The sequence below is a fragment of the Lynx canadensis genome, chromosome B2 (assembly GCF_007474595.2).
Source record: "Lynx canadensis isolate LIC74 chromosome B2, mLynCan4.pri.v2, whole genome shotgun sequence".
Taxonomy (NCBI): domain Eukaryota; kingdom Metazoa; phylum Chordata; class Mammalia; order Carnivora; family Felidae; genus Lynx; species Lynx canadensis.
The window spans coordinates 1,642,557-1,712,094 of record NC_044307.1 but is presented as its reverse complement, the minus strand read 5'-3'; the positions used below and the strand labels follow the sequence as shown (position 1 = coordinate 1,712,094).

The 69,538-nt window shown below is 48.6% G+C and overlaps 4 protein-coding genes, 1 long non-coding RNA gene and 5 other non-coding genes across 14 annotated transcripts in view; 1 reads left to right on the top strand and 9 right to left on the bottom strand.

Moving 5' to 3' along the window:
* The window catches only part of ZSCAN23 (zinc finger and SCAN domain containing 23), a 12,609-nt gene extending 1,461 nt beyond the window's left edge, over positions 1-11,148 (bottom strand). The window contains exons 1-4 of one of the 5 annotated variants that reach the window (XM_032593090.1): positions 11,014-11,148; positions 4,818-5,301; positions 4,196-4,346; positions 3,241-3,866 (exon numbers count right to left, since the gene is read on the bottom strand). In XM_032593090.1, the coding sequence (XP_032448981.1) occupies positions 3,241-3,866; positions 4,196-4,346; positions 4,818-5,225 (1,185 nt within the window). In that variant the 5' untranslated portion in view covers positions 5,226-5,301; positions 11,014-11,148. Of the gene's footprint in view, positions 1-578; positions 3,867-4,195; positions 4,347-4,817; positions 5,302-10,796; positions 10,949-10,987 lie in introns of those variants that run through there. The other 4 variants (XM_030316904.2, XM_030316902.1, XM_030316900.1 and 1 more) reach the window with 4 other exon arrangements.
* A 3,799-nt stretch (positions 11,149-14,947) lies between these two features.
* LOC116738089 (zinc finger and SCAN domain-containing protein 12-like) lies at positions 14,948-18,221 on the bottom strand. Its single transcript, XM_032593295.1, is given in 5 exon segments — positions 14,948-16,106; positions 16,372-16,457; positions 16,460-16,707; positions 17,490-17,566; positions 18,204-18,221. Coding segments are annotated over 5 exon segments (510 nt in total). The 3' UTR covers positions 14,948-16,025.
* A 2,770-nt stretch (positions 18,222-20,991) lies between these two features.
* Positions 20,992-21,936, bottom strand: LOC115514701 (olfactory receptor 2B11-like). The gene has a single exon (XM_030316842.1). The coding sequence runs from the start codon at positions 21,934-21,936 to the stop codon at positions 20,992-20,994; it is 945 nt and encodes a 314-aa protein (XP_030172702.1).
* Positions 21,937-29,080: 7,144 nt separating this feature from the next.
* TRNAT-UGU lies at positions 29,081-29,154 on the bottom strand. The gene has a single exon. It is a non-coding gene; the product is annotated as a tRNA-Thr (tRNA).
* A 2,229-nt stretch (positions 29,155-31,383) lies between these two features.
* Positions 31,384-31,456, bottom strand: TRNAM-CAU. The gene has a single exon. It is a non-coding gene; the product is annotated as a tRNA-Met (tRNA).
* Positions 31,457-33,630: 2,174 nt separating this feature from the next.
* TRNAL-AAG lies at positions 33,631-33,712 on the bottom strand. Its single transcript has one exon. It is a non-coding gene; the product is annotated as a tRNA-Leu (tRNA).
* A 974-nt stretch (positions 33,713-34,686) lies between these two features.
* TRNAM-CAU lies at positions 34,687-34,759 on the top strand. The gene has a single exon. It is a non-coding gene; the product is annotated as a tRNA-Met (tRNA).
* A 3,298-nt stretch (positions 34,760-38,057) lies between these two features.
* TRNAT-CGU lies at positions 38,058-38,131 on the bottom strand. The gene has a single exon. It is a non-coding gene; the product is annotated as a tRNA-Thr (tRNA).
* Positions 38,132-47,973: 9,842 nt separating this feature from the next.
* GPX6 (glutathione peroxidase 6) lies at positions 47,974-59,498 on the bottom strand. Its single transcript, XM_030316964.1, has 5 exons — positions 59,408-59,498; positions 55,819-55,972; positions 50,682-50,799; positions 50,091-50,190; positions 47,974-48,907 (listed from the first exon to the last, which is right to left on the bottom strand). The coding sequence occupies exons 1-5, from the start codon at positions 59,492-59,494 to the stop codon at positions 48,701-48,703; spliced, it is 666 nt and encodes a 221-aa protein (XP_030172824.1). The 5' UTR covers positions 59,495-59,498; the 3' UTR covers positions 47,974-48,700.
* An 8,151-nt stretch (positions 59,499-67,649) lies between these two features.
* Positions 67,650-68,327, bottom strand: LOC115514847. Its single transcript, XR_003969108.1, has 2 exons — positions 68,085-68,327; positions 67,650-67,836 (listed from the first exon to the last, which is right to left on the bottom strand). It is a non-coding gene; the product is annotated as an uncharacterized LOC115514847 (long non-coding RNA).
* Positions 68,328-69,538: the final 1,211 nt, after the last annotated feature.

Below are 69,538 nucleotides of genomic sequence, written 5' to 3'. Positions count from 1 at the left end.
CAGTCATTTCTTGACATACAGTGTTCACTGTCCTAACAATGCTCAGAGGGGTGCTGTACTATCCCTCAAGAACCAGTAAGGCTTTTTTATATTTTTAGTAATCTCTACACCCAACGTGGGGCTCAAAATCATGACCCTGTGATCAAGAGTCACACACTCTTCTGAGTGAGACAGCCAGGCATCCCTCGAACCAATAAGTCTTTTTAATTGGATTTGAATCAGTACTTCTTACACCTTGCTCAGCCATAAAACTGACTAGTCTTTCAGACTGGGGCTTTTCAAAGGCATAAGGAGAGATGGTTACTGGTTTACAGAGCAGCTGAAAGGAGATCAATGCCAGAGACTCGATGGGTTGAGTGAAAAGAGCCAGGGTAGAAAAAGAAAAGAGAAGTGAGGGTAATTCAGAAATGTAAAGGGAGACAACACCTAAGAGCACCCTGCCAGGAAGGCTGGAGTAATCATAGGAAAGGCCAGGGCCTACATGCCCCTGTCTAGCGGTTAAGTCAACTAATGACAAATGTGCATCCCAGATAAAAGAATTAGAAGAATAATCCGTATCAGAAAACAAGGCAAGTTAATTTGGTGAACTGTCAGTAGTTTTAATCATGTTAACCATCACTGCACTCGAGTGGTATATGCCCCTACAGCACAGATAACATCTTTTCTTTCTTGGCATTTTATCAGTTATTGAGAAAATTTAGAATTTTTGAAAAGCTGTGAAAACAAAACAAGCACAAAACAAACCAAACATTCAATCTTCAATTGCAGCTGTAAAAACAATCCATTAGAACTATATCCTTTAAAATCCTGATCTGTTCATATTTTAAATCTTTTAAGAGCTGATATAATGGAATTATCCAAACATGCTGTTTTGGCATATGCAGAGGTACCTGTGATGCTTACAAACTCAGATTATTAGAGTGTATGTCTCATATTACTGAATGGAATAGGTGTTACTTGAGAAGTTGATTTATTTCAAACTTAAGTCTACTATATCTTCTTCACTTTAAAATCTATATGTATTTCCTTTGGAAATAGTTAAACCTCAAGATACAGTAAAATACAATCTTGAGAAAATTTAGGATTTTGAGAAGACCTACAGTTACCCATAAGCGGCGACACTAATGGTTTGAAATGCTGAGAATACCTAACAGAGCTAAATACACGAGACTGAAACCATCCCCATCACTCTGCATTTCTCTGTAGAAGAATTATGTCCACCTCTATTGCCAAAACCCTGTTTTCCAGCTCACGTGGCTGTTTCCAGCTCACGTGGAAGTTAGCTTTAAAGTTTGACTTGAAGTACATTTGGGAGGAGAATGAAATAATTTGTAACATTTCAAAGTAGTGGTTGTGCATTTACACCAGTGTGTTAAAGTATGGAGCATCAGCAAATGAGATACTGTCCACCTGTAAACAGAGAGGAGGCTGGCTGTTTCTCTAAAGATTGTATTGTTTCATGAACACAGCAAGGGGCTGAGAGTGTAAATATACACCTCTTTCCGTGGAACAAGGAAATAAGTTTTATATATGTTCACATTTTCTTGTATTTCCATGAAGAAACACTGAGATATGTAAGATACTAGAAAAATGGCTACCTATGAGGGAAAAGATAGGCTCCCTTTTTAATGTTGCTTTCATACTTGAATCAGATGAAGAATGAATTATCTTCTTGAAAAGTCCCTCTAAGTAAATTAAAAGTTAAAAAAAAAAAAAATCATTCACTGCAAAAATAAATAAGGGGGCACATGAGTGACTCAGTTGGTAAGTGTCTGACTTCAGCTCAGGTCATGATCTTGCGGTTTGTGGGTTCATGTCCCACGTCGGGCTCTGTGCTGACAGCTCAGAGCCTGGAGCCTGCTTTGGATTCTGTGTCTCCCTCGCTCTCTGCCCCTCCCCTGCTTGCGTTTTGTGTCTGTCTCAAAAATAAATAAACGTTAAAAATAAATAAATAAAATGCCCCAAATGAGGGATCAGTGGAAGGAGTCCTTCCTGCAACTTGGCTGTAAACTGAACAGAGCAACATGCACAGATGGGAGGCTTTATTGAGCTGTGCCTCAGTGCCTTCTAAATTCTGGAAGTTCCTTATACTAGTCATTTCTACGTGGTGATAAAATGCTTCCAGATGCTTAGAAAGAACACTAGGAATCAGGAGACAGGGTTCCAACTCCAGCTTGGTGAACCAGCTGAAAGGTCCGCAGTCACTTCCAGCCTCCGTTTCTGTATCATATAAGGGGCACAGAAGTTATCTGTAGGGTCCCTTATGATGTTTCTATCATGGTTAAGTGACCTGCAGTGTATTTGGTACTCCAATCTGGATTGTCATCACATAGATTCCCATTTCCTTTGTGTCCTAGGCTTAGTATAAAGTTTGGTAACGTTCAATCAGTGTTAAGGGAAAGAAGTTTTTTTAAGCATGACCTTGGTGGTAATTAATAGGTAATGCTGAGAAGCATGGAGCTTATAAAAACAATCAACGTGGAAGACTGATCATACTTTTCAACTTCTGTAGATGTTTGAAATTTTGTATAACTAAGGGTTAAATAAAGAAAGCAAAATCCAAAATGCTTTAAATCACAGGAAAAATGCAAAGAGGCCTATATTTTCGTAATGAAGATCAGAAGTGAGATACGAGATTTTTAGAGAAGTTTCTTGGTCTACACAAATCTGAAATCTCGAGCAACAGTAACACATTGATGTGTCCTCACTTGGGTCCTTGGTTCCTCACTGAAGGCGGAGTCAGTGGAACTCTACAGAGTTCTTAACAGGAGAAGCCTTCTGTGTATCTATGGGAGAGTTATCTGTCCCCTTTTGTAGGTTAAAAAGCAAATTATCATATCTTATGAGAAAACAAATCGTTTAAGTTGCAAGTTTTACTGCCATTATTTTTAAATTAATTTTTAAATACTCGAACGACTTTTAACATAATTGTGTATTCAGGTAGCATGAGTTTTCCTAGAGCACACCTGGAGAACTTTCTGCACAGACAGGTGTGGGACCAGTTGATGAAGTCACCACAACATTGTTCACTACTGCAAACACGGATGTCACAGACCCCAGAGAAGCTGACAGATGGACTTAACATATTATGCTTCTCTCAGCATAAAAACACGGACACCTTCCACAGTCTGCACTCCAGAGGACCGAACGATTCTTTTCCTAGGACTCTGCTTCAGGGACAAAGTGAGAGCCTGCCCCACCACCTCCACTAGGGTCCGACACCGGGAGCCTCTGCCCTACCTGCTCCAGGGGGCTAGCGGCACCCACCCCAGGGTGGACCTTCCGATGCTGGACGAGGTTGCAGTGATAAATAAAGTTCTTGCCACAGTCTTCACATTCATAAGGCCTTTCTCCAGTGTGAATTCGCTGATGCTTAATGAGGACAGAACGTCGGCTGAAGCTCTTCCTGCACTGGGTGCACTGGAAGGGCTTCTCCCCCGTGTGGATCCGGAGGTGATGGAAGAGCCCCGCGTTCTGGCTGAACGCTTTGCCACAGATGCCACACTGGTAGCGCTTCTCCCCGGTGTGGAGTCTCTGGTGCTGGAACAGACCCGAGCGCTGGCTGAAGGCCCGTCCGCATTCATCACACCCGTAGGGCTTCTCCCCGGTGTGTGTCCTCTGGTGCTCGATCAGGATGGAGTTCTGGGTGAAGCTCTTCCCACACTCACCGCAGACGTAGGGTCTCTCCGCCGAGGAGCTGGCCCGCTGCCTCTCCCACCTGCCCTCCTGGTCACATGTGTCTGCACACTCAGGCCCCAGAAGAGTGTCACCGTTCAGTTTCTCAGGAACTTCCACAAGACATTTCTTTTCTTTACAGAGCTCCCTCTTCGGGGCTGACTGCACACTCCAAGCCCCAGCCTCATCCCCTGAAACGAGAAATGGTTCACATGAATGCCATGTTTCCAAACGGAAAAGAAAAAAGCAACCAGGAGGGTGGGTGGCAGGGGACACATAAGCACGGTTCTGTGTACTTCCCCCACCTAGACAAGGATGCCCGGACCTCAGGGAGAAGACACACTGAACTGTAACCGTCAGGGGACTGTCTTCCCCCCACCAGGCCGCAACCTTCCCCCCACCACCCCTCCTTGCCGGTCAGTGTCCTCAGGACCAAGCACAACGCCTGGCACACAGCAGACGCTGAGCAGATGGACGGTGAGGGAGTGAGGGAGGCCTCTGGGGAAGTTCCAGTCCTCACCGATCTCCCGAAGCAGGCACACCTCCCGCGACCTGCACTGACGCGGCCCTTCCAAGGTTGGGGGCTGGCCGCTTGATGAGTCCTGGGCTGCTCCCCGACCTGCCTCCTCCTTCACCAACTCTTCCTGCTCACGGGCACAGGCTGGAACCTGCTGGAAATTAAGGACGGTTAGAAATCAAATGTCAGGGTGGCGCCTGGGTGGCGCAGGCGGTTAAGCGTCCGACTTCAGCCAGGTCACGATCTCGCGGTCCGGGAGTTCGAGCCCCGCGTCGGGCTCTGGGCTGATGGCTCAGAGCCTGGAGCCTGTTTCCGATTCTGTGTCTCCCTCTCTCTCTGCCCCTCCCCCGTTCATGCTCTGTCTCTCTCTGTCCCAAAAATAAATAAACGTTGAAAAAAAAAAAAAGAAATCAAATGTCAGAGAAGACATCGTAAGGAGGCCTCCTCAGGCCCACTGCACGGGAAAAGAAGGACCAAGAAACTGGCAGGAAGAAACAGGCAGAAGGATGGGGCACCCACAATAGACCACATCAGGCACAAAGAAATCCTCGTCCTCTTCCTCTTGCTGCACAGAAACCCCACACTCGTTCTTACAGCTACCGACCTCCGTCCTGCCCTCTCCCACCTGCTCTCCCGGCTCGTCCAGCTCCCGCTCCAGATCCTCCAGCACGGTCACCGCCTGCTCCCCGCTCTCCGGGTGCTGTCCCCGCACCCAGGCCTGGAGCTCCTCGGGCAGGATGGTCAGGAACTGCTCCAGCACCAGCAGCTCCAGGATCTGCTCCTTGCTGTGCGTTTCTGGGCTCAGCCACTGGCGGCACAGCTCGCGGAGCCTTCGAAGAGCTTCGCGGGGTCCAGGGGTCTCCTGGTAGCAGAACTGCCTGAAGCGTCTACGGAAGATCTCTCTGCTATGCGGGTGATCTCTCCACGGGCCAGATTCCTGCCCAGAGGCACAATCCCCCTCCTCCTCTTCTACCTTTACTGCCAGACGTCCTTCCTGCATCTCTGGAGTCTGAAGGACTGAGGCTGTGGCCATTTTAGGCTTCACTATTCAGAAAAAGAATCTATCCTTGATGACTCCCTTTGATCTTTTCCTCTGAAAATCCTAAAACCTAAAACATAATTTGCAGAGAAAAAAAAAACATTAAAATGTAGAAAATCTTTTCTGCTCGCGGGCACTGGGGTATTTATAGCAAAAGCAGTCACTGTCTAGTGAAGAGCAGAGAACGCATGACTAACAGTAAGGACTTTGCAAATCCTGAGGCAGGTGATACAGGGGAAGGAAAACAGAAACAGAACACGTTCCCCAGAACCGCCCCCCCCGCCACGGTTTTATTGAAGAAGGGACCATTTTGATCATCCGCAATGAATCAGCTCAAGTAACTCAGAATAAACTGAGTTTCCATTTGAATGGCAAGATCCTAGACGTGGCGTAAGTGTCATGCTGAATGGAGGTAAACGAGCATCATGGTGCCAAGTGGTCACAGAGGACGCTAAGAGTCAAGGAGAAAAGGGAAACAAAATGGAGAAGGGAGAAGTAAAGACAAAAGGACAGAACGAGGAGCAAAAGAAATGTACTGGGGAGGAGAGGCCAAGTCTGTCCAGTCGGGTGAGGTGTGGAGGAAAGAGTTCTGTATTTGGGCTGAGACCCGATCTTCCAGGTACAATCTGTGCGGGCCCATCTTTCTAGGGGATATGAAGATAAAATAAGATCATGGATAAAGAGCACGAGAAGCTGGCAGCTTGGTAAATCCTAAAGTATTGTAAATTACTACTATTGTTATTTTTCTTATAAATCTTATTGAAGGAATAAATGAATCCTAGCAATCAAAACACCATGGCAAAAGAATCAGAAAGTAGTCAAGAGATATTAAAATGAAAGAAATATTGGTTCTGATATTTTAGAATTTTTTTTTTAATTTGAGAGAGAGAGAGAGCGCACGTGTGCACACGGTGGAGGGGCAGAGGACCAGGGAGAATCTTAAGCAGGCTCCACACTCAGTATGCAGCCCAATGCAGGGCTCGATCCCACAACCCTGGGATTGTGACCTGAGCCTACTGAGTTGGACATTCAATCGACTGACCCAAGCCTCTGGTTCTGATATTTTAAAACAGGGGTAGGGTCTGAGCTGTTTCTTGTCCTTTAATTTCCTGGAAATTGTTTATCTTTGAGACTTTGAGGATGGACAGTGGACAGCAATGCATAAAATAAAACCAGTGCTCATAAAGACACAAATGTCTATGACCACATAAAGCTTATGAAAGAATCTAAACCCGAATAGTAATTAATGAAAGCAATTTTCTGAAAGAATATTATGTAGCCTAGTGATTTCAAAGGATCATTTTTGGGCAGAGGCTTTCAAACTTTTTTGACCAGGACCCGCAGTTAAGAGCTATTTTATACTGAGACCCAGAACACATATATGCATGTGTGTGTACATGAATGTATATGAGACACGCACACACATAACTGAAATAATAACTTCACAAAACACTAAGCACCCTTATTTATGTGATATGTATTATTCTTTTTTTAAATCCCGGTTGTTGTTTTTAAACCCCAAAACAAAAAACCCTGGTCACAGCCCACATGGACTTCATGATCCACATGAGTCATGACCTATAGCTTTAAAAAGTTGCCAAATTTAAGTAAAATTATTATAATTCATTGTAAATATAACCCAACACTGTTCTTAGGTATTGGAATCCATCACAAAATAAAAAGAAAAACTAAGGAGAGGGTATTTAATTACAACTGAACATGGATCGCTTACGAGTACAAGAGAAGTTAAATCTGCATCGCCAGTATTAGGCATACTTATCAAGAAGAGAAAGACTACCAGGGCAGGGAAGCATTGTTCTGGGTAATCTGCAAATATTATCCTTTCCACAAATTCCTAACATTTCTGGCTTCACTAACTTTTATAGTCCCCACTCCAGGAGAAGTGGAGAGGGTTTTTTCCTCCAAAGACAGGATCCCTGAGCTCAAATTCCCTCCCCAGCTTTGCCTGGCGCTGACTCACCATCACTTTGAGTACCACGTTATCTTTTTCTGTCCAAACTTCTCACACACCACCCATGCATCTAGCCAACATTTACTTAGAGCCTGCCATATTCCAGGTACCGTTCTATGCACTAGAGATAAGCTGCAAAAAAAACAAAGTCCCTACTTCCATGGGATTTACATTCTAATAACAATATCAGTAACAGCTGACGTATATTGTTTTTGAGGTACCGGGCATTGTACTAGACGCTTTACATATATTACCTCATTTCATCCTCAAACGACCTCAAGTAAGCTTTTATTACCCAGTATCATAGATGAGAAAATGGAGGCACAAAGACTTTAAATCTTCGTGAAACAAGTTTCACAGGCCTCGGTGGGGAAGCCGCCTTTTAAACCCCACAAATCTAACTTCAGAATTCACTCTTGAGCACTACACCACTCGTTCTCCTCTACGTGGGAAGGAAGACGGAAGGGGCCAACAGGGACAGACGGTAATATGCCAAACAGCAGCAAACGCTACAGAGAAAATTCAAGGTAAAGGAGATGGGGAGAAAGGTCTCCATTTCATGTGGGGCATCAGGGAAGGCCTTGCGGATAAGGTAACATCTGAGCAGAGACTCGAGAAGTGAGTGGCGGTCACAGGACTCCCTGGAGAAGGATGGTTCCACGCAAAGGGAACCGAGTTGTTGGAGGCCAGAGCACGGCTGGGTTCTTCAAGCAACTACCAGTTGAACAATGTGGTGACAGCAGAGAGAGCAAAGGGTACAGTGATAAGAGTCTGGTCGGGAGATTATGAAACGCCATGTGAGGGCTCTGCCTTCTAGTCTAAGACATGTGGAAAGCCATTGAGGTTTACAGTGGGGTGGGGGGGTGGCGACGAAATGTTACTTACACTTAATATGAAAGTATAACCGGCTGCCGTGATAACAGACTGTGGGAAAAGTGGAAGCAGAGACGGAAGCTACCTAGTCTTTGAGGGAGCGATGATTGTGGCTGCAAGCGTGGTCTGCAGGGTCTATTCTAGGGTGTGGAAGTTTGGGGTGCAAGTAGCAAACAGGTAAATGAAGGACATGCGCTCTGATGTCACGCAGTTAACCGAACACAGGTTCAAAGGATTAAACAGCGACTCATGCCCTCTTGTTTTGTCAATCTTCTAGGCCCTGAAAAAGGTCTCTTTCCTATTTGCTGCCCGTCTGCTTGGGCTTTAAGTCAAAGATTTTCTATTCACAGAAAATGCAGCTGAAGCTTTGAGTTCTGCTCATAGAAAGTCATCTCCGCTCTGTGGTGTTTCAAATCTTCACTCAGTTTCACGAAGATCGATTTCCCTCTCTTCTCTGTATAGGCTCCCTTTCGCTTTCCCCCTGATTTCATTTCTGTCTGGTGGCCTCACACCGGCACATCTTTGCTGCTTTTTGAACCCAGTGCTGCCCTCCTGCTCACAAACATACAGCTATTAATCTCACTTAGCTTCACCACCCCATTGTGCACACCTTCCTTGACGTACCGTGGGGCTACGTCCTGACGAACCCACCATGAGTTGAAAATATCATAGGCTGAAAATGCACTGAGTCCACCTAAGCGACCACACATCACAGCTTAGCCTCACTTACCGTAAACATGAGCCTACAGCGGGGCAAAATCACCTAACACAAATCCTGTTTTGTTGTTAAGTGCTGAAAATCTCATGTACCTTAGGCAATATTGTCCTGACAGTGAAAACAGAATGGTTATAAATGTATCCGTTATTTCTCACAAGCAACTCGAGAAAGATCAAACTCATAATTCGAAGTAGTATGAATGTGTACCACCCTTTGTCGGGGGACCATCGGTACATGCCAGGTAGAGAATTAGCATAATAATCTCCCACACTTAAAAGAACCACATCTGCCTTTTAAAGCTGGTTTCTCCTAGAGTCTCAGCAAGCTTGATACTCCCAAATCTACCACTGCCCTCAGGGAGGAATGCTCTTTACCAAAGAAATACATGCTGCTGAAGATCAAGCAGCATGCAACCAAGTATGTCTTTATCATAACACACCCCCAAACCCTCCCCCCTGAGGTCACCATCTAAGGCCCCCGAAACACTCAAGCTCGGCTCAAGACCAGGCAGGTCTCTAGCTTCAACCGTTGGGCCCCTCTTGTTCTCCCGTATTCCACATGCAAAACCTGCCCGCTCCACTCCGGCTTCTCTTCTCACTGTTCTTTAGTCAGGCTTTCCTCATCCCTGCTCCATGTCTGTGGTCTTGCCAGCTGCACTTGTTCCAACCCTACCCAACCTCTGCACCTTGATTTGAAGCTCACATACTCTGAGGTCTTCCTCATGCCTTCCAGCCCACCCTCTTCTTCCTTCCAGCTCTTCTATCATTTTGCCCCCAGTCTCTATCTCGCAGTTAGCTCTCACATTAAAACAAAATCCCAGAAGTACAGAATAGCCAATTCCTTCATCAAGCTCTACTCCCCAGAAGTAGACATCGTTAAAGATTAGACTGTATCAGGGGTGCCTGGGGGGCTCAGTCGGTTGAGCGTCCGACTTTGGCTCAAGTCACGATCTCGCGGTCTGTGGGTTCGGGCCCCGCGTCGGGCTCTGTGCTGACAGCTCAGAGCCTGGAGCCCGCTTCGGATTCTGTGTCTCCCTCTCTCTCTGCCCCTCCCCTGCTCATGCTCTGTCTCTCTCTGTCTCAAAAATAAATAGAAACATTAAAAAAAATTTTAAAAAGATTAGAATGTATCTTTCTGTCATCTGTGCATCTTTAATGTGTGCACGCACACACTCACACATACTCACACAAACACAACCTTTCCTATTCATCTGCAATAAGCAGAAAGTGGTATAAGGTAGCAGATTTAGTTATAAATTCTGACTTACTAACAACGTGATCTTGAGCAAGTTACTTGACTGGTTTTTCTGATCCTCAATCTCCTGTACAAAATGAGGACAGTTCCTTTGCAAAGTTGTCAAGAGTATTACAGGAGACAATGCATACAAAATGGTTCGGCACAAAGCCTGGCACACAATAAACTTCCACCTTTTAAAGAAATACTGTACAATTTTTGGCTTCGGGTGGCTTAATCGATACCTGCTACCTACCCTTGGGGCCAAGACTGTAAGGTTTCCTTCCTATTGCCCAAAGCACAGCAAGGGTAAGTGGGCGGGGAAGCACGCGTTAACACACCACTAAAGTAGCTGTTTCACCAACCTTGCAAACATACTCTGGAAGACATCCATGTGTTCACATAACACTTTACTCTTAAATCCTAACCGGAAGCCCAGGACTCCTGAGGCCTGAAAGTGGGGAGGACCAGATTCAAACGAGATAAGTAACCCCTGGGCTGTGGCCGTGAAGCTAATACAGAAAAGAGAACAGAGTCCGCACAGCAGGTTTAAGAAAACGGCCTGGATCTGAACCCTGACTACACCCCTTACCAGCTGGTATGAGTTGGGTCGAGTGAGTGGGCCTCACTTTCCTTCTCGATGTTAGAAAAGGGGGCAGGAGAGGGCTGGTCCGTACTCGGAGCCTACCTACATACGTTACTACCTGGAAAGTGCTTTGAACAACGCCTGCCCAGAACGTACTACCTGCTGCTGAAATATTCGCTTAACAAACATGAGCAAATCGCGAGCGCCCCTGTGGGTGGTGAACCAGACCCCGAGAGGCCGAGAGGAACGCTCCTCCGTCGGCGCCTGTCCCCTCATCCTACTATGGGGACGGAGACGGCCCGCGGCGCCCGAGCTCGGGTCCGGCCAGGACGCCCCCGCCTCCCGCACCCGGCCCGGTGACAGAGCTCACACACCGGCGCGGCCCGACTCCGAAGCTCACCGAGCATCCGCGGGAGGAGAGGCCACCCCGCCAGGCCCCACCGCCTCCCGGTCCTTGACAACCACAGCCCGCACAGTGACCGGCTACAAAGGCCGGAAGTGCGTCACGCGCGCCACCTCCGGGACGGCGTTCCGGCCGCTTTCCTTCTAGCGAGCCCGGAGGTCTCACGCCTCTATGGTCGCCCCGCCGAATCGGCTCCACAGGTGGAGTGAGGCGCTGGGAGGTTTATTCTGCCCCGCGGGGCAATGGGACAACAGCCAACATAGTGTTTAGCCCATATTAACTTGTTCATTCTGCATTGCAACCCTGTAAGTTAGGTACAGTTATCTCCATTTAAAAGATGAGGAAACTGACGCACGTTCCCTCTGCATTTGTTGCCATTCCTGCAAAGAAATCATTTTTGTGCACTTTACTTAATTGCACGAGATATTCCAGGTTCACTTTATATATTACCTGCCCTAGACCTAGAATCCACCATTGTTCCATAAAGCATGAAGCTCTGGTTCCTTTCAGTGGAGAATGGTATACAGAAACCAGCCGATAAGCCATGGGTAGTAGGATATATCATTGCTTCTAGGCCATATCAGTGAGTATATATATAATTTTTTTCCTTCAGGATTTTATCTCATTTTTTATACAATTTTTAAAGTTTATTTATTTTGAGAGAGAGAGGGAGCAGGGGAGGGGCAGAGAGAGAGAGTCCCAAGCAGGCACGGAATTCAATGTGGGGCTCCATCTCACAAACGGTGAGCTGAAATCAAGAGCTGGCTGCTTCAGCGACTGAGCCACCCAGGTGCCCAGAAAGTTACACATGATTTTTGACTGCACAGAGGTCAGAACGCCAATCCCTGCCTTGTTCAAGGGTCAGCTATATACTCATGCCCCATTTTCATTAGTTTTAAATTTTTTTTTCAACGTTTTTATTTATTTTTGGGACAGAGAGAGACAGAGCATGAACGGGGGAGGAGCAGAGAGAGAGGGAGACACAGAATCGGAAACAGGCTCCAGGCTCTGAGCCATCAGCCCAGAGCCCGACGCGGGGCTCGAACTCACGGACCGCGAGATCGTGACCTGGCTGAAGTCGGACGCTTAACCGACTGCGCCACCCAGGCGCCCCTCATTAGTTTTAATTTATCCTGTCCTTCCTTCCTCTTTCTTTCCTTCTCTCCTCTCCTTTCTCTTGCAAAAATAAGCACCTGCCTTCTTTACCTCCATAAATTATATTATATACACTCTTTTATACCTTGCTTTATCACTTATTAAAAAACCTGGAAATTATTCTAAATTTGCTCATTGAAATATTCTTTTTTTTTTTTTTTTTTACAGTGGCATAGTACTCCATCGTGTGGCTTTTTCAACTAGTCTTTGAGGGATAGGTATTTGGATTGTTTCCAATATTTTAACAAACAATGCTGCAATGATCAATGAAGAAACAGAAATGAGAAGTGAGGAGAGAGAAAGGGAGGTGTCTTTGTAAGGGCTGTATTACTTTGCACTCTGAGAATGCCTGTTTTCACATAGCCTCCCAGACTGTATGTTCTTAAACATTCAAATTTTGTTAATATGACAGGTCATTAGGTATTTCTTATGCAATCATAACCCCAATGATTAAATCCTTGTTAAAAATGGATTCACAGTATATTATGAATAATTGAAAAAGTTAAAAATAACAGAAACAAAGATATTCCATGCTCATTAACTGCAAGAACCAATATTGTTAAAACATGCACACTACCCAATGCAATCTACTGATTAAATGCAATCTCTAACAAAATACTAAAAACATTTTTCACAGAACTAGAACAAATAATACTAAAATTTGTATGGAACCACAAGACCTTGAATAATCAAAGCAATCTTGAAAAAGAACAAAGCTGGAGGTATTACAATCCAGATTTCAAGATAAAGCTGTCATAATCAGAACAGTGTGGTACTGGCACAAAAACAGACACACGGATCAATGGAACAGAATGGAAAGCCCACATATAAACCCACACATGTGTGGTCAATTAATCTTCGACAAAGGAGTTAAGAATATCCAATGGGGTAAAAGACAGTCTCTTCAATGAATGGTGCTTGGAAAACTGAATAGCTACATGCAAAAGAATGGAACTGGACCACTTTCTTACACCATACACAAAAATAAACTAACAGATTAAAGACCTAAATGTGAGACCTAAAACCATAAAACTCCTAGGAGAAAACATAGGCAGTCATTTCTTTGACATTGACCGTAGAATCATTTTTCTGGATATGTCTCCTCTGGCAAGGGAAACAAAAGCAAAATTAAATTATTTAGACTACACCAAAATAAACAGCTTTTGCACAGCAAAGGAAAGCATCAACAAAATAACAAGGCAATCTACCGAATGGGAGGAGATATTTGCAAATGATATATCCACTAAAGGGCTAACATACAAAATATATAAGGAATTTCTATAACTCAGCACCAAAAAGGCCCAAATAATCCGATTAAAACATGGGCACAGGACCTGAATAGACACTTTTCCATGGAAGACATTGAGATGGCTAACAGACACGTGAAAAGATGCTCAACATCACAAATCATCAGGAAAATGCGAATCAAAACCACAGTATCACTTCACACCTGTCAGAATGGCTAAAATAAAAAAGACAAGAAATCAAGAAATAACAAGTGTTGACGAGGATGTGGAGAAAGAGGAATCCTGTACGCTACCGGTGGGCATGTAAATTGGTACCACCACTGTGGAAAACAGTATGGAGGTTCCTCAAAAAAAAATTAATAGAATTGCCACATGATCAAACGGAAGGCCTTCCCACTTTCATCGGGTTTCTCTCCAGTGTGGATTCTGTGATGTCTGTTCAGGTCAGAACTTCCACTAAAGGCTTTCCCACGTTCATCACATTCCTAGGGTTTTTCTCCTATATGAACTTGCTCATGTTCGGTGAGGTTTGAACTCACTGAAAACCCTCCCACAGTCAGTGTGCTGGTTTAAGGAACGGCATCTCCGATGGGCGAGTCCTGTGCTGTTACTGAAGGTTTTACCACATTCACTCCTCTTAAGCTTCCTCCCCAGTGTGATTTCTCTGACATCTAAGAAGGACTGAGTCTTGACTAAAACTTTTCCCACACTGATCACACTAATATCGTTTTTCACCCATGTGAATCAGGGGCACTTAAAAAAGCTTGTTTTGACTAAAGGCTCTCCCACACTCTCACATTGAAAGGGCTTTCCCCCGTGTGGATTCTCTGACATCCAAGAAGACTGATGCTGTGCATGAAGCTTTTCCCACACTGATCACATCTGTGTGGCTCTCCTTCCTCTGAATTTCCTTGATGCCTGCCAGACCTGTCCTTGCATTCATGAAGGTCTCCAAGATGGGTCCCCTGGAAACTGGTCCTGCCTCTGCAGATTCCACAGAGTATCATCTTCTGTGATTCCATTCCTTTGGACACTTCCTGCCTCCCAGCCAATGTCCCAGCCTTGGGCTTGGTCTCACTATCTAAACTAGGACATGGATCGTTCCAATGTCACTTTCTTTCCAAACTTTTGTTATGGAAAATTTTAAACATCTATAAAAGTAAACAAAATGGAAATGTCACCTGTTTGAGCTGATGGACTATTACACCCCAAGGGACCATTTTTCTCTTTTGTAGTCATGTTCCCCCAACAATCAATAAATATCTCTTCAGCTCAGTTAAGGAAGGAAAGTACTAGAGAGGAAAGGTGAAAGTGGTACTTACCAAGGTAGGACAGAGAACAATATTTACCAAAGGGCACAGATTATTAAAATGTTTGTTAAAAGTCTAAGTTTATAGGAGGTGCCTGGGTGGCTCTGTTGGTTAAGCATCAGACTCTTCATTTCAACTCATGATCTCGTGGTTTGTGGGATCAAGCCCCGAGTCAGGCTCTGCACTAACAGCACAGAGACTGCTTGGGATTTTCTCTCTGTTCCTCCCCATCTTGTGCTTGCTCTCTCTCTCTCAAAATACATAAATAAACTTAAGAAAAAAGTCTAAGTGTATAAGAGCACTTTAAACTGCAATCAAATTCAATTATAGCAGAAAGGCAAAAGTGTATTCATTCTATTGCTTGGAAGAAAACTTCCTCTTAATCTTCCCCCAAATAGGGCACTATCCTTGGAGATTCAGTGTAAACTGATAATTCCCTTATATTAACTAAGATATGGAAAAACAGTTTTACTGAAATTTGGCCCGAGGGAGATAAATGTCCCACCAAACTCATTAAGATGAAGATTCTACCTCACTCAAAGGAAATACTGGAAAAAGGGTCTGATTTCTTGGCTGTTCTGGTCCCTTTATTCCTATTTTCTGGAGATTGTGAAGGGGATCAGGACGTAAAAAGGGGATCAGGAAACTTTGTCAGTGGGAAGCACATCTGACATGCTGTGTATGAAGTCCTTCCTGACATGGAGAGAATGTGGGAGGGAAAAAGGATTGAAAGTAGACTGGAGTACCATGCAGGGGAAGGTATGGGCATGAAAACAGGAGGGAATTTAATGTGGAAGAAGATAGGAGCAGTGCAGTCAAAGTGAAAGGTTTAAAAGGTGGCTCTATCCTAATGGGTAGAGAAAACTTAAAAAGACAGGATAGGGCAAGACACTGAGGAGGCCTCTGTAAAGATCATAATGGAGAGATAATATAAGAAGCCACTGAATGATGTGATAATTCCACGCTTTTTAATGAAAGCAAAGATGGGTATGTTAAAGTAAGTAAGTAAATACGTAAATAAAAATCTTTTGCTTAAAAGGTCAAGAACACCGTTATACTTTGCAAACAGAGAGGGCAGATGAGCCAGGGAGGATTCTGGGTGAAATCAGGCACGGCCATCAGTCTCCTTGGCTACTATCTCCTGATTAAACTGTAAAGAAGGCTGTGATTGGCCAAGCAGGAGCCCGGCTACCCTGATCCACCTTTCCAGACGATCCTCCTCTTTCTCCTCACCTCTCTCTAGGGAATGGGGCTCCAAGGTCATGCTGGGGGGGGTGGTCTCCACATGCTGGGCTGATCACACGGTGACTGGCAGCCGGCTCCCAGGGATGTCACTTCCTCCCAGGAGCACTTCCTGTCCATCTGCTTGGAATGTGCCCTGGGGACAATTAGGGACCATGGGGCTTGGGAAGAGAGTGCCCTGAGAACTAGATGTAAAACCTTGGAAGTACTTCCCATGGAGCCAGGACAGGGAGTAAAAGGTACTCAACAGGCTTAGAAGGAGAGATGAGGCAGGAAAAGGAACAGACAGAAACAATGATGCAGGACGGGGACAGAAGCTCATGGCTGCCCTCACAGCTCTCCTACTGACCTAACCGGTAAATGCTGCACTTTGTCACCACAGAACATGCCTCTCTTCCCACCTGCTCTCCGGGCTCGTCCAGCAACCGCTCCAGATCCTCCAGCACGGTCACCGCCTGCTCCCCGCTCTCCGGGTGCTGTCCCCGCACCAGGCCTGGAGCTCGGCGGGCAGGACGGTCACGAGCTGCTCCAGCACCGGCAGCTCCAGGATCTGCTCCTTGCTGTGCGTTTCTGGGCTCAGCCACTGGCGGCCCAGCTCGCGGAGCCGGCGCAGCGCCTCGCGGGGTCCAGGCGTCTCCTGGTAGGGGAAGAGCCTGAAGCGCTGGTGGAAGATCTGACTGGACTGGCTGTTCAGCTGCAAGTCAGTTTTCTTGTACGTAAAAGGGATCTTCCTCCACCTTTACCATCGCAGGTCCTTCCTGTTGTCCATCTTGGATAAGATCTGTAGCCATTTTCTCTCAGCTGGGGGCGAGGGGAGGGGTCCGCGAAGACGGCTCTCTGCTGCAAGGAGATTCCCCTTCACAAAATGTAGGAAAGTGCTAAGATGAAAAATTGCCACCAGTTAAAAAGGAAAATCTACAATTTCATCTGCGTTTAAAGGCTGCCCAGAACACTTTGAGAAAAAGAGAACAGAAAAGATTTTTGAAGTTTGGCTAACAATGATTGATGTAGATGATTTGAGGAGTTGACATTCTTGGTAACGGAATTTTTTTTTTCTAATGGAAATTTCTGACTATTTTCGAAATTACGGGAATAATCCTTTTCCTACCAGTCTTTCCTGTGCTCACTCTACTCCAATTAAACCCTTTTCAATTTTATTAAATTTTTTTTCAAGTTTATTTATTTTTCTTGAGAAAGAGGGAGAGCACACACAAGTTGGGGAGAGACAGGGAAAGGGGAGAGGGACTCCCAAGCAGGCTCGGCCTGCTTTGCAAACAGCACAGCGCCGGATGCGGGGCTCCCCTCTGACACTCCGGACAGCCCTGGGGAGGGGAGCCGCCGGGGCGGGCCCTCGTGGGTCACCAGGAGACCCGTCTCCTGCACGGGGGGGGGGGGGGGGGGGGGGGGTCTTACCCTCGGCGCGGCGGGTCCGGAGCTAAGTCGGTGAGTTTGGGCTCACTCACCCGGAAGCCCAGAAACCCCACTTCCGGCCGGCCTATAACCCGGAAGTGCGCCGTACCGCTCTAGGAGTTCTCGTCTCTGTGGCTCCCGCCGGCCGGAAACCGCTGCGTTTTGTCCCAGGTGGTCCCCTGTGGCCTGGGAATTGGCAGAACCAGGGCCCTGCCGGGTCAACACCTGGCTGGCTGGTCCAGAAATGACCGTCAGTCTGGAGATACTGATTTTGTTCTTCCACTCCCCCCCCCCCCCCCACGGTTTTCCTCTTCCTCTCTCCACCTCTGCCATCCCGAAGTCTACACTTCCCCTTGTCCCTTTCCGCGTTTTCCTCCCGGCTCGAGTGATCATATATGCAGACACATGTTCATGTGCAATTACAGACGGGCACTGTGGTGTTTAACCGGTCGGTTAGTTTTGTGCTATGGATTGTGGGGGAGCAAGAATACCTGTTGCCCTAAAGATCCTTCTAGCCCAACAAGAATCAAATTGACGGATTGAAGGGAGAGCATCAAATTTAATAGTATACGTGAGGGGAAGCCACACAGACATGAAATTCCAAAGACTGGCAAAATGAGGCACATATGTCATTCTCAACTAAAGAGAAGGGGTCGGAGTCTGAGACTCCAAGGGAAGGAATGCAGTTCACCAGATGAAAAAGAGTTAAGTGTCTGGTAAACAAACGTTTTCACGACCGCTCAGAAACAATGGGAAATAGAGGAGGACCCTGATCAAAGAAGCCTTGCCAGGTTCCTCTCTGTCCACCATGCCTACTTCATACCATAGTGTGGTTGTCCATGGTTACCGCTCTTCCTGGAGCAGCTCTTCTACCTAAATTCTTTTTAGGTAATTGTGGGGGCGGTAAAGAGCTTTTCCGGAATCCGCTGGGTTTCTATTGCTTGTTAACTCAAAATTGCCTTCACACCTAGGAGGCCCATCTTGGGACAGCCTGCCCTTGGGCCCTACAGGATCCAGTTACTAAATCTCTGTGTACCTCATTTCCTTATCTGTAAAATAAGAATAACAGTACACATATCAGGCAGTTATCATGTGTAAAGAGCCCCTACAGCCAGATAGATCCTTCCAAGTCATCTGGAATAATTTTTAAGCATTATTTTTAATGGTCTTAAGGCATTTATTTTAATAGCTAATTTACTATCAATAGCATACTAAAATATATTTCTTTTTGTTTTGACGTTTCTTTATTTCTAAAGAGAGATAAAGCGCACAGGAAAGGGGCAGAGAGAGGGAGAGAGAGAATCTCAAGCAGGCTTCCCACTGTCAATGCAGAGCTCAACTCAGGGCTCGATCCCACAACTGTGAGATCACAACCCCAGCTGATATCAAGGCTTGGACACTTAACTAACGGAGCCACCCAGGATCCCCCTAAAAAATATTTCTTTTTTTGTTGTTGTTGTTATAATGAACAAGTCTGCAATATTTATTCTTTTTTTTAAATTTTTTAAATGTTTATTTATTTTGAGAGCCAGAGAGAGACAGAGCACAAGTGGGGAAGGAGCAGAGAGAGAGGAAGACACAGAATCTGAAGCGGGCTCCAGGCTCTGAGCTGTCAGCACAAAGCCTGACTCCGGGCTCAAACTCATGAACCACGAGATCATGACCTGAGCGGAAGTTGGCTCTTAACCAACTGAGCCACCCAGGTGCCCCTGCAGCATTTATTCTTATGCATGCCCTCCTCACAGATGATTTTATTTCTAGTAAAATTGCTGGGTAGAAGAACATATATATTTTTAATAATAACAGGTCCTGTTAGATTGCTTTCCAAAAGGCTGTAACCACCTCATATTTCAGAGAACAGACATCTTAGCTTTTCCAAAATGAGGACAAGGATCCCCTCATGTCACATGGGAGCGAGAAGGTTTTCCCAAGATTATCCTCTAGTCTTGGCCCTCAAAGCTCTTTCTCTAGGGTCCTGTTGCCCTCCAGATAACAGCACTAAGCTAATTTACATATTCCAACTATTTCTCACATTTAAAAAATATTATTTTCTAAAACCCATCAACTTCTTTCATATACCTATCACATTTCCCAGCTTGTATTAGCAGAAGGAGCCAGGAACCCACGTCAGTTTGCAACCTTGTCTGCATTTTAAAAAATTTGTTTGTAAGACCAAGTTTTGTCACATAATGATATATTGCCCTATGTTTCCCCATACATAAACTATCTGTATATTTATCTATTAGCTGTTGCTTATTTAGTGATTGCAGGGTAATATATATATTATATAATTATTATATTTTGCATAGAAAAAATATAATATTGGCTACACTTTCAAAACCACAACTTTACTTTTTATGTTTATTTTGTGACACACATCTTTATCATTTCTATTCATCTTGTTTGGTCTTACGTTCCATTTATTCAATTGTTATAAATTCAATTCCCTTCTACAAATGTGACAGAAAAATATATTATTTTTAATGAAAAGCTTTTTAAAATGTTAACTTTTTGATTCAAATATAATTTGTTATAATTTATACTATGAAGAATAGACCCAAATTAAGTAGTTACCATACCAACTTTTTGATTCACATTTAGTTTGTTGCAATTAACAACACCTGTTGTAAATGTGTTTTTTATGAAGGTGCTTATTTTCATAAGCAAAGTGTGAGAAAAAGAAATATATATTTGGTCTTTGTCCCTAGTTCCTGACACAGAACTTGTGTTTTCCTGAGTGATAGGGGTGATAGGAGCATCTTTTATTATTCATAACAAGCCCTTCCAGTCATACTTGAGTTTATCCTAATAACGTGATTCATGGCCTCAGGATGAAGGGGCTGGTTGCCAGAGGGAACAACCTCTATTGGAGGGTTGGAATTTCTGGCCCCTTCCCTGGATTCCCCAGAGGGGAAGAGGCTGGAGATTGAATCACTCACCAATAATTTAATCAATCGTGCTTGTGTAATGGAGCTTTCATAAAACCCCCTAAACAATGGGGTTTAGAGAGTTTCAAGGTTGGTAAACACATTGAGGTGCTGGGAGGTGTCATGCTCTGAGAATGAATGGACACCCTACCCACCACCCCTCCCTGCCAAGCCTCACCACATGCACCTCTTGCATACAGCACTTCCTAGGTGGTTTTGTTTTGTTTTGTTTTGTTTTTTTTAGTAACAAACTGGTAAAAGTAAGAAAAATGTTTCCTTGAGTTTTATATACTGTTCTGGCCAATTATCAAACCTGAGGAGGTTGTAGAAATCCTTGACTTAGTTTGTGGGTCATAAGTATAGGTGGCCTGGACTTCTGATTGACATCCAAGGTGGAGGCTGTTTTTGTGGGACTGAGCCCTTAAGTTGTGGAGTCTATGCTAACTCTGGGTAGTTAGTATCAGAATTGAATCGAATTGTAGGCCACCCCATTGGTGTCAGAGAATTGGCTGGTGTTGGAAATAAACCAACATAACTGGTGTTAAAAGTGGTGTAGATAAATATAGCACATGAAGGTTTTCTTGAGTTGGCTTTTGAGCACAATTCTGGAGAAACATATATTTAAAGGGGGATATATTTCAGTTTACTGTTGAGCTTTTCAATTCAGAGTAAAGCATCATTTTCTCATATTCTTTTGGACAAAATGGCACTCCTCAGAAATCTCCTCAAAGCTCCTTTAACATCCTTGTTCCTCAAGGTGTAGATGAATGGGTTGGCCATAGGAGTAATAACACAGTAAAACAGTGTCAGAGCTTTGGTAAGGTCTTGAGGGCTGTCCCCTGAGGGCTGCATGTAGACGTAGATGCCGGGGCCATAAAATAAAGACACCACCAGTAAGTGTGATGAACAAGTGTTGAAGGCCTTAAGTCTCCTATCAGCAGAAGGGATTCGAAATACAGCTTGGGCAATACAACTGTAAGAGACAAGAATCATGGAGAGGGGTCCCATTATCAGAAAGGTGGCCACCACTGCTAAAGTGACCTCATTGATTGTGGTGTCCGTGCAAGCCATCTTAATAAGCCCGGGCAGCTCACAAAAGAGGTAATCTAGCTCCTGATTCCCACACAGGGGCAGCTGGACTGTGAGTGTCGACTGCAGCAGTGAATTTGCCAGACCAATGAGCCAGGCTGAGCTGGAGAGCTGCTGGCAGTGCTTGTGGTCCATGATTACAGAGGACCTCAGAGGCTTACACACGGCCACATAGCGGTCTAAGGCCATGATGCCAAGCAGGACACATTCAGTACAGCCCAGCCAGTGAAATACATAGGCCTGCACCCTACAGCCTATATAAGTGATGTTCTTGTTGGAGCCTCCCAAGTTGAACAGCATTTGGGGTACAGTCGTGGTGGCGAAACAGAGGTCCAAAAAGGAGAGGTTTGTGAGGAAGAAATACATAGGACTTTGGAGTTGGGAATCTAGTTGAGAAACCAGAATAATAGCAATATTTCCCAACGGTGTCAACGTGTAGGAAATCAGGAGGGCAAAGAAGAGAGGGAGATCCAACCGAGAGTATTTGGTAAAACCCATAAGAATGAAATCTTCTGGAAAACTTTCATTCATGTGCTTCATTGAATTTTGATGGGAGACACCTGCTAAGATCAAGGAAGATAAGGTTGATTTTAAAACCCCAAGTTAGCAGAAGTTTTGAAGACATGAGAAAAAATATACTTTTATGCGAGACAGATGGGGGACATGCTCAATATAAATCATAACATTAATGAATATCATAATTATAATTAACATTATAAAGTAACATTTGAAAAGCCCTTTCAGTAGAGAAAGTGCTTTCAAATCTATCTATATCTATATCATCTATATCTCTATCTATCTCTATCTCTATCTATCTCTATCTATATGTATCTATATCTATCTATCTATCTATCTATCTCTTTCCTAAATCAAAGCACTGTGTGGTAGGTTAGTGGACATTAGTGGTTGTGGCTCTTCTGTATAATTAAAGAAGCCATTGGAAGGTGGGCAGTGTATTCTTCTCCAAGCAACCTTGAGCTAAAGGGTACGTGTGATCTACATGTGGTCAGTCAGACTCTTCTACACAGGATTTGAATCTTGGTAAAATGATGCAAAAGAATGGGGAGGAGGAAACGGACTGTCAGAGCAGGTGCCTCCCTGACTGATGTCCCATGTGACAGCATTAAAGGATATATCCTTCATCGTCTTTCTGGAGTGGGATCTTGGCTGTGTCTCGCTTCCCTTCATTTCTGCTTGTTGATCAAGTTTGGTTCTTCTCCTTTTGCGTTGATGCTGTAAACTACCACTCTTCCAATATCTCCTTTCTGCTTAACTTATCAGAATCATTATCTTTGTTTACGACCAGGGACCTTGACTGAAACAGAAAATGGTACCAGAAAGTGGGTTGAAATTTTCTGCAGGGCTCTCGTAAGTCAGGGCACTGAGGAGGAAAGAGCGGGACTCCAAGAATTGGAATGAGGATATAGTGAGAGGCCTGAGAAAATTGAAACTTAAAAGCTTAAGTTACGGGAAACTGAAACCTAACCAAGCTTAACCAGCTTGTTCCGCTTCTGTACAATTGCTTGGCGCGCCCATGTATTCCTGATCAATCATTATTGCCTGGCACATCCGTATATTCTTGATCAACCATTGTTACTTGGCACATCCGTGTACTCCTGATCGATCATTGTGATACCCGTACCCCCCGTTGTGGTCTGACCTAAAGGCAGGAACCAATCGAATACTGTTAAGTGTCCAACTTTAAACACCAACCAATCGCAGCTCTGTAACTGTGGAAAATTCCTGATTTCCCCATGACTTGTTTGTACCTGTCTATAAAAGGGGTGTAAAAACCTCTCTCAGGGCCTCTTGGCGTCACCGGCAATGGGGGCGCAGAGGTCCAGGTTCGAACCTGCAATAAATGACCCTTGCTGCTTAGCTTTGACTCTGGACTCTGGTGGTTCGTTTTTGGGGGTCTCTTAGACTCTGGGCGTTTCAATAGGTGGCATCCAGATAAATCAGGATGACAGGATCCCAAAGACTTCCAGAGGGGAAAATATGCATATGAAGTCCAATAAAATAAAAAATGGCACTGAACTTCCTAACAGCAACCATGGAAGTGAGAAGGGAAGGGCGATGATTTTAAAATTCTCAAGGAAATGATTTCTAACCTAGAATTCTATTCACAACCAAGCAATCAAGTATGAAGTTAGAAGAAGACATTTGAAGGCGTGAACAAAACCCCAAATGCCATTTCCCAGGCACCATTTCTTAGGGAGTTATTGGAAGCTATGTACCTTCAAAATAAGGGAGAGAACAAAACAATAGGACGACCTCAGGAGACAGGGAACCTAGGATGAGGGGCAATCCCATAACAAGAGTAATGGGACGTCTTGGGAACGTGTTAGAGTACAGCAAGGGTCGAACAGCATAGCTCCAAAAATGAAAACAATAAAAATTAAAAAAAGGAATTTTGTACCATCTGCGATAGAACTGGGAGGAGAGTTTCAAGCAGCTGTGGTTCATTACATGATTCCATCGTTACTAACGTTTACACAGTCACGAAAGCGTAAACCCTCAATGCTGCTGTAACTAAACAGTGTGATGTGTGAATACCCGGAGGGTGAGGCATAGAGCGCTCTCTCTCTGTCTTCTCTCTCTCATTTGCTCTTCCTTTCACTCTCTCTTTGTTACGTAAGGGTTAAAGTTTCTCATTTTTCATAGTAAATAATAAACAAATCATGTGTAAAGTGAAAAAATCCAAATAGAATGAAAGCTGGTTATTAGGAAATATGGGTGAATAGAAGAAAACACCAAAATTATTAAAAATGTGTTACCTCAGGCGAACAGGAATCAAGAGTGAGGAGTGATGAGGAAGGTTTTTCGATGCGAGCTCGTAGAATTCTTTTATTTCTTAACTTTGAACATAAACGAAAGTTAAATGAAAAGGGATGGAAGGGCATCTTGAAATCTCTAAGTGATGGCAAAGGGCGTTAGAGAGAGACGCATTTTTTTGAAAACTGGAAGCACGCACTGATGATGCAGTCTAGGATGCATAGACTGGCACAGTGGAAAACCGGGCTGTAGAAATAACTCGGGTCCAGGATACGGAAAATCTTGAGTATGAGGTTAAGGGGTCTGAGCAAATCAGGACTTTTTTCAGAAGGGCTGTGAAATGACGGGAGCGGCACTCCGAACATTTACTGGGGCCGCAGAATGAGGGACTGAGGGGAGGAGACTGGAAACTGGGGGGCCGGTTGGAAATGTGCTGGAGGAGCCCAGGGAGAGAGGCTGAGAGTGTCAGCTAGGAAATGATGGGGAGGCAGGTATGTGTGCAAGACGAGGAAGCAGTGGAGAGAAGTCTGAAGTGTTAGTCCGAGGTGCTGAGAGAATGGAATGCGACGAACAGGATGGGGCTCGTACGGAGGGTTGATAGGAGTATGTGATTTAACCAAAAAAGGCATCCTGAAAAGAAGGTAAATTTAAAGCTTGGCCTGTAACAATGGGTCCTCAGGGTCCAGAGGATGAATTCTGCCTCTCGAGTCACTTCTGTGTCAACTTGACCAAATTGCCATTCACGAAGTGTCACACAACCACCTGAATCTACGGTCAGGATGCTTTGTTGCCGCTATTTCACCACCGAGGACAGATATCAGGGCAGAGGCAGTGGTAAGGGAACATGTCTCCGAAAACAGAGGACAGGGGCACCCAGGGTGGCTCAGTCGGTTAAGTGGGCAACTTCGTCTCAGGTCATGATCTCGCTGTTCGTTGGTTCAAGCCCCATGTTGGGCTCTGGGCTGACAGCTCAGAGCCTGGAGCCCGCTTCAGATTCTGTCTCCCTCTCTCTCTGCCCCCCTTACTCATGCTCTTTCTCTCTCTCTGTGTGTCAAAAATAAATTAAAAACACAAAACAGAGAACATAATAAACTACATTTGCCAGGAAGTTCCTACATCTGCATGTGAAATGGCAGAGGAAAAGAATAAAACAAGATCCCACAGCACCCCCTCCCCCACCAAAAATCCTCAATACTTTGGCTTATTGGTCATTGTTCACAACGTTTGATCTTCACATTCATCTTCAGAGTATCGGCCTTTAGAGAACTGATTTTTAGTGACACCTGCTCTCTTTCCTCCTGTCTCCTAGACAATGGGATCTTTTGCACATAATTCTGGACTGAAGTGGATACACGCTAGCCATTGGTCTGGCAGAATGAGAATTCATTTAGCTCATGGGGTCGCCTCACCATGCTTGATCTTGTTCACACTTTGGAACCTTCACTTTCTGTCTCAAAACAAAATAAAACTGAACAATACCCATTTCCCTCTTGGCTGGTGTGACTAGAAAGAGACATCACCAGAACATACCTCTTCTCATTTGAACTTGTATTAAGCGGGTGTCTTTAGCTATAGAAGCTTTTAGTCAGGAGAAAGATTGCAAACGGGTTGGATCCCAAAAGTCCTGGGAGAGGGAAGCAAGCACGATTCGGCTTCAGTAAGAGCCACTAAGGGTCTTGATGCGGCAGGTAGGGTGAATGTGTTTCCTGAGGCCTGGGTTCCAAGTCTGGTTCAAAGGCATATAAAGCCAGTTCTCACCCATTATGCCAGTGGCCCCTGGGGGCGGGGCGGGGCACATCCCTGGCAAGTGAATCTCCCTGGAGAAACAGCATCCATCTTTCATTTACAGTTTGGGTTATGATTATAGAGGGCATCACTGCCTCCACTCATTAGTCCCATCATAATAGCAAGGGGGAGTAGGATTTACCCCAACAATTTGCAGAAAGCATATATTGCATTAATGATGATGATGATGATGATAGTAACTTCATATATCCTGGACACTTTACACGAATGTTCTCATACAATGCTCCTAACAACTCCTTGAGATGGGCACTATGAATGTTCTCATTTTATTTTTTAATGTTTATTTTCTTTTGAGAGAGAGAGAGAGAGACAGAGTACAAGCAGGGGAGGGACAGAGAGAGAGAGAGAGAGAGACGGAGACACAGAATCCGAAGCAGGCTTCAGGCTCTGAGCTGTCAGCCCAGAGCCCAACGCAGGGCTTGAACTCACAAACCACGAGATCATGACCTGAGCCAAAGGTGGACACTTAACCAACTGAGCCACCCAGGCGCCCCTAATGTCCTAATTTTATAGCTGAGGAACTTGAAGCTTAAAAAGGTGTAATTTGTCCAATGTACCCAAGGCTCACACATTTCCAGAATTCAGACACCAAGTGAATTCTTTGCAAATGTCATGAGTAAGCATTGGTTTTCTGATGTCTGTAGTGTTTAGGGTATGTGTTTATTTGGGCTTTTCAACCATATTGGAGGTTCCTTGGAGACAAGGCTCATGTCTTTCTCAGCTGGCTTCAGGACGGTGTTAATCAAATTAAGTCTTCCTTTTATTTCCTACAAAGGCTGGGACAATTTCCAGCTACCTCCATTATGATATGGGAGAATATGTCAGACCAGGTCACTCCTCAGGACCAGGCAGAACAGAAAAAGCAATTTAAAAAGTGTTTTAAAGGCCAAATCCTTGCTAACTATATGACAACACTTTTTTTCTCAACACTTTCTTCACATCCACAAAGCTCCCTTTCCAGCAGGTAACACTTTAGCAGCTCTTAGATGCCGTCATGACGAAGTTGTTACTCAGAGCTCAGCCACACAGTTCTCCCTCTCCTGCTTGTTATGGGCTGAACTGTGTCCCCCCACCCCCGCCCTTCCAACTCATAACTCATATGTTGAAGCCCTAACCCCTAATGTGCCTATATTTGGGGATAGGGTCTTTAAGGAATTAATTAAGATGAACTGAGGTCATAAGGGTGGTGCCCTTAATAAATAAGACTGGTGTCCTGATAAGAAGGGAAAGAGCTACCAGACCGATCACAGTGTCTCACTGTCTCTCTCTCCCCTTGAAAAGCCATGTGAGGATTCAGCAGGAAGGCTGATGTCTACAAGGTGGAGGAGAGGCCTCACCAGAAAACCACTCTGATGGCACCTTGATCTTGGACTTTTAGCCTCCAGAACCACGAGAAGATAAAGTTCTCTTGTTTAAACCACCCAGTCTGTGATATTTTGTTACAGCAGCCCCAGCTGACTAATACACTATGTTTAAATCAAAAGAAGCAGGGGATGAGGAGAGCTTGTCCAGGGCAAAAGAAGATAGATCCTAGGAGACAGGCCCGGTTTGTTCACCGGGCCTGCTCATTCCTCATGGAGAACTTCTTACATCATTTCCTGAGGTTTTGTTTTACATTTTCCTCTTCCATGATTCAAACATGAGTTGAGCAGTCGTTCACTGGGCAAGAATTTTCTCAAACAAACAAACAAACAAACACCAGAGTTATCTCCTGCTCCCAAACCCATTGGACTAGGTTTGAGATCAGTCCCAGTCACTTAACTTTGTTCAGCTCTGTGACCAAAGACTTCATTATTGACTCTAATAAAATAGAAGACATGTATCATGAGAAAAGCATGGGTTCTAGAATCAGACAGACAGGCTTGGGTTTGACATTGAACTTTGTCCTTAACTATGTGTCTGTGAACATCATCGAGGCTGTTTTCTCATTGACAAAGAGCTATTTATTACACGTGTTCGACAGGATTGGTGGGTTAAGAGAGGGTGGGTCTGGAAACACCTGGAATATTGTAGACGTCCCACAATTCGAACTTGATGATAGGAGGGTAAGTGGATGTTCGTGAACCAGCACGAAAATGCGAAGGGCATACAGCCACCTCCCTCTGGGTTCAGCTCTGTCTGTAATATTATGAGCTGGAGTTTTGCAAAGGTAATTGCTAAAAGTAAACACAGCTGGGTCCTTCACCAAATTAAAACCTCTGGGGATGAGTCCCAAGAAACTGTTTTAACAAGTTCCCTAGGTGACTCCAGTGCATACCTAGCTTGGCAATCACTGCGTTGTAGGATCGTTCTGCGTCTTATTTTTTAAATTTTTTTTTAATTTTTTTTCAACGTTTATTTATTTTTGCGACAGAGAGAGACAGAGCATGAACGGGGGAGGGGCAGAGAGAGAGGGAGACACAGAATCGGAAGCAGGCTCCAGGCTCCGAGCCGTCAGCCCGGAGCCTGACGCGGGGCTCGAACTCACGGACCGCGAGATCGCGAGATCCCGCAAGATCGCGAGATCGTGACCTGGCTGAAGTCGGACGCTTCACCGACTGCGCCACCCAGGCGCCCCCGTTCTGCGTTTTAAACTGCAGAACTGAAGTTTAGTTTCCCGTGGGGCCAATTTATTTAGTTCCTTGGGGACTAAAAGCCTCCCTTGAAGACTGAAGACACATAAGAAAATATAAATTACTATTTTATAATTTAGTAGTATTTGGAAAATCACATGTAAAACATACCATGCTGGGTTTTCTAGAATCACTAATGAATTCTGTGGGAGTTCGGAAAAAGGTTTTAAGAGTTGGGAACATTTATATTGTACCCCCCCCACCACGTCCCTCCCCCCAAAAAGCGAGGACACGGAGGAGCTTCGGCAAAGTAGGGAGTTGCCGATTTCTGTGTTTCTCGCCTCTGAGAGTCACCGGAGGCCCATTTCTATTGATTCCCTCTCTTACAGTTGTTATCACTTTGATCATAAAGGAACAGCACTTTCCCTTGAGAGTGAGAATTTCACAGTCACAAGTGCTTTATGAGTGATTGTGTCAGAATTTATAGAAACACTAAATACAGTGCAGAACAAGGAACAGAAGGGGTTAATGGATCAACAAGAGAAAAGCCGAGGCCCCACTGGGACTCGAACCCAGGATCTCCTGTTTACAAGACAGGCGCTTTAACCAACTAAGCCATGGGGCCTGCGCGCACGGCGGGGTCGGTGCTGGGTCTGTCCTCACTCTCAGACTAAACGTTCCCGCCCCAGCAGGTGCAGGTGCAGGACCCGGTGGGAAGCGGACACGCTCCGCGCCTCTGCCCTGTTAGGCCTCCCAGCGCTTCGTTCGGTCCAAGGATAACCCACAGCGCCTCTCTCAGGCCGAGGCTAGCCCTCAGTAATTCGACGCCATCCCCCGTAACCCCCAAGCGGGATGACGTCTTCCAAAATCACACCTTGCGGGGGCTGCGCCTCTTCTGTAACGTGGACTCCACCTTCGAACGTGCGAAGTTGGGGTCTCTAACAAAGGAGCTTCACGCAGGACTCTCGGAGCGCCGCCCGGGCACCCGGCACCTGCACTGCGCAAGCAGTCACTTGCAGGGAGGGTCAGGAGCTGGGAGCGGGATGCCGGGGTGTGGACCTCGGCCAAGCGAGGCATGCCGCGTCTCCAATCCACGCCGCCCGCGCGGAGGGCGCTGCCGGGACCCGCGCAGGTGCCCCGCTGGAGGCGAAGGGGAGGCGGAGAGGCCCCCGGCGCCCCAGCTGGTTCCTGGGTCCGGGTCGGCCCTCCTGGGGCTTTACGGTTCCGGCGAACGCTGCTCCGCCCACCCCGCGCAGCCCCGGCCGCCTGAGAGGGAGGGGCGTCTTCCGCGGGCAAGGGGGACGCCTTCTCCCCTCTAGCACCACCCCCCGAGGTCGCATCCCCCGCGGTGATCCGCCCCAACCCCCGAGGTCGCACCAACCCGTGACCCGCCCCTCCCGCCCCCCAAGTCTCACCCAGCCGTGACCCGCCCCCTCCCCCCGCCTCCCCGACGTCGCACCCCACGGTGACCTGACCCATGCCCTCGAGGTCGCACCTCCCTGCAGTGACCCGCCCCCCCCCCCGAGGTCGCATCCCTCTCGGTGACCCGCATCCCGCACCCGAGGTCGCACCCCAGTGATGGCCCGCACCCCCTCCCCAAGGTCCTACCCAGGGCGCCGAGAGCCAGGCGCACAAGCTGGCACCTGGTCTCGCTGCGCCCCCGGAAAGGCTCCGCGACTGACCGGGGTGGGGTCTGGGACTGGGGGGGATGTCTGCGGGCAGGGGTCCTGGACACCCGGAGGTGAGGGGCGGAGGGCGGGAGACCGGGAGGCAGGGACCGGCGTGGGAGGACGCGCCCAGACCGCGTGGGGACTCTGCCCCGCGTGACATCCGCACCGAATTCCAAAGGATCCTGGCCCTAAACTCCGGGTCTTTGTTTTTCTCCCTCCCTCCCCAAACTTCTCTCCCTCCCTTCCTTCCCCTCCTCCCCCCCCCCCCCCCCCCCCGCCAGTCGGGCAAACACAACCCCGAGTGCAGCTCCCCTGGGGGGAGGCAGGGATGGGGAGGGATCCCCTGTGACTTCCACCTGCAGACCTTGAAAACATTTCCCTGCTGTCTACCCGGACCGCAGACCCGAGACTCAACACAGCCTGACTGATAGATTCAAGGAAATACCAATCCAAACTCCAGCAAGTTACTTAGAATATTGACAAACCGATTCTAAAGTTGAGACAAATGGCTCAGAATAACCAACACAAAACTGAAGAACAGATTTCGAGGACTGTCACTACCTGTCCTCGGATTTACTAGAAAGCCATAGTGATCAAGACAGTGTGGTGTTGGTGGGAAAAATAGAATGGAACAGAATAGAGTCCAGAAATAGATCCAAAAGGGACTGGGGAACTTCATTTTGAACTTGCCCAGGACTGGTGCCTCCTTCTTCCCTCCAGGGCTTGCCTTTGCAGGGGGAGTGTCTACCACGGTTATCTACGCCTGTCCCACCGCTGCATTTGGGGGAGCAGATAGCCTGTGAATTTCGCACATTTGCAAACGGGGAGGAATTGTGTCCAGAATCGCTCACACGTAGAGCCACCGCTCACACACCCTTCGTAACTGGGCTACTTAGACGAGTTGACGCTGAAATGAGTTGAGATCTGGGGAGACTGGGCCGGGGTGCGTGTTTTGTCCTGGGGGACCCGTGGAAGGCTTTGGGGAGCAGGGGGCAGGTTGTTAGGTGCCATAGCGTCTCCCCGCCCCCTCCCCCTCCCCCTCCCCGGGATCTCCGCTTCCCAACCTCCAAACCTGTGAGCACGGTAAAAGGGGCGTGGAGGACGGGAGTGAGTCACGGGTCTTGAGGCGCGGTAGTGGCCTGGCTTCTTGGTCCACAAGGCGTGGGGAGGGGACAAAAGTCGCGTGCCTTCTCTGAGGCTCGAACTCAGGACCTTCAGATTATGAGACTGACGCGCTGCCCGCTGCGCTAAGAAGGCACCTGCCCGGCGGGCCTCTCGGCCTCTCCATCCGGTCCAGCCCCGGCACCCGAGGCACACCCCGGACCCGGGAGGTCCTGCCCGCTGTCGTGCGGCCCTCCGCGGACACTGTGTCCCCGGCAGGTCACAGTGACCGATCCGAGTCCCCGGGGTTTACCCTCGAGGAAAGAAACCGCCCCGAGCGGCGCCGCCACAGGGCTGATTTCACCCCAGCCCCACGTCGGCCCCGCGTGGGGCCAGGGCGCGCACCCTCCCCACCCCCCGACCCCCGCGGGACCTCCGGACCGCGGGCCCCGCGCCTGCCCCGCACGCCCGCCCCCTGCCCCCGGGCGGCCGCGACCCCCGTCCCCGACGTCCAGGCAGCAGGTGCGGCGGGACCTCCGAGGACGGGGAAGGAGCCGCGGGGTCGGCCCCGGAAGACCACCGGCCACGCGGACCGCGTCCTGACTCAGTGCAGGCCTCCCACGTGCCATCTGGCAGCCCAGGAAACGATTCGCTTGGTTTTCCTGCGAGTAGAAGTTCCTGATTGGAAGGGCTTCGTGGAAGGGCTTCGTGATGTGCGAAACGGGATGACGTCTAACAGGAGTGTTGACGCCACCGAACCCTGGACACAAGACGGCCGCGGATGCTCGGGAGGGACGAGGGTAGTGACAGTGATTGGTATAGCAAATAAAAAGTCCAAAGGAGGGAGCGGCAAATATATACATTAGAGTATGATAACAGTGGTAACTAAGTAAACAGAGCAGGAGGGATTGTTCAGCGTATGGTGTTGAGTAGTTATTTGGGAAAACAAAGCTTACAGCAATACACCACCTGCAATAATAAAAGATTCCAAGTAGATATAAGTTTTAGAAGGGGGGGGGGACCAGAAATATAATTATTAGCACTGCCAAGGGAGACATTTTGATGATTTTGGTGTGGAAAACTAATTTTTGCAAAAAATTCAGAAACAATGAAAGTGACATAACTCACTATATTAAAGCCATATTCTGCTTAGATACTCCGTCATCCCCTCAAAGAAATTGCATAAGCGAAGTGAAAAATCAAATGAACAAATGGTGGGGAAATGTGTAAGTTGTGTTGTGAAGTTAATTTTCCTAATGTGAGTAACTTCTATACCTCAGCAAGTACGTTCCAACTCACAGGAAAGACGTGCAAAGGGTATAGACACTGAGTTCATGAAAAAGGAAAAACAAATGGCTGTGAAACATGGAAATATTATTAATCTTTTAATAATTATAAGATTATAATAAGTAATATTATTCTTAAGAGAAATGCAAAAATGCAGCTACAGAACTGCAGCGAAACCCCACTTTGCACCTGTCGGGCTGGCAATCAAAGAAACTAACAAAAACAATTGTTTGGGCTGGTGTTGCTTAGCATTGACGCACACTGATTTAGAGTCCCAGGCTCCTGTGACAGGTTACCACCGGCTCAGCGGCTTGAAGCTACAGGTATTTCCTCTCAGCGCCGGAGGCCACAAGTCCCAGCGTCAGTGTTACTGGGGGGAAATCAAGGCGCCGACAAGGTCCCAGTGGCTTGTCTCGGCCTCGTATCCATACCCTTTTTCTTTCCCCCTCTCTCTCGGACAGTTGTGAGGCAGTCAAGGTCTGCCTGAACCATCCAGGATAATTTCCCCATTTCAACTTTTTGCCATATAAGGTGATATTTACAGCTTCCAGGAATGGGGAGGGAGGGGTATTTTTCAGTCTACTACAGTCACTGCGTCCTGAATCCAGCTACAGGCACGGGGTTTCCTGGTCCTAACTTTAGTCTCCTTCTCTCCTTGCATCTCTAATGTAAATCTCCTCGGGTATTACTGAGAATATTAGATGGCTTTATATGTGTAAGGAACCCATGACAGTATCAGGGGACTAGCAGGACACACGTGGCAGTGGTGATGCTCTCACTGCGCGACAGGCTGGCGGGGAACCAGGACCTTCCCAGGCGCTATAGGAAGACGGTTTAGTAACAGCTGGGGGAGGCCAGACTCAACAAAAGTGCCACCCCAGGTCGGGTCTCACGACCGCTCCCCTGGTACCGCGCACCTGCCGTTTAGGGAGCTCGGTGTGGCTGGTGGAGGTCTCACTTCCGTGTGAACCTCATGACCTTTCATTACATATAAATAATTGGCAGCCAGACTTTTTTCTAAGGTCTGCTCACAATATGAAGGCTGGCAGCGGTGGGATTCGAACCCACGCCCCCGAAGAGACTGGAGCCTTAATCCAGCGCCTTAGACCGCTCGGCCACGCTACCGCACGCCTGCCGCTCGTGGATCCTGCGGGCGATGAGAAACCTCCCTCCCCCGCTCTCCGCCCCGCGATCCTTCCCCGGGGTTCTCCCCCTCCCACGACCCCCGGGGCCAGAACACCGCACACCCCGCGGGGTCCGCACGGGGGGCGGGCGCCGCTTAGAGCCCCAGCGCCGCAGCGTGCACCCCCGCCCCCCTCCCGCCCAGGCCCGGGCCACTCCCCATCTACACCGTGGACACGACACAAACGTGCGCACAGAAGTGACGGAGAGACGTGTGTCACTTCAGGCAAGTGGCTTCGAAGAGCACGTCCCAGGGGAGCTCACTGTCACTACCCTCGTCCCTCCCGAGCATCCGCGGCCGTCTTGTGTCCAGGGTTCGGTGGCGTCAACACTCCTGTTAGACGTCATCCCGTTTCGCACATCACGAAGCCCTTCCACGAAGCCCTTCCAATCAGGAACTTCTACTCGCAGGAAAACCAAGCGAATCGTTTCCTGGGCTGCCAGATGGCACGTGGGAGGCCTGCACTGAGTCAGGACGCGGTCCGCGTGGCCGGTGGTCTTCCGGGGCCGACCCCGCGGCTCCTTCCCCGTCCTCGGAGGTCCCGCCGCACCTGCTGCCTGGACGTCGGGGACGGGGGTCGCGGCCGCCCGGGGGCAGGGGGCGGGCGTGCGGGGCAGGCGCGGGGCCCGCGGTCCGGAGGTCCCGCGGGGGTCGGGGGGTGGGGAGGGTGCGCGCCCTGGCCCCACGCGGGGCCGACGTGGGGCTGGGGTGAAATCAGCCCTGTGGCGGCGCCGCTCGGGGCGGTTTCTTTCCTCGAGGGTAAACCCCGGGGACTCGGATCGGTCACTGTGACCTGCCGGGGACACAGTGTCCGCGGAGGGCCGCACGACAGCGGGCAGGACCTCCCGGGTCCGGGGTGTGCCTCGGGTGCCGGGGCTGGACCGGATGGAGAGGCCGAGAGGCCCGCCGGGCAGGTGCCTTCTTAGCGCAGCGGGCAGCGCGTCAGTCTCATAATCTGAAGGTCCTGAGTTCGAGCCTCAGAGAAGGCACGCGACTTTTGTCCCCTCCCCACGCCTTGTGGACCAAGAAGCCAGGCCACTACCGCGCCTCAAGACCCGTGACTCACTCCCGTCCTCCACGCCCCTTTTACCGTGCTCACAGGTTTGGAGGTTGGGAAGCGGAGATCCCGGGGAGGGGGAGGGGGAGGGGGCGGGGAGACGCTATGGCACCTAACAACCTGCCCCCTGCTCCCCAAAGCCTTCCACGGGTCCCCCAGGACAAAACACGCACCCCGGCCCAGTCTCCCCAGGTCTCAACTCATTTCAGCGTCAACTCGTCTAAGTAGCCCAGTTACGAAGGGTGTGTGAGCGGTGGCTCTACGTGTGAGCGATTCTGGACACAATTCCTCCCCGTTTGCAAATGTGCGAAATTCACAGGCTATCTGCTCCCCCAAATGCAGCGGTGGGACAGGCGTAGATAACCGTGGTAGACACTCCCCCTGCAAAGGCAAGCCCTGGAGGGAAGAAGGAGGCACCAGTCCTGGGCAAGTTCAAAATGAAGTTCCCCAGTCCCTTTTGGATTTTCGTGTTGGGCCGGCTCTCCAGGCCTGGGAAAAATCCCCTCCCGCCCGGTCTCCACCATGGGAGTTGGGCTTCCTTCCCCCTGAAGGCAGCACGTGTCCCCGGCCAGGCAGGACGCTCAGGCGGCTCCCTCACTCTGACATCTTGGGAGTTAAGCGTCCTTCCGGGTGGTCCGCCTTCTGTCCCAGTTGGCAGAGTGTCTGCCCATCTCACACTCAAGGCCCCGGGTGAGTGTTCTGTGGATGCCACGCAGAGTGTGCGCTCCACGGATGACAGGCTTGGGGCAGGAGAGATCACCCTTTTCCGTAAAAGACTTCATTCAGTTGGTCTCAAGTCCCCGCACCTCCTGGAAGGCGGTTTGAGGAGGAAACGGTAAAGAAATCACCATTTCTATCCCAGGTCTACATGGGCTTTTCTCAGAATCCATTCAGCGTGGACAAGGGTGAAGTGCTGAGAGGCGTTACTGCTACGTCACACAGTGAGACTCTCTCATTTTGTAAGAAGCTGCCAGGCTCTCTTCCAGGGTGGCTGCCCCATTTTGCATCCGCACCGGCAACGAATCGGAGCTCCTGTTGCTCCACGTGGTCACCGACAGTTGGTGTTGTTCGTGTACTGGAGTTTGGCCATAGCAGTAGCCACCTAGTGGTATCCCAGTGCTGTTTCAGTCTGCAATCCCCTGATACGGCAGACGGTGTTGAACACCTTTCTGTATGCTTATTTGCCGACTCTATCTCGGTTGCGTTGCTTGCTCAGATATTTGCACATTTAAAAAATTGAGTGGTTTGGGATTACATCAAAATGCAAAGCTTCTGCACAGCAAAGGAAACAATCAACAACACTGAAAGGCAACCGACAGGATGGGAGAAGATATTTGCAAATGACATATCAGAGAAAGGGTTAGTATCCAAAATCTATAAAGAACTGATACAACTCAACACCCAAAAAACAAATGACCCAATTAAAAATGGGTAGAAGACATGAACAGACATTTCTCCAAAGAAGCCATACAGATGGCCAGGGGTGACTCTCGATTTTGGCTCATGTAACGATCTCGAAGTTTGTGAGATTGAACCCCGCGTGTGAGCTCTGTGCTGACAGCTTGGAGCCTGCTTGGAAACTTCTCTCTGCCTCTTCCCCGCTCTCTCTTCCTCCCTCTCAGAATAAATAAATAAACCTTAAACATAAAAAAAAGAAGACTTCCAGATGGCTAACAGACACATGAAAATATGCTCAACATCACCCATCATCAGGGAAATACAAATAAAAACCATAATGAACTATCACCTCACACAAAACGGCTAACATCAAAAACACAAGAAATAATTAGTGTTGGTGAGGATGTGGACAAAAAGGACCCCTCTTGCAGTGTTGGTGGGAATGCAAATTGGTGCAGCTGCTGTGGAAAACTGTATGGAGTTTCCTCAAATAATTAAAAATAAAACTAACCTATGATCCAGGAATCACACCACTAGATACTTACCCCCCCAAAATATAAAAACACTAATTCTAAGGTATACACGCACCTGGATGTTTATTGCAGCATTATCTACAATAGCCAAATTATGGAAACATCCCAAGTGTCCGTGGATACATGAATGGATAAAGAAGATGTGGCATAGAATATACAGTGGAATATTACTCAGCCTTAAAAAGAATGAAATCTTGCCATTTGCAACAAGATGGATGGAGCTAGAGAGTATGATGCTGAGCAAAATGTCAGTCAGTCAGAGAAAGACAAATACCATATGACCACTCACATGTGGGATTTAAGAGACGAAATAGGCAAAGGAAAACAAGAGAGAGAGAAAGAGAAACCAAGAAACAGACTCCTAACTGTAGAGAACAAACTGATGGTTACTGGAGGGGAGGTAGGTGGGGGGCTGGGGGAGATAGGGAGTAGGGATTAAAGAGTACTACAGGTATCATGATTAAAAAAAATAAAATAATTGAGTTGTTTGGGGTTTTTTTAGGAGTTATCTTTTCATGTGTCTGTTAGCCATCTGGATGTCTTCTTTTTTTATTTTTAAGGTTTATTTATTTATTTTGAGAGGGAGGGAGAGAGAGCGGGGGAGGGGCAGGGAGAGAGAGGGGGAGAGAGAGAGAGAGAGAGAGAGAGAGAGAGAGAGAATTCCAAGCAGGCTCCAAGCTGTCAGCACAGAGCCCACACGCAGGGTTCAATCTTACAAACTTCATTTCGAACAAAGTGGCCTTAGGTGTCCCCCAACCTGCTCTTTTCCCACAGTAACTTTGTCCTCCCCTGGGAATTCTTGGGTCCCGGACATTTTAACTTCCAGTTGATCATTATTCCTAAAGTTTCCTTAAGAGGATTAACAAGGGATCTTAACTGTTTATTCTCCACCCCCCACCCCCGCAAACACCCCAAGTTTTCTTTGTAGTGAACACAGGATTCATGGTTCATGAATTTCTCTTATTTTATGAAATCATTATAAATAGAGCTGGAGATTGCTAGAATCTAGAGACATTACGCATTTCTCCGTGTCTGCCTGCTTTAAACTGTAACACCCCGCAGGTGCTCAGAAACCCTTCTACTAGGAAAAGCATCCTTCCTCGGCAGTGGGTCGCATTTGAACTGTCATCTCCCTAAGAATCCACTTTTCAGGAGCAAGGAGCTCGAGCAAGCTGCAACCGAACAGCTCGGGTTCCACCGCCGGGAGATTGGTGAGAGTTTGGGGGGTGAGTAGGACTGACTCGAGGGGCCTGGCCAACGTAAAACGATTCTCGGGAACAGTGGGTTTCAGAAAACGCCAGGCCCTACTGGGAGTCGAACCCAGGATCTCCTGTTTACGAGACAGGCGCTTTAACCAGCTAAGCCATAGAGCCACCCGGGAGCCGGCACCGCGCTGAGGCCTCGTGTCCCTTGGACAGGGTGGAAGCGAGCTCGCATCGCGGTCGTCTCCGGAAGACACGCAGGTGCCGAGGGAGGCTTCTCTCCCGCAGGACGCGCTGGGGGCAGAACACCAGAAGCACCAGGAGGCCGCAGGGGCGGACCAAGGGTTTTTCTATTACCCGGAGGAAGAGTGCCACAGAGAGTCGAGGCCACGCAATCCGTGGTGAAGACCGTGACAAGAAGGACTATTTACGACTTAAAGATGACCGCAGGATTTGCACAGAGCGGCTGGGCCCGGGCACCCGCGTACCTGCCCGAGGCGCCTGCAGCCTCCAGATCCGGGACACGAAGAGCCGCGCGTCCCCGGGCGAGCGGAGGAGGCCGGGGTCAGGGGGCCCTCAGCGACAGGTGGCAGCGGGCCCCCGGCCCTGTTCCAGGGCTCAGCCAACATCTGCGGGAACGACTCTGCAGGGGGCGCCTCTCGGGAGGGGTGCGGAGTGCGAGCCACGTGGTGAAGTTTAGAAGCATCCACGAGGAAAAAGCCGTTTGTCGGCTGGTTTCCCGCATCTCCGGTCCCCTCGGTTGCTCCCCGCGACAGTCTGAAAATCAGCTCGCCAAGCATGGCAGGCCTGCTCCGCTCGAACCCGCCGCGCCCTCAGGTGACCTCCCTCTCCCCCCGCCCCCCGAGGTCGCCCCCTGAGGTGACCTGCCCCTCCCAGGTCACCCCTGCCCCCTCCAGGTCGCCCCCCTGCAGTGACTCGCCCCCCCCAAGTCATCCCTGCACCCCTCCCGAGGTCGCACCCCTGCGGTGACCACCCTCCACCCTCGAGGTCGCAGCCCCGCGGTGACCCTCACCTCCTCGGTTGCACCCTGGACCCGGAAGGCGCCCTGTTGCGCTGCGCGCGCGGGAGGCGCGGCGTCAGGGCGGGGCGGGGCCTGGGACCCGAGGGTCTGCGGGGTGGGGGGGGGGGGGACCTGGAGGGGCCGGGACTGGGGGCGGCGGGGGGGCGGCTGGGAGGCCGGAACGGCGATGGGGGTAGAGTCGGGGGCCCACCCGGACCGCGCGGGGGTTCGGGGCCGGATTTTATTCCCCGGCCGGGTCCCCCTCCGCACCCCCAGCCCCGTGTCCCGGGGGCAGGGTTCAGGCGGAAGATCCAATCCGGGGTCTCGGCATGGGGCCTCCAGTGGGTGGGCTCAAGGGGCGGTCTAAGCGCACGCGTCGACTCGGACTGTGCGGGTTGCGGGTCGTGGGACTCCCGACGCCTGCGCCAAAGGGAGTGGGTGATGCGCACGGGGCCGCCTGGTGTGTCTTCTCCACGGGGGAAATAGCTCCGAAAGAATCGTGTGTGTGCGCGCGCGCGTGTGCGCGATGAACTGTGAATATTACTTTCGGGTCAGTTACTCATTTATCTTTTCACTTTACTTGGAAGTTTTGTTTTGGTTGTTTTTTGAATCTCGGCAAACTATTTTGAGGTTCACAAACTGAGGGAACATAGACATTACTCACCAAACACTTGAGGGATCTGAAGTGTCTATTGTGGTCATGGAGGTAGGAGAGAGGTGCTGGCCGCTCTATTTAGCCAGAAGTCATGAGACCACAGTCTGCGTTTGTAAAATGAGTTTTGCCATTTAAAAAAAAAAAAAAAAAATCCTTGGACTCCTGGAGTGAGTTTTGTTTGGTGCTGTTGAATTAACTATTCTTGCTGGATTCTTAGTTATATTTTATTTGGGATGTTGATCTTTAGACGTTACAGTTGAATTGTTCTCACTTGGTTTTCTTTCGGGTGCTACTTATATCAGTGGCCCTGACCAGCAGATCAGGCAGCTTTCCATTTCTTATGCCCTGGAACTGTTTTCAACTGGCCACAGGAGTGATCTGATCCTTGGCAATTTGAAGGAACTTGCCTAAGGGAGTGAGTGCTTCTCAGAGTGGAAAAGAGGCCTGACGCCCTGTTCATTTGCTTCTCTGGTTAACATTCCAGCAGAATGTTTAACTTGGGCACGTCCTACTGTCTGTGATTCTCGGTGTATTTGTTGAGAGACAACGACACTAAAAGACTAACTGATCCACTGTGTCTATTGTCCTCGTATATTGTCCTCCTGGCACAGGCAAGCCTTCAGTCAATGTTGCTCATTATTATTATCACATCAATGTTGGCCATTTATATTGTCCTAAACTCAGTCATTCATTACTCTTATCACCAGATACAGAGGTATAAAGTTGTAAATAATATTTGATTTTTCCTTAAACTATCTCTCATCTATTCATATATCTACACTTTCATTACTAATTTTGAATTCTGATTTTATATTTTCCTGTGATTAGACTTTCCACTGGGTTGTATTTTGGTTTCATTTGTCAAGAAGACTTTTTTAGCTCTCCTAGCATGTAAACAGTTTTTCTTTCTAAATTTCTTTCTTCCATTTTCATTTGGTAGGTTTTGTGGTCTTTTATTTACTTTTTAAGTGGTATACTAAACAGTAATTCAGGCATTTTTCATCTTATTCTTTAAAAAATGCATCTGAGGTTATGAATTGTTCCCACTGACATGCTTTAGTTACATCCTACTGGTAATGATATATGTTGCCTTCTCATTCTGTTGTGCATAGCCTTCAGTTTTAGTTTTGATTTTCTCTGAGATATTTTAAGAATTTGATTTTTTTAAGCAAAAAAATTTATATTTTTAAATTATATTTTGATTCTTATTTTTACCCTTATTTTCTAGTACATTATTTTCTAAATTAAGAAAATATTTTGACAGTTTCTTACTGACCAATATATAGTCAAGTTATGAAATTCCATGGGTAATTTTAAAATGGTGTATTCTCCATCTTTAGGAAATAATTTGATTGTATTTATCGGGTTAGTTTTGTTGATTATTTTTAAAGTTTCTTATTGCTTATTTCTTTGTCCATTGATATTTCTTGGAGTGAGAATGGTAAATTAAAGCCAGTTATTAATTGTGTCTTTCTACTTGTATCTCTGATGAATTTCTGCTGAATGAAAATTGCTGCTTTATTTTTTTGAGCGTAAGTATTGAAAGGCAAAAATCTTTGTAACTCCACTTATAACTTTTAGTATTTTTAAATCCATGGTTTTGAAATTTTAAAATGCTGGGAAAAACTGCAATTGGGATTTTTGAGTAGACCTACTGTGTGCCTTTTAGAGAAATTCTAGGGGTAATGGAATCTCTCAATCTGGCCAAGAACTTCCCAGAGACTTGAATAAAATGTGTTTCTGACCTGAAAATCTGGGACGAGTGGGAGAATCACCCTTTTGATGTTGGTGTTTTCTAGGTCCCATCCTTCATTGTCCTACTTTTCCTGGAGAGAATATTCATACTATTCCATACATTCACATCTCCCAACTACCCAAAATAGGCTGATGGCTTCTAAATATCTTTCTCACAAAGACCTCTGTAGAATTTCATAGGATCGTAGACAGCTGCCTATGAGACATTTCCACCTTATCATCTCGCAGACACCTGAGCACATCCAGTCCTTCCTAGTCTTTTCTCCTTGTTAACACCACAATCCAGAAACCGGGTAAGTATCCGAGATGATGCTCCGTCATCCATTCCCTCCTCACGCATGTATTCATAAGGGAATATGCAGTCACGGCTGTTTAGGCTCAAATAGGGATCTTTTCCTAACTCACCACGGCAATCACAGCATTAGTAGAGTGTTCCAAGTGGCGCCTGCTGCTGTGAAATCATAATTTGATGTCATTGAGAGTTTTTGCTATTAATGCAGGTAACCCATCAATAAGCCGGCTATTCCAAAGATACAATTCTAGTTTTAATGTGATATTGTCTCTAAAGAACCTTGTAGTTTAAGTAGATACAAACCTGAGTTTTTGCCTGGACAAAAACATGCTGGATCAAGTTTCCCATGAGGGATAGTTGAATTTGCCCCCCAAATTATGAAAAACAATCCTAAATGATGCTATGTAGTGTCCCAAGTTTGTCCTTCTTGGCACGGAGGGAGTTGTGGACATCGGGTGACCTCCTGGCTGGGACCATGAAGGGCAGAATGAGCCGCAGCCCCGTGGCACCTCAAAACTTCAAGCGTTTTGTCCTCGCGTTCTTGCTACCTTCTGTCCCCTGACGGACGGTACCTCTTAAAATGCAGGACAGCTGTGGGCTTTGGTTCCCGATGAATAATCCGGTTATGGAGCGCCTGCCACAGTCTGGCGTCCCCAGGCCTTATCCTCCATGTGGCTAATGCCAGGCTCATATCAACTACTCATCCTCTTTGCACTGAGAGAAGACAAGTAGAAAGTTTAAAGTTAGCTCACATTTTGGCTAGGGTTTTTAGACATGGTCCGTGAAAATGTACTGGCAGAAAGGGGCTGATTTCAGGAGAACTTGATACCAGACATAGAGGCATGGCTTCTACATAACTTTGCAAATTAGGAATATATGTTGAAGCCAGGAGATACCCTTAGAACACAGTGATTGATCACGATTTATTTTATATTAGAATTTTATTATTTTTAAAATTTTTGTTTATTTATTTTGAAAGAAAGAGACGGAGAAAGAGAGAAAGAGAGAGAGAGAATCCCAAGCAGGCTCCACACTGTCAGCACAGAGCCCGACGTGGGGCTCAAACCTACAAACCATGAGATCATGACCTGAGCCGAAATCGAGAGTCAGACACCTAACTGACTCCGTCACCCAGGCACCCCCAATTTTATATTAGAATTTTAAATAGACTATTAAAGTCGTAAATTATTTTCTCTCCTTTGGTGGGAAGTCACTGTCTGAGACTCAGTTTTCCCTAATTAAGGGAATAGATAGAAAAATTGCCCTGCTGAGTATCACTTAGTTTTGATTACCATTTCTACTCCTTTCTTTTTTTTTTTTTTAATTTTTTTTTTAACGTTTATTTATTTTTGAGACAGAGAGAGACAGAGCATGAACGGGGGAGGGGCAGAGAGAGAGGGAGACACAGAATCTGAAACAGGCTCCAGGCTCTGAGCTGTCAGCATAGAGCCCGACGCGGGGCTCGAACTCACAGACCGCAAGATCATGACCTGAGCCGAAGTCGGCCGCTTAACCGACTGAGCCACCCAGGTGCCCCTCTACTCCTTTCTAAGTAACAGTCCTCTTTGTGCCATCATATAATCCGTGTATTCCATGTATTCCTTATATTCCATTTGGTTTACCTTCCAAGTTACTAATGTCCTTGGTATCTATATTGAACACAATTCAACACAATTTAACACAATTAGGAATTCCGCCTGTCTCACCAGCGACTTATTATCTATGCTTCCCACATCCTATGAAGTTTTGCCTTCATCTCATGAGCTACTACCTTAATTACTCCCTAGATAGGCTTTATCCATCCAATTTGCTTTCCCACTTTCCATATCACATATTATCAAATAGTACAGCAAACTCGTATTTCATGACCCACCAACTGAGCATTCTGTATTTCTGGGCAGGCTGCCAGTGTCCTGTACACGAACGGTCCTGAGGTCCCGGAGGCGAAGACAGAGCTCCAGGCCCAGGCTGGCGGGGTTACCGTGTGAGGCTCAAGGTGTCAGCATATCAGGTTCTTCAAAACTAATTTGTGGGGTGATACTCAATTTCAATTCCTTACAGATTTGCCTGCCGGAAGCAAAGAAATTGGAAAGAGAGAAAAGATCTGAAAAAAGAAAAGATCCCCAGTCATCTTTTCTCTAGTCCCTCTGAAATTATAATCTAAAAATTGACGGGGTGCCTGGGTGGCTCAGTTGGTTGGGCGTCCGACTTCAGATTATGATCTCATGGCTCATGGGTTCAAGCCCTGCTTCGGGCTCTGTGCTGACAGCTCAGAGCCTGGAGTCTGCTTCGGATTCTGTGTCTCCCTCTCTCTCCGTACTCCCCTGCTCATGCTCCGTCTCTCTCAAAAATGAATAAATGTTATAAGAATTTTTTAAAAAATAAAAAAAACACCTAAAACTAAGAATTGGTATGAGCTGTACGTCTGCCCTAGGTGTCGCTCTGAGGTGACGAAATGGTTTGCACAGTGTCGAGGCCACTACATTTCTGAGGCCAAACGGCGTCTGAAAGAATTCAACGTCCGTTGCTCTTTCCTTTTAGAAGAACAAAAGGGTGGGTAGTCTGTGTGATTTCACAAGGAAAATTTGGGCAGGGGGGAAGGGGAACAGAATCTCTATCAGGAACTTCCCAGATTCAAAGAAAATAATGTTTCTGACCTGAAACTTGAGGAAAGCAAGAGAAAATTCTGTAGTCAGAGCAGCGGGTGAGGTGGGCTGGCAGGCGTGGTGGTGACGGGAGAAGAGAAAGTGAGACTTTTCCTGGGCTCCAAATCACATTGCAAGGCTGAGTCTTTGGGAAGATCAAGGAAAATTGTTTTGACTTGTTCAAGCGGACAGAAGGCCTTATGTAAGACATCTGCAACGGAGCCCAAAGTTTGGAAATAGGGGAGCCAGACTGAACTCCGCTCTGCACACAGCAGGGACGTGTGGGCACTTACAGCTGACACGCAGGGTGAGGGGAAGTGGGCCAAACACTGCTGAGACGTAGCAGGGTTCTTGGCAAAGCCTGGCCAACGTCAAGTCCTAGTTGAGAAGGGGGATCGGAGGAGCCTGAGCAAGGTCTGGTCAAGGAGGAGGTGTGTGGGATGATACACCTTGAATTTGGGCCCACGTGGAGACCACAGAGGTCAGACACTGAGGGCCCTGACAGGCGGGGGATGGCTGAACGGTCCATGTCAACCCTGGGTCTTAGGGGCACCTACCGGCTGAACGGGGGAGGCAGTGGGCTGAGGCTGAGCACAGTGGGCGACCACGTGAAGTGCAGGGGCAATTCTTTCATCCTGCGTCAAGACGCCAGCATTTTGTGCACAGCCTCCACTCCCCGGGGCAGCATATACTAGGATCGCCCGGAAGGCCTTTTAAAGCACACACTGCTGTTCTCACCCCCAGAGTTTCTGATTCAGTAAGTCTGGGAGCGAGCTAAAAACTGCATTTCCTTGTCAAATATTTTCAATGTTTATTCGTTTTTGAGACGAGGGGGGAGGGGCAGAGAGAGGAGGACAGAGGATGTGAAGCAGGCTCTGTGCTGACAACACAGAGCCCAATGCGGGGCTCCAACTCAGGCACCGCGAGATCATGACCTGGGCTGAAGTCGACGCTCGGCCGGCTGGGCCCCCAGGCGCCCCTCAGAACTGCGTTTCTAACAAGTTCTCGGGTGATGCTGTTGCTACTGGTCCTGGTCAGGACACATCGCCGAGAGAATGAGCTCCCTATGGATGGAGGGTGAGGAGGGGAACACGTGGGTGGGTGGAGACTCTCGGGGGTCCCTCTGGGTAAGGAACTGTGGAGGGTGGTGGGCAGTCTCCACGGCCTTACCCAGGTCTTATTTGGCCGGATGGTGCCCCGGCCCCCGCCTGTGGCTCCCAGCTGCCCCTTCCAGCCAGAGGAGTCACCTCACCTGGAGGTCTCACCCTGGGGCTGGGGCGACCCCACAGCCAATGGTTGACTGACCTGAGTTACAAAAGACCATCCCTCTTCCTTCAAGGTGGAATGATGATAGCGGGCGTTATCCCGAGGTAATCTCCAGCAGAAATCCCGCGTTATCTTCTTTCTTCCTCTGCCCCATCCTGCGTCACTGGTCCCTTCTTCTGAGACCACTCAGTAAGCGACATGCGTCCACATCGCAGACTCAGTCTGCTTCCTGGGAACCGAAGCCAAGTCAAGGGGTATTTGTGGGGGTCACAGGATGAGATCCGATGTGCTCTGGCATGGACCCTGGCCCTCCCTTTCTCAGATTTGGGGACTCCAGCTTCCAGAACGAACAGGTGCTCCCAAAGCCCAGGAACGCCAACGTTCACGCAGTCCTCGGGGAGGCCTGGTTTCTACGTGGTAACTGCCGGAGGGAGAGTGTGCTGGGGTCTGGCCTCCGGGAGTGGCCGCATCTCAACTCTGGGAGTGGGCGGTTAGAGGGTCTGAGTCCTGGTTCCCTGGACTTTGGAAACCGCACCCCACCCCCCAACCCGCCTGGGGACAGTCCTCAAAGGTTTTGTGATCCGCAGAGCAGTAGTCATTTCAGACACCTGTTAGGTGGCTGGTGGGGTAGATGCCTGTGAAAACACCGCACCAAGTGTATCTAATTTGCATGATAGTTTGTGGGAACTTCTGGTTGGAAGAAAAAACTCCGCAGCAATAATAGAGCCAGTGAGGTCATGATGAGCACCAAAGCGGCAACAGTAAGGTTCCGACTTCCTTAACGGACCTGAGCAGTCCTGCGCAGCCCGCCCGCTCCCAGAAGGTTCTGTGTGTGGCTTTCCCGGGGGGCCAAGATCTGTCACAGGGGTCGGTGAGGAGGGGAGAAGTGGGCAATTTATTTCCAGATCCCCCCTTTATAAAGACTTCTACATTCTCCTCATCATTGCCACCTTCGTCTGCAACACCTGCCCCCACACCTGCCCCAGTTCCCCCACCTCCCAGCGCCAGGAAGTTCCCCCACTTCTCTGGCCTCAGATCAGCCTTTCTGTTCCCTGCAGGGTCAGCCCTGGGGGGAGGCATCACGGAGGGAACCTGCATTTTTCACAGCAGCTACAGGATGGAGCCTGTCGCAGACGCTCAGCATAACCGCTCGGGGAAGCCGCGCCCTCTTCCCCCTTGGCTTCGGGACTCTCCCACGGACTGGGGACTTGCTGCCCGGACCGCTCACTCTCACACAGCAGTTCTCTGCTTTACGCTGAACTGGAACCTCGAGCGGCCCCCGCCTCCTGCACCCGCCTCCTGGCCCCTGATGATCCTCATCGGAAAGTAGTAGCAGGTGTGGAAGCTTCTGAGGCCTTGCTACGGTCCCTGGGGGTTCTCAGGAGAAACTCCACAAGGAACACATCTCCCACCGTGACCGGAGAGGCCCTGCAGCCCCTCCTCACTCCCTCCCTGCTTGGCGAGGCCTCTGGGGGTCTCACGTCCCGAGGGGATGCCACAGACGGCCAGGCTTTGTTTTCCTGACTGGATTTTGAGTGCAAGAAGACAAAACATCCAAATGTGGGGAAAACATTTTCCTCTGAGGTCAGACGCAGCCCAGTCCTGGAGGCCAGACCCCAAGAGTCTCCGCGGCAGCTCCTCCGGGAGGCCGGGTCTTCCCCGAGGACCGCGTGAACGCCTGCGTTCCTGGGCTCCCAGAGCACCTGTTCCTTCTGGAAGCTGGAGTCCCCAGGTCTGAATCTCTTCTCCCGCCCTCGCTGGCTTTGCCAGTTTGCACGTTCTACACACAGGTTAAGTCAGGGATTGCTTCCGTCCCGGCGCACGGCCGACGATCGTGTCTCACCACTGACACTTAAATTCCCTCTACATTTTAAGTGCAAAAAAATTTGAAATTTGTTCAAAGTAATTTCTGAAAGGGAAAAGAAAAAGAGCTCTTTTGCTTCCCTTCCTCGTGCAAGCCTCTCCTAGTTTCTGGTGGTCTGCAGTCTGTGCTCACAGAAAGGACTGAACCCCGGTGATAAGGCAGCCGCTGGACGGGGCATCCCAGCACGCTCTTTGCCCCTGACTAGGGGGGCACTTTGTTTCACTTTTCTTCCGTTTCTCCGTGTTTTTAGATTTTTAACTGTGAGCAGGAATTTTGCAGACAGAACGTTTGTGTCTTTGGAGAGAAGCAGGGCTACCTCACATGGGGGCCGCCAGGGGCCCCCAGGGAGAGGGGGCGGCTGCCTCTGCAAGGTCAGTGTCCACGGTTACAGCCGCCAGCCCCACCTGGTGTCTGCATGGGCCAGGGAAGCATCCAGAGTGCATGTGGGAAACACAAAATACTGAGGGTGCAGGGATGTCATCCGGGAGCGGGGGGACCCCTCGGGAAACCAACTCTGCTGCAGAATTTCCTTTATTTGAGTCAGTGATGAGAAGAGGTATGTGGGTGGCGGGGGGAGGCTCAGGGTGAGGACAAAGCCCCAACTTCAGAACGAAGGGACATCCCTGCCCTGGAACCACTAAGGGACAGGGGCCAAGGGAGCTTGGGCAGGTCCAACCCAGAGGGGCCGGGGGCCTCCATCAGGGAGTTGCCTTCCTTCAGGGACCCCAGGTTTCCACCCTCACCCGGACTTCAGAGGCCCTGTAGGAGTGTGCAGGGTGTGGGGGACAGAAGGCCTCACTTGGGAGAGGAAGAGCTTCCACCCCAGGGCTATCTTCAAGGACAGGAGAGGTTATGAAGGGGGTCTTGAGGGTCTTGCTGCCAGTTCCTGCTTTCTTCAAACCTCCACGATGGGGAAGGACAGACGCCAGAACTCCTGGGGATCACCTTTTTCAGGGATATTTGGTAGTCTGAGCCATCTACCCGGAAATCTGCTTTTCCTTTGCAATGCAGTGGAAAAAACCTGATATTCGGGGAGCAGAGAGTTGGGGAGATAGGTTTTCGTGGCCTTGTTCTCAAGCACACGCACGAGCACACGCACACCAACACGCACGCATATCCAGGATGGCGGGGGGTCACAGGGACGCTGGGTAGGAAGGCATGTGGAGCAAAGATGGACCCAGTGTTCAACCATGTCCTTCAGGTGGGAGGCAGGTGGCTATTTCTGACGGCCTCTGGGCCTTTCTACTTGGTTTTTAGCTGCTTCAGGTACTCCAGGATGTCCGATCTGACGGTGCTGATGGGAGCCTTGTGGAACCAGCGCATGACAGGGACCCCGTTGGGCCCCACCAGGAACTTCTCAAAGTTCCAGCGGATGTCATGGACCTTCATGGGCTCCCAGAACAGCTGGTCTGGTGAGCCCAAAAGATCAGAGGTCGGAGGGCAGGAGTTCTGGAGCAGAGATATGAAAAATAGAAAACAGTTGTTTTTTTTTTTCCCCCCGTGCTTCTGTAAGGTCCAGTTTTATCTGGAACCCTAGAGTACTCACCATCCACGTGTCAACATGTGAACCCCCGACGTGCCCCCAGTGAACCACACATTTTAATGCAACATCACCAATACAACAACCAAGAGCTAGAGAGTATGACAGAAAATACTTCTCCCTTCCCAGTCTGCCTCTCCCATGATTATATCATGGTGCTTCAGTAAAATAATAGCTTCTGTTTTCTTTGCTAAGTCCTACCATTTCTATAGCTTTGGCTTTCTTACCCGAAAAAAGAAATGGCTCGGTTTAGAGTTGTGGTTCCCAGAGTTTGGGGCTTCATAGGGTGGTAAAGGTTTAATAACTATTTTCCGGAGATGAATGTAGAATAACCAACATTTATTTTGACAATAAGAAAAATCAAAAGTCTACCTAACTGTAAAATTTAAAATTAGCAGACTTTTAAAGGATTAGGTCGAAGAAAAATCAATAGCATCACCATTTTTGAGCAACAGAAATGGCAATTTATAGGATTTAACAAATAATTTAATATCAGAATAAATGATGGTCTTTTAGATTCAAGGAGCTGAGCTTTGCGAAAAACTCCCCACATTGTCTTTTTTTTTTTTTTTTTTTTTTTTTTTTTTCAGTTTGCAATGGATGGGTGAAAATTTCAACGGGGACCAGACTTGTTTGGCAGACCAGCATGTGGGAACCTGTGGCCTAAGAGAACCTGGGTGGTTCTAAGACTCGGTGACGCTAAGACAAGTTGCCATACGCACTCTACGTTATGAATTCCATGAATTCCATGTCCGTCTCCCTGACTGGAGAGGAGCCTCCAGGGAAGGGCTGGGCCCTATTAGTACTTTTGGGCTCCCAGTGGGCAGAGATCCTCACACCTATGGGGATTCCATCAACGACCACCGAAGAGTGAATCGCTACCCTTCAGTAAGGGGCGCTGGTCCACATCAGGACTGTCACAGGTTACGTTTCCTGTAGTTGAAGCTCGAGCCTCACCGTGGACATTGCCATGATTCTTGAACTTATCTAGGCATTTCTTTCCAAGGAGTCCAACCTCGATCCAAAATGAGCCCCATGCTTTCGGGGCATCTCTGCCTATGACCAACGCCTGCCAGGTGTGTGGGCACTCACCTTCAGGAAGGTAAAGACCTTCTGTTCGTTTTCTCCATTCACATCCCCTTTCTCAAAGAGCTGAAAGCTGGGGACGAAGCCGCCACCTGGACGCACATACCTGCAATGAACCAGCGTGTTCCCAAGAGGGCGCAAGTTAGGACAAGGAGGGATGGTGAAGGCCACCATAACTCTACCACAAAAGGAAGTTAGGATAAAGAGGGAGACACGGAAGACAGGGAAGGTGAGGAAAGAGAGGTCTCTGGGAGTCAGGACATCATGCTTTATGGAGCCAGTAGAGACTTCCAAGAAAACTGGAAGGCATATTTTAAGGTCAGGATCCCGATTCATTTTTATTGCCCACATTCCTGCCGTCGTCCCACATTTCTTTTCCGTTGGACAATCCCCTCATGTCATTATCAAGGAGCTCAAGGCAGAGCGAATGCTTGAGCACGGCCAGCAGGCAAGTTTGCACGCAAAGCTTCACAATGATGTTCTTGGACCCAACGATCCACCACCCACCCTGGAAGTTTCCAGAGGAAGCCGGCCTCCAGGCAGAAGGAGGAAGGGAAATCCTGGCAGGGTCTCTGCAGGGTCCCAGCAGGCACTCACTTGAGCCCGGAAAGGATCTCTGAGTTCTTTCCTGGTTCTTGTTTTCCAAACTGGTTGCAGGGAAAGCCCAGCACGACCACGCCATAGTGCTTCAGCTCGTCCTGAAGTGCGTTCAGTTCTGTGGGAAGACAGCAGCATGGGCAGACTGGCCTGCAGGCCACCCTGCACGGGGAAAGACCACTGGATGGATCCACTGATCATATGAATAAACTGAGGACTATGAGCGAGAAGTTCAAGGTTACAGAGACTGAGGAGGCAGAGCAGGAAGCCGGAACAGAAGTTTCCAGAAACAGACCCAAACAGCGGCCATTGTTCTTGTGTGGTGGTTCCCGTAAGTGGCTCTGCTGCGTCATCCAGTGGGGGTGCTTCTTAGAAAGCACAGGTCGGTTAGCCCTGTGGGGCAGGGGTGAGGAAAGGGGCAGGGGCGGGGGCCTGTGTGATTCTGAGTGGAAGTAAGATTTAAATGCCACTGCCACCTTCCTTAGTGGTAGACTGACTGGCCAAAAATTTTCAAGGCAAAGGCAAACAAAATGGACAAGCTACCCAGCCCCCACGATGCCCCATGACCACACACCTGATGCCCAGGCCTCCTCCCAGGAGCACTCTCGGGTACTGTCACCTGGGCGCAGAAATTCAGAGCCTGGTTCCAGAGCATTCTCTCCCCTCTTGTTTACTCTGCTTCCTTGGAACGCTCACGGGGATTCCAGACCACAAACTCCCGTGCTCTCCTGCGGCCGGAAGCTGCTGACTTGTGTCCAGACCCTGCCAGCATCTCATCTTCGGCCACTCTCAGTCCCCACGTATTGGGTCCGCATTACCAGTGCCACTCAGTCCACGCAGACTCCGCTCTGGGCTCTGCCGCGGCTGCCTCCCCCAAAAACCTCTTCTTAAGTGACAGTGCCTTCCTGTTTGTGTATGTTTCTTCAGCGACTGTCCGTACTCACCTTTGTCTTTAACCCTCAAGAACAGTCCCTTCCTGCGGCAGAAACACCTAGCCGATCCTGGCTCTAACGCTTCAGCGGATTCCTTTAACTCTCTCAATTTCCCCATCTGGAGTAAAGTTTGAATGAGACGCTCTTTACGATTCTCATGCGCTAGTTTAATAAATTATATCGCAGCAACAGAGTGGAAACTATGCCTTCGCATAAATGAGGACACTCATCACGCACTGATACACAATAACATCCAAGATGCTTGATTATGTGAAAAAGCACGGTGCGGGACTGCACGTGTGTATTCGTGTATTTCTACAGGAGAGAGGTATCTGCCTGCATAGACATTAAGAGGTTTATGAAAGTCTACACCCTAAACGGACGACAGTGGTTTCCCAAAAAGAAAGAAATGCGGACGTTTGCACTGTTAAAGCCTTTTGTATCTTTTACATTTTGAATGTTGTGAATACAGTCCCTTTTCAGAACAAATTTAAATTAAAACTGAACATTTAAAAGCAGATTCTCATTCCACGGAATTGCTGTTTATACATCACAATTTTGTTTTTGCTTTTTTAATTTAAGTAGGCTTCATGCCCAGTGTGGGGCTTGAACTCATGACCCTGAGATCAAGGTCACAGGCTCTACCAACTGAGCCAGCCAGGCACCCCTAAACGTCATAACTTTTAAACTTACTATATTGTTTCCAATTTAACTGTTTGAAGGGAGAAAACTGCTACTTGCTAAGTGATATTAAACTGTTATTTAGGCTCTTATAATTAGATCCTGAGGTGTTGTAAAAATTAAGTAAAAATTTCAGGGTTTTTCCTAGGGCCAATTGTACATAAAAAAATAATAAATATAAAGTGACCCCCCCCCCAAACTATTTTAAATGTAAGATCTTTCCATAATCTGTGCTTTTGAGAGTATCTTTTTATACACAATTTCACCATTAAATTTAAAAAGTCTTTAGAGTCCCTTGGTGAATGTGAACCATTTTTTTTGTGGTTCTTTGAAAATTAACTAATTATAATATATATAATATACTTTTATGTTACATATAACTATATAATTTATTTTAAATATTATATTTAATTATGTACATTATATAATTATATACATATAATTATAATATATATTAGATATAATTATAAAATTCATATAATTTTGCCTAAATCAAGCAGCCCCCTCCGTGTTAGCCCTTGTAGGCTGCTGTAACAAAATACCATAGACCTAGAGGCTGATGAACAATAACAGTGTATTGCTCACAGTACTGAAAACTGGAAGCCGGAGGTCATGGTGCCGTTGTGGTAGGTTCTGGCGAAGACTCTCTACTCTACCAGACTGCATACTGCCCGGCTTCTCCCTGTGTCCCCCCCACGGTGCAAGGGCTGGGCGTTCCGTGGGGTCTAATCCCTCCATGGGGGCCCCACCCTCGTGACCTTCTCCCTGTGTCCACCCACGGTGCAAGGGTTGGGCGTTCTGTGGGGTCTAATCCCTCCATGGGGGCTCCACTCTCATGACCTCAGTACCTCCTGAAGGCCCCATCTCCTATCACCATCATATTGGGCATTAGGATTTCAACATATGATTTTGGGGGGACACAAACATTCAGACCATAGCACCTGCTAAGTATTAATTTTAAAATATCAAAATTTAGTGGTGCCTGGTGGCTCAGTCAGTTAAGGATCTGCCTTCAGCTCAGGTCATGATCTCATGCTTTGAGAGTTCAAGCCCTGCGTCAGGCTCTGTGCCAACAGCTCAGAGCCTGGAGCCTGCTTTGGATTCTGTGTCTCCCTCTCTCTGCCCCTCCCCACTTGCACTCTCTCTCTCTCTCTCTTTCTCAAAATAAACATTAAAAGATAAAATAAAATAAAATATCAAAATATAGTGAATCATGTATCTTAGAGATGAGGTTGCAATGTACTTAAATTTAAGTGGTGTTAAAAGAGAAAATTCCTGGGGGCGCCTGGCTGGCTCAGTCAGAAGTGTGTGAGACTCTTGATCTTGGGGTTGTGAGTTCAAGCCCCACATGGGGTATAGAGATCACTGAAATTAAAACTTAAAAAAAAAAAGAGAAAGTTCTTGGATTTCTTATTATTGAAGTTCCATTAAGACAAATTGATGGGAATAAAAAGAAAAAAGGACAAATTGATGGGACTTTCTATTTAAAAATTTTTTTAATTTATTTATTTTGAGAGAGAGAGAGAGCATGAGCAGGGAAGGGGCAGAGAGAGGGAAAGAGAGAGAATCCCAAGCAGGCTCCACACTGACAGCATGGGGCTCGATCTCACACACCACAGGATTGCGACCTGAGCCGAAATCAAGAGTCGGACGCTTAACCAACCGACTAAGCCGCCCAGGCTGGGCGCCCAGGAAATTTGTTTTTAATCAGTTGAATAGATACCAATGTGGACATGTCAACATGTGGGACATTCTTCTTAAAAGCTGTTAGTGTATTATTTTGATTCCGTTCTTTGTGGCGTTTGGTGCACTTAACCTTTTGAATTAACCTTGAAAACAGGCATTTTAAAAAGGCAGAAAAATTCTTGGTGTGTCAGAAACTGCATTTATCTCTACTGCAATCCATCTAAAACTTTAAATAACCACGTCTGGACCAACAGGGAACCCAGAGTCTTCCCCAGGAGCTCACGGAAAGAAAGAATCCACCTCAGGCGTGGCAGAAGGTCGGGCCAGGTTTGGAGAGATACAGCATCTTCCCAAACGGCCACCACACCAAAGATCATCGCTTAGAAAACCACATCTCCCTCTTCTGTCCTGCGGCAGTGCCGTGGAACCCGAGTGTTTTCCAAAAGATCAGAGATCAGTCCTCTCTGCTGTTGTCACCAGTGGGCAAGAAAGACAGAGGCGGCCCCTGAAAGCCAGGCTCTGGCCTGGGAGTCCAGCCACGGCTTGGCGTTTCCCTGGTACAGTTACACAGGACATCAGTGTCGCACAACACGGGACCACGAGGAATTAAGAGAAAACAAGACCACTCCATAATCACATTGGCACACAGACAAAACATGAACCCTGTCCAAATCGCAAAAATGCCCCAAATTTCCCTATTCTTTTTTTTTTTTTTCAACGTTTATTTATTTTTGGGACAGAGAGAGACAGAGCATGAACGGGGGAGGGGCAGAGAGAGAGGGAGACACAGAATCGGAAACAGGCTCCAGGCTCCGAGCCATCAGCCCAGAGCCTGACGCGGGGCTCGAACTCACGGACCGCGAGATCGTGACCTGGCTGAAGTCCGACGCTTAACCGACTGCGCCACCCAGGCACCCCCAAAATTTTTTTTTAATGTTTGTATATTTTTGAGAGAGAAGGACAGAGCATGAGTGGAGGAGGGGCAGAGAGAGAGAGACACACACACACAATCTGAAGCAGGCTCCAGGCCCTGAGCTGTCAGTACAGAGCCCGACACAGGGCTTGAACTCGTGAACAGTGAGATCATGACCTGAGCTGAAGTCGGACACTTAACCGACTGAGCCCCCCCAGGCGCCCCTATGAAGGTCTATCTTTTTTTTTTTTTTTAATTTTTTTAATGTTTTATTTTATTTTTGAGACAGAGAGAGACAGAGCATGAGCAGGGGAGGGGCAGAGAGAGAGGGAGACACAGAATCCGAAACAGGCTCCAGGCTCTGAGCAGTCAGCACAGAGCCCAATGCGGGGCTCGAACTCACGGACCGCGAGATCATGACCTGAGCCGAAGTTGGACGCTTAACCGACTGAGCCCCTCAGGCGCCCCGATGAAGGTGTATCTTAATCATTGTCACAGAACTGTCCCCACTTCTTCACTTCCTGACAGCATCCAGTCCAGGGCAAAACTTCCACCCCTTGAATTCTGCCCCAGAGCACCTAACACAAGCCCAGATTCTCAAATAAGTTCTTTCCAGCACCTTCTTACTGAGGAGCCCCATGGTTCCCCACAGTAAACGTTCTACCTCAGGGCGTCGAGGAACAAACCACCTCGTTTGGTGACAGGCACGTTCCTGGCCTCTGACTGCATCTTCGGGAGAATCTTATTTCTCGGATCTGGAGATAATTCTGTTGGCCCCCAAGGAGTAGAGTGGTGGCAGGACTGAGGGGGACGGACGCATGTGATCACCACCCCCTCCCCCAATGGCAAATTGGGAAACCTCTGGAATTAGGATGTGGCCATCTGACAACGCTGGTTCCAAAAGAATTGAAACACGCGTTCTTACCAGGATACTGAGCTGTCAAGCCACAGTAGGAGGCCACGTTGACGAAGAGGACGACCTTGCCCGCGTACTGCTTGAACTGGATGTAGTCCCCGTCACTGAGCGTGAGGGCACCGTACTCGTAGATGGTGCCTGTCACCCCCGTATAGCAATCCATCTGGAATGTAACAAAAACAACCATAATGAGATGACATTGACATAAACAATGATCCCCAACACCCGTGGACTTTTGCAAAGTGCTTGACGGTCTTTCATGTAGTACCGTGGAAGTCTAAGAACTGAGGACACTTTTTCCAGCAATATTTTTAGTTATGGCGAGGCCACCACTAGAATGTGTGTCTTGTAAGTGACATTCCTTTTTGTGGGGGGGAGGGCTGTCCGGCTTCGTTGGTAGAGCACATGACTCTTGATCTTGGGGGTGTGAGTTTGAGCCCCACATTTGGTATAGAGATTATTTAATTTTTAAAAAATGTTTACTTACTTTTGAAGGAGAGAGAGACAGAGAGACAGAGCATGAGTGGGGGAGGGGCAGAGAGAGAGAGGGAGAAACAGAATCTGAAGCAGGCTCCAGGCTCTGAGCTGTCAGCACAGAGCCCGACGTGGGGCTTGAACTCATGAGCCATGAGATCAGGACCTGAGCTGAAGTTAGAGGCTTAACCGACTGAGTCACCCAGGTGCCTCAGGTGTAGAGATTATTTAAAAATAAAATCTTTAAAAAAAAAAGTGCCTGTATGTGCATGTGTGTATGTTTGTACGTGTGTGCATGTGTATATATGCGCATGCACATATGTGTAGGCACACACGTGTGCATTTATGTGCACGTGTGTGCGTGCATGCATGCGAATGCACGTGTGTATGTCTGCATGCATGCACACGTGTATGTATGTGCACACAAACGTGTGTATGTGTGTGTGTGCACGTGTGACGCTCTAGCCGTCCCTGGAAGATCAGCACGAGTGTCCCCCGTGGTCTGACGCTGCACGCTAACACCATGCTCGTCATCCCAGCCCTTCTAGAGTTTTCTTAAGAGATCTCTGCGGTTTTACATCCATTTTTCATCTATACGTTCTTAAACTGTGATTTCCTTCCCCCAGAGCTGGGCCAATAACGTCTTCTCCATCTGGGTCCCATGGAGGCCGTGCCCACAGCTTTGCCAGTGCGGTGCTCACTGGTACAGAACTCATCTTTCTTGTCCCCTGTTGTGGACAGCCGTGACTGCTCCTGGATGAAATGGGACACAGGGGAAGGAGCTGCCCACCCACAAGCTGCTGTGTTCCAGGCAGACCGGGCCGGGTGACAGGCTGGACTGCTCTTGTCTGAGGAGACGGCAGGCCCCCGGAGACTGCACAGAAGTCAGAGGATTCTAGAACGATGGAGCGGGAGCCTCCAGGGACCTGGTCCATAAAGGATGGCCTGGAGCAGTAAGGGGACCGCCTATGGACGAGCTTCCGCAAGGAAAGGCCACATGCTGTCCACTTCTCGAGTCTGTAGCTGCTTCCTCACTGTCCTGGAGGAGGAGGTGACCCTGGGCAGGTGCCTTCTCTAGGTGTCCGCCCGTTCGTCCACACCGGAGCACACACGTTGATCCAAACGTCTGGGAGCGGTGGCCTCCGAACGCCCCTAAGATGCTGTCATCCGTGCGCCTGTGTTCCTGGCCTCTGCCTTGGCTCCACGCAAACCCTTCCTACTAGTTGCCTTTTTCGCTACTTAACTTAAAACATCACATGGAGGGGCGCCTGGGTGGCTCAGTGGGTTAAGCGACCGACTTCAGCTCAGGTCATGATCTCACAATTTGTGGGTTCCAGCCCCACGTCGGGCTCTGTGCTGACAGCTCAGAGCCTGGACCCTGCTTCGGAATCTGTCTCCCTCTCTCTCTGCTCTTCCCCTGCTCGTGCTCTGTGTCTCTCAAAAATAAACAGTAAAACACACACTCACACACACACACACTGAAATCGTTCCAAGAGCTGTGATGCGTGCACCTCTTGCCTTCGTGCGACCTTACCTCTGGGCTCAACAACACCCGGCTTTTGTCTCTCACGTGGATATCACCCCGTAAGTGGGACACAGAACCCCAAGAAAGCCGTACACTTGAAGGGTGGACCTTCCCAACTCCAAGGTGAGCTCTGCTCCAGTCTGAAGGGATCAGGATACTCTAAAATGCAGCCGTTTATTCAGAGGACGGCTTTCTACCGCCGCAAGTCCACGCCAACCAGGCGGCACAGACCGGATGCCTCCCACAGGTTGCGTCCTGTCCTCTCAGAGAGGGGAAATGCTCTTCCAACAGCTACCGGTCTTTGGGCATTTTATATGCATCATCTTACACATCACAGGGACCAATGGCAGAGCGCTCAAAGTGGGTTGCGGACCTAGACAAGTATCACCCGGGGACATATTAGCAATGGAAGTTCCTGGGTTCTCCCGAGACCTGCGGAATGGGAAACTTTGCGGGTGATGGGAGAAGAACGAACAAAGGCCGAGTTTTGCTGTGGCTCGCAGTCTCCAGGAACGGCTCCCGAGGCATGTAGACCGTAACACTCCTACAGCTCCTGCGAGACTTCCTCTCACGTTTTACCACTGCAGCTTTGCTCTGGTCAGTGTGACTTCACTAAGCACAAACACCCCCCTACATATACGTTAGCAATCGTCACCAAACATACGGATCAATACACAGCTGGAGGGTCTCAGGACTGAGGTCTTACTAAACAGTAATAACTAACCTTATCGTAACAGCAGCTCGCCCCTCAAGGTCTTGGAAGCCTTGCTTCCAAATTCCTGACACTTATGCTGCCCCCAACCTCCTGTAATCAGTCACTCCTCACAACCCCAGTGCGGCTCCTCCTGTCCCCGGGTCCTGTCCCTGTGCTATAATGAAACCACCTTGCTGCACTGAAAACGTCTCAAGACTTCTTTCTTGACTGTTCATGGGGGGCCTCCCCTCTGGTTGTTGTCTGGGGGTCCCTGCACTTTACCACGGCATTCTCCGCCTTCTACAGAGGAGGGGGAGGCCAAGAAAAAGGACGTAACTGGTTTAAGGCCACAAGTGAGGCTGTTTTTGAATGAATTTGTCTGGTTTTAAAGTTTAAACCTGTCGGTACGTCAAGGCACCTACGGAGTCCCCACCCTGCGTCCTAAGGCTCGTACACACATCTTTTACAGGGTGGCTGGTGACCTCCAGTGTGGGCACTTCGGGGCATCAGGCGCTTTGCGACCTGAGAGCAAATCCTCCTCCTCTGGTACAAGCTTTGTCCCCCCAGCCCACCCCCAACCGCTGCTCACCAGCCCACGTCCCCTAAAATTACATTGGGCCAACAAATACTGGCCTTGTGTGTTTTACTATTCCCCGGGGAAAAAAAGCCCCTGTTCCCTGACCCTGACGCCCCAGAGTGCATCCCGGCATCAGCTAGCTCTTTTCCCACGAGCTCCGGACCAGGGGCGCGGCGCCCAGGCAGCCTGGGTCCCACCTGCGGTGGCACCACCGCCCGGCAGGGGGCCGCTCAGCAGGGCTCCGGACACCTCGGCCTCGGACGAGGCCCCGCAGGCCAGGTGACTCGTCGGGCGCTGCGGTCCGCTGGGTCCCCAACGGGACACTCACCCTCATGGTCTGCGGTTTCGGGGCCGGCTGAGCGAGGCCTCCCAGGAACAGGGGGAAGAGGCACGAAGCCCAGAGCGGCGGGGCCATGGCCGGTGCGCGCTCGCCCAGGAGGTTCTGCGCTGCCCCGGAGCGTCGGCCCCTTTTGAGCGCCCGGCGGGAGCGGGGCGAAGGCGCGCCCTCCAATCGCAGGGCGGCGTGCACGCGCGCGCGCACACACACACACACGCACGCACCTGCCCCCCCCCCCCCCGGTCCCCTCACCGCTGCCCCTGCAAGCTCCTCCTCCCCTGCCCTTCCCGGCTCCCCCTGCCCGCTCGCCCCTCCCTCGCGCCTACCGCCCTCCGCTAGCCCGGGTGCATCCGGGAGACGTCTTGCACCTGTTCCGGCGCACGTGTCCGGGCGGGTGGCGGCGGAGGCCACTCTCTGGGACCGGGAAGTGCCGTCCCCACCCTCTCCAAGTGACCGGCCGCCCCTAGGTGCTCCCCGCATTCTGGAAGTGAAGCTGCCGCCACTGAATCAGAATCTGCTTTTTCAAAAACGAGCGTCACGTGGTTCGTGTGCGGAGTAAAGTTTGAGAAGCGCAGTCCTGGAGGACGGCACCTCTCTGTCCTGTGTCCCAAACCTCCATCAGTAGTCACGGCGCACTGTGTTTCCTAATGACGCAGTCCGGCCGCGGGGCCCGAGTGTCCCCCGGAGAGGACCTCGTTCGCGTAGGTGGCGCAGCCGGGGGCGGGGGGTCACACCTGCAGGGCGGTCGCAGGAGAGAACGACCTACACTGTGAGTCCGGAGCGGCCCTGGGCTGGGGTCTCTCTCTGTAAAGCACCTGCCCGCTTCCTCCGAAACACCTGTCATTGCGAGGCCCTAACGGACACCGGGCGGGGGCGCTGCAAGGCGTGCGACTGGGTGGGGAGGCGCCCCACCCGCTCTCCCACCTGCCCCCGCCGGCTTGCCCGCCGGCTCGGCTCGGCTAAAGACCCCTGTGAACGGAGGTGCTAAGTCCTTCCTTCTCGGCTAGAAGCCCTCTCCGCCCCGCCTCTGCCAGGATCACCCGCGCGCGCCTCTGCGCCTGACCCCGAGGCTGGCGAACTCTCTGGAAAGACAGGCTTCCCGTCGGCTCAGATCTCTCGGCTCTTCTCAGGGGCCTGCAAACTGGCCTGGTCGCTGATCCCTGTTCCAGCCTGCAGGTCCCCAGGACATTTGCAGCAGCTGAGCAGAAGGCTCCCTCCGGGTGGGGGGGGGGGGGGCGCAGACCTGCACGCACTCCCAGGCTCTCCGGCCTCTCCCCGCTCTCAGCCCCCAAATAATGGCCCAACCGCAGACTATGAGGTGACTATGAGGTGCCGGAGACCATTGAGTTCAAGACCCCTGTGCGCCACTGACCAGCTCCTTGACGCAGAAAAGGCTCAGGTCTCTGAACCTTAGTTTTCTCATCTGTAATATGGGCACAATTAATAGTGTCTCCCTGCTAGGCTCCAGCAGTGCTGATAACCATACAGGACTGAGCCCAGCGCCTGACACCGGCAAGCAGCCATTCACACTCCTCTTCGTGCCTGAGGAACTGAGGCTGGAGGGAGGTCACCAGCGGGTCATGGTAAGATGAGAGCAAACCCGGGGTTCCTGTTGTAGGCCCCTTGGTCTTCTCCCATATGGATCATCAGTTGTGACTAAATCCCCACCATCTCTCATGTGGACATTTGCTCACCATACAGTAACCCGCCCTTGAGTGGTGAGGACCCTTCATCACAGATCATCAGTAGGGCCGATGGCCCCAAACCCCAGCTCCCCAGGTCTCGTTCCAACATTCCTCGTGAACTTTCGAGCGCCTTGGGTTGGGGCTTCCAGCAACCAGAAGTGAAGGTGTGGGGCGCACACCAGGATGCACCTGTCTCCGGTCCACCGGAATGAATGTCAGGGCTCCGTTTCCCTTCTCTCCTCCTTCGGAGCCTGCATCCTGACCTGCTTCCAGGAATTTTGCTTTGGCCCGTCCCTTGTCTCCTTCCTTCCAGAGTCTTCTGTGTCCGTCTTCCTCCACGCTCCGCCTCTGTTGTATGATCTTCTGGAGATCAACTTTGTTGACACCACTCTTATGTTGAAAATGCTTTGGTTCCTCCCTAATTCCTACACCTTTAATTTGAAATTCTATGGAGCACTCCAGATTTGACATCGGCCCAATTTCCGGGCCTATCCTTCACTCTGTAAATACTCCGTTTCTGGCAGATTGAACTTGCTTCATCACCCCAGGTCCACCTACCAGGGTGTTGAGTCTTGACCTCTTAGCTAAAACCTGGGCCAGTACTTCGGGATCATTCCTGAAAGGTTTCTTGATAGATTAGTTCCATATTTTTATCAAAAATAATGGGACACAGTTCTATCAAATAAGACTTCAGAGGTAACTCTCTGAGGCCTGAGATACTATTCAGGTCCTAAAGAGCTTGACCAGGCCTCGAACTGGACCCAAGATCAGGTCTGCTAAAGCCTAGGGCAGAAAAGGGTGAGACTCAGATCAGTTTGTCTCAGTGGCTGTGTCTGTGACCCAGTCAGGACTGAGCAGTTTACAGGACATCAGGAGGGGTCCTGGGGTGGGGTGGGGGCAATGATCTGCCCCAGATCATAGGGTGTTACGGGCTGAATCATGTTCCCCCAAAAGATATACTGAAGCCCTAACCCCCTGGACCTCGGAATGTGGCCTGATTTGAAGATAGGATTGCTGCCAGTGTGACAAGTTGAGGTCATACTAGAGTAAGGTGGGCCCCTAATCCAATGTGACTGGCGTTTTTTTATAAAAGGATGGCCATGGGGCGTCTGGGCGGCTCAGTCGGTTAAGTGTCAGACTCTTGATTTCGGTTCAGGTCATGATTGCACGGTTCGTGGGATCAAGTCCCACATTGGGCTGCTCGCTGATATCATGGAGCCTGCTCGGGATTCTCTCTCTCTTCCTCTCTCTCTGCCCCTCCCCCACTCACTCCTGCTCTCTCTCAAAAAAAAAAGAAATGTTACTTGGCTTCAAATCTAACTTTTTGTTTGATATTAAGACTTCTTTGACTTCTTTAAATGCACTAACAACACGTATTTGGATTTTGAGAAGAGTGATGATTTTGCTGTTACATTTCTGTCCAAGTTCATGACTACTACAGCCTTACCCTTGAGGATGCCTCAGATCTAGGCTGGCTGTGGCCTTCAGGAGGGCCGCTGGTCCTGACACTGTGTCCTCGGGGGCCCTGCCACCATTGCCAGAGATCCCACCCTCATCTGCTCCGAGAGATCGTTCTTGTGTTCAGTGAGACAAAGGAAACAACGCGTGCAGGGGAACGTGCCCTTTCCCAGGTGAAGCCAATGTCCACTATTCCCACCCACATGTTCCAGGGAGTGCCCCCGTGTCCACGCACAACTGTGGGCGCTGGAGACCCCGTGGCAGCCACAAGAGTTAACCAACTTGTCCTCCATAGACCCAGCCTCCCCCAGCAAGGCGATGTCCCAGAGCCTCTGTGAGTCTGGCCTTCCTCCTCCCTGGGAAGGAAGGGACACTGCAAGCCAAAGCCTGTCACCTGGGCAGGGATCTGGGACCATGAGATGAACATCTTCACTGCCTTTGACACTTTGTATCTTTTCATTTCTCCACATCTTTTGGGTTGTTTCCTTGTTTGTTTATTTTGAGGAAGAGAGAAAGCAGGGGAGGGGCAGAGGGAGGGAGAGGGAGAGAGAATCCCAAGCAGGCTCTGAGCTGTCAGCACAGAGCCCATCGAGTGGTTCGAACCCACAAACCGAGAGATAATGACCTGAGCCTAAATCAAGAGTCGGATGCTCAGCCGACTGAGCCACTCAGGTGCCCCCATATTTCCACAGCTTTTAAGAGGAGGCCACCAGACCTCTTGGTGATTTAATTTGACCAGATTTCACCTTGGGAAGACTGGAAAGAGAAAGTATTGACTCGGAAACCTCTAAAATTGTAATGCTTGAATATTTTAGCTTCTTGAATTCATATATGGGCTTTCAGAGGCCCAGAAAGTGGAGCGATTGCCCCTCTGGCCTCGGGTGGCCTTACCTGAAAAGCAAGCACTGGTCTCTGTCCCTGTGCCATCAGGTCAAGTCAGGGGCCACGAAGGGAAGCTGGGAAGTGTCACCTCTTCCAGGGGACTCTCCACCAATGGTTCACGCCAAGTTCTGGCCTGGGAGGTCCCTGCAGCTCCCAGCCTACGTTGGGGCAACTCGTCCTCTCTCTGGACACGACCTGCAGGAGCAAAGTAGAAACGCAGGCTTCAGAAGGGGCGCCAGAACCAGAATGGGAGAAGATGGGAGAAACAGAGCAGTGGTGAGGGGAGAGGGGACATCAGGGGGGTAGGGGAAGGAGCGGACAGAGTATGAGGAACAGAGAGGGAGGCGAATCAGTCTGCATCAACGCCCTGTTTACTGAGTATCAGGAATATTTAGGTAGATTTTCCTATGAAAGCATCACCAGAATAACCATAAGGTTAATACTTTCTCCGTGTTATAAGTAAGGATATAAATACAGAGTAAAAACAAATAGCTCCCCAAGTTCCAGGCCGAGTAATAGGTCGAGCTGGGACTCACACTCTAGTATGTTCTGATCCCAAATCCGGACCCTGTGGTAGCTGAAGTAATGGCCCCCCAAGATTTCACGTGTTAATCCCCGGAACCCAGACGTTATCTTATCTGGCAGATTTTGCAGATGGGATCAAATTAAGGATCTTGGGATAAAGGGATTACCCCGGATGATCTGAGTGGGCGCTAAATACAATCACACGCATTCTTAGGGGAGGGAAGCAGGGAGATTTTGCTAAGAAGACAGGACAGGTACGACAATGGGAGCGGAGGTTGGAGCAGCGCCAGGAAGGGGTCACGAACCTTCTTCCGGTTGCTCTTGACGTGTTCCTCCTTCTGAGCCCTTACCACAAGCAGCCTTTCATATCTCTGTTTCTGCAACAGTGAGGTAAGGCATTTTGGGCTTTTTCTATCATGAACCTCAAGATTCTTCGAGTCTCCACACATTATCCAATTCCAAAGCCACTTTGAGATATGTATAAAACAGATAAATATATAGATATATCTACATTTATCTCCTATTAAGTATGTAGATATCTAAAAAATAAATATATAGATATCTGTATCAGTGTAGGTGTATTTATGTTTGTGTATATATGTATAGGTAGAGAGACAGAGAGGGAGGGAGGGCGATTTATTATAAGGAATCGGCTCATGTAACTGTGGAGGCTGGGAAGTCCCAAGATCGGCTATCAGCTGGCTGAGAACCAGGACAGTAGTTCTAGTCTGAGTCTGAAGGCAGAAGAGTGGTGCTCCAGCTCGAAGACAGGCAGAGAGAAAGAATTCTTTCTTACTCAGCCATTTTTTTTTTTTTTTTTTTTTTTAATGTTTAGACTTTCAACAGATAGGATGAGGCCCACCCACATTGTGGAGAGCAATCTGTTTTCCTCGTGCTACCAATCTAAGTGTTACTCCTGGAGCACCTGGGTGGCTCAGTCGGTTGAGCGTCCGGCTGTTGGTTTTGGCTCAGGTCATGATCTCACGGTTTTGCGGGTTCGAGCCCCGCGTTGGGCTCTGTGCTGACAGTGTAGAGCCTGCTTGGGATTCTCTCTCTCCCTCTGTCTCTCTGCCCCTCCCCCATTCACTCTATCTCTGTCTCTCAAAATAAATAAATAAATGTTACTTTCATCTGAGTGATGAATCACTAAATTTTACTCATGAAACCATTATTACACTATATGTCAACTAACTTGGATTTAAATGAAATTTAAAAAATTAAAAAATATGTATATATGTCACTCTCATCTGGAAACACCCTCACAGACACACTCAGAAATAATGTTCACCCAAAATATATGGGCACCCCATGGCCCAATCAAGTTGACACATAAAATTAACCATCATGGTGAATGTATCATGAAGATTGACAATGTGGACAACATCTTTTTCTTTATATATTTAGATAGGTAATGTCTATGTTTAATCACAACAGTAATATACCATATAATTATATAATTCAAGAGATTGGATATAGTGTTATAAAATTCTAAGGTCTTTACATGGCCGAGAAAGAGGGTAAAATGAGGCAGATTAACTATTTATGAATAGAATCTGAATGATATATTCAGATATATATCCCAGATGCATATATCCCGGATGCATTTTGTAATCTCAAAGAATGTTCAAAGTGTATATAATCATCAACCTTATGGGAGTGGGGGAGGGGGAATAAACATATACCTAATAGTTCAAAAGAAAACTAGAATGAGAGAATATGGGATATAGAACAGAAGAGACAAAATAGACACCTAACACAGAAAGATAAATAATGCTTGAAAGTAAAGGGTAGGAGTTACTAAGCATAAATAAACCAAAATAAAATTTGCTATGTTGTTTACAGACAAGGTAGACTTTAAGGCAAAATGGATAACAAAGGATTTAGAAAAATTTTTCGTACTGATTAAGCATATAATTCACCAGGAAGATATAATTACTGTAAGTTTGTAAGCACCTAATAGCATAACTAACAATATATAAATTAAAAATTGACAGAAACTGGGTCACCTGGGTGGCTCAGTTGGTTAAGCATCTCTCAATCTCAGCCCTGGTCTTGATCTCAGTGTTGTGAGTTCAAGCCCTGAACTGGGCTCTTGTGCTGGGTGTGAAGCCTACTAGAAAAAAAAAAAAAAAGTTATTAAAAATTGGTAGAACTCTACAGAGAAATATACAAATCTGCATTTAGTGGAAAACTCTAACATACTTCTTTTAGTAACAGAAAAAGCAGGAAAAACATGAATAATGGCATATGAGATTTAATCAGCACAGTTATCAAATTAGACCTAGCAGACATATATAGAACACCTAACAACTGCAGAATACATATTATTTTAAAGCACACATGGAATATTTATAAAAATTGACCATACGCTGGGCTATAAACCAACTATAAATTTGAAATGAAATGAAATTTGAAATTTGAAAGTATACAGATCTCCTAGAGCAGAAAAGCCTGCTCGTGCATTCCTGCTGACGTACAACATATTTCCACGCATCTGCTGTGCGTGTGATTCTACTTCTTAGATTTCTAGCAAAGACATGCTTTCGAACTATTGTCTCCTTGTTCTTAGCATGCTGAGCCTTGATTGGTCTAGGTCCCCAGGAAGCCCTAGCATATGCATAGATGAGCGTACAGAGGCTTTTTACACAAGCTTTGCTTGTACGAGGTCACCAGTTACGGAACTGTCCTGGGCACCACACTTCGATGCCACAGCACACGTACAAGCACGGAATGTTACTTCTGTGCACTAGCTCTCAGAGCTCAGAAGGCCTGTGTGTGTGTGTCTCCTTCAGTGGGGGCAGGTAGGGCCTCCCACAGGCACAGCCGCGGACTTACAGTTTTTCAAGCTGTAGCCTGAACCACTAGCTCAGGACCAGAGAGACACTATGAGCTTCTAGGGATAGCTGTATTTGTTTCAAAGGCTCTGAATACATTGGGAACTGGAAAAAATATTTGGCCAGAACATCCACTCTCAGTTTCTGGATGAAACTCATGTCCTTAGAGGAAAAGATTTTCTGTTCCTGCTGTTTTAAGCAAACCTAACATCGCTATAGACAGCAAGAGTATTGAGGGATCGGGAAACCCTTGGTGTTATAACCGTAGTGCGCAGCGTCATTTTTCTAGAGAGTGAGGAGTCCATAGTTTTCAACAGATCTGTAAAATGGCTTATGTGCGTCCAACCAGATCTATGAGCTATTACTCTAAGACATCTAGAGGTCTACCTATTCATCCGACGAGTGTTTATTAAGCTCCGAATGAATAAAAGCAGGTGACTTTTTTTTTTTTTTAATTTTTTTTTCAACGTTTTTTATTTATTTTTGGGACAGAGAGAGACAGAGCATGAACGGGGGAGGGGCAGAGAGAGAGGGAGACACAGAATCGGAAACAGGCTCCAGGCTCCGAGCCATCAGCCCAGAGCCCGACGCGGGGCTCGAACTCACGGACCGCGAGATCGTGACCTGGCTGAAGTCGGACGCTTAACCGACTGCGCCACCCAGGCGCCCCAAGCAGGTGACTTTTAGACAAGCTGGACAGAGTGAGGTTTACACCTCATGGGTAGGCAGACCATAAAGCGATGTCTGCTTGTTTCATTGAATAAACAAGGAAGTTGCAGAATTTGAGAAGCCCTGTCAAGAAGACCACAGATGAGATCACACAGCGTAACCAGGAGGAGTCGGAGGGGGTCCCTCCATCCAGGGGACCCGGGAGGTGAGACCTGGGACAAGGCAAGACCTAGGGAGAGGCAGCGCCGGGTGGAGGTGGCTGGCAAGACCCAGAACAGACCGGAGCGGCTGGAGGATGCGAGGGCTCCGACTCCGGGGCGCCTCGTGCTCGTTTGGATTCTGTGCGTTCGCTGAGCAGCCTTGGGACCTGCAAGCGGGAAAACACCGTGTCAGATTTAACCGAATATTTTTACAACGTTCACTCTGCCTGCTGCATCGTAAAGGGCCTGTGGGGGCCCAAATCGAGGCAGACAGATGACCGATCGTTTCTTCCTCCCTTCATGAGTTCATCTAGTTTCTCTGCGTTACCGGCTCGCTCGGTTCTCGACCCAGACGCACGGAAGGATGGAGACGCGACACCAGAGTGGGGGCATAGCTCATAGGGCTGCTACGTACCGTTCGGGCCACTGCGGAGCGACAGTGGAACCGGCCCCGGAAGCTCTAGCCGCATCCTCTTAAATTTGCTTTGTGTACGAGCAGATTGGGCTTGGATTGACTTGTTTGACCGGCAGCTGGTGGGTCCATCACACTTTGGCTTGGAGCATGCGCCTGCCCCTGATGCATTGTTCTAACTGTATTTATTCACGCATTGCGTATTTGTGGGTTTCTAACGAGGTTTTGCTGTGACCGGAAGGGCAAGTTGTACCTTTGTGCGCATGCTCAGCTCTTGGAGCTTCCCCTCCCCCCCCACGCCCCGCCCCCGCTGTGGCTTCTGAGCGGGCTCTGCGGTTAGGCCTTTCTTGTCCTGTTATTCCTTGGAGGTGGCTCAGAGGTTGTGGTCTGCACCTGCTTTATCCCTCCTCACGCACGTCTAACTACCTGCCTCGTAATTCAACAAATACCTACTGGAAGCCAGCTTATATCCTGACGCTCTTCCTTAGAACATGCTCTGATTTATTAATTTACATTTTTATTTGTTCTGTCCGCAGGTAGAAACGCTATTTCAGGTCTGATTCGATCAATATAAAGCACATTTTTTGGAATACTGTGCACTAATCAATATAGTCCAAGATAGCATTCTTTTCTCTAATATCCTTGGAACACTATCAGTTCACTCATTTTTATTTTTTATTATTCACTTTGGCCTTAATGTCAACCAAAAGTCAGTCTAAGTTTATATGAATTGCCATTTTGAGATTGGTGCCCATTTCAGTTTACCCACCCAGGCAATTGAACTTTAAAAAATATTTTTTAATGTTTATTTATTTTTGATAGAGTGTGAGTGGTGGAGAGGCAGAGACAGGGAGACACAGGATGCAAAGCAGGCTCCGGGCTCTGAGTTGTCAGCACAGAGCCCAACACGGGGCTCGAACTCACAGACCAGGAGATCACCACGTGAGCCAAAGTCTGACGCTTAACCTGACAGCCAATCAGGCGTCCCTCCCCACCTGTTCCCTTTCTGCTATAATTTAGCTTGAACACACACACACACACACACACACACACACACACACAGGAAGTTCGTGGCAAGGCTAGTCACAAATGTCTGGGAGGTCATGGATTCTCCTGGGTGCCTGCACCAGTAGGAGATGGAACTATGGAATTCATGTTTCCTTCACAGCAAGCTCCAGATGGCATCACAGGTTTCTATTAACTTATCCCGATGCAAGATTAACCCTCCTCCTCAGAGTCCGGGGCGGGGGAGAGGGACCAGCCCCCACTGCCCACCGATCCGGGAATGGCTTCGAAAGGGCTTCTTGTCAACCTGGTCCCTGATGCCTAACTCACTGAGCCTCGTTCTGTCTCCCATTTGTTTCCATTTCTACACTCTATACCCTTCGCTGTCTACGGCTGCTGTCTCTTTCTCTCCCTGCCTGTTGTGTCCAGGGACAAAAGTTGGGATTTAGGGC

What these genes read in the sequence shown, in the direction of transcription:
- LOC115514701 (XM_030316842.1), bottom strand. Translation starts at nt 21,936, where the DNA reads ATGAAGCACATGAATGAAAGTTTTCCAGAAGATTTCATTCTTATGGGT.
- GPX6 (XM_030316964.1), bottom strand. Translation starts at nt 59,494, where the DNA reads ATGGCCCCGCCGCTCTGGGCTTCGTGCCTCTTCCCCCTGTTCCTGGGA. An exon ending in GAGATCCTTTCCGGGCTCAA is followed by an intron (nt 50,191 to 50,681) that starts GTGAGTGCCTGC and finishes GGTTCATTGCAG; the next exon opens with GTATGTGCGTCCAGGTGGCG. An exon ending in AGGTCTTTACCTTCCTGAAG is followed by an intron (nt 48,908 to 50,090) that starts GTGAGTGCCCAC and finishes TCTCTGCTCCAG; the next exon opens with AACTCCTGCCCTCCGACCTC.